Consider the following 64,377-nt stretch of genomic DNA (forward strand, 5'->3'; position numbering starts at 1 on the left):
TTTCACAAATGGATTCGAGTAGAGTTTTTCTTTCTTTTTCTTATCACAATCAACAATCATAAGTATTTGTTTGGAATATGTATTGGAATACATTGGAATCTATTTGGACTATGGAATAAGAATAATATATTCTTATATATATATGCTAATAATAATAATATATATTCTAATTAGAATTTTTTTTGTCTTGTTTTTAGTTGATATGGAGTCATTGACATATATTTAAGTAATCTAATAAGATTAATATGATGCCTCAAGAGAGGTCGGGATAGCTCAGCTGGTAGAGCAGAGGACTGAAAATCCTCGTGTCACCAGTTCAAATCTGGTTCCTGGCACATGATGAATTTGTATGAGTATCTTTTATCCATAATCTATATTCATTAAAATGAAATAGGAATATGGATTGTGAATAATAGATACGTATTCTTTTTTATCGGATGTTGATACATATTAATTTATCCATCTAGGTGTCTGGAGATGTTTACTAGATGAGTAAAGAATAGGTGTATGTTCCCGGTATATGTTTATGTCTATAACATTAAATTAAATAGAATATGTAAAAAAGTGAACCCCCCTTTTTTTGTGGGGGGGCTCCCAAAAGAATATTAATAGTTCAATAATATTCGAATGGTTACATTAAATGGTTGAAAGATCAAAAAGTCTCGTCTTGAAAAGTTCAAGGGTGGGAATAGTCAAAAAAAATCTCGGATACATTACAAAGAGAATCGGACCTATGTATTTTCCTTTGATATTTCATTTCTATTTTCTGCATCTCCTTTGCTTTCATGTTACTTTCTTTTTCGCGGCAATATAATAGAATAGATATTGACGTGAACGTTACATAGTTCATGATGCAGAACTTTTTCAGTTCATCCTATTGGCTTGGCTCATACGAAAAAAGTATTGTTCAAAATTTACAATCTCAATGAATCTGTACCCAAATCTTTTTTGCAATACCCACATTATTGTTGTGAATTTTGTTATCTATCCAATCCCTATATGGGAATGGGACTTCCATTATTATTTTATTCTGTCTGATTGAACTTCAATTACTTTTTTGGTCTCTAAGAGAATGAATGGATATTCCTTGAATATTTTTCTTTTTGGTTGTCGAAATGCCAGATTTGTTTTTGTATTTTTATCATTTAGTAAGCATCTTGTATTTCATAAAAATTGGGGGCGATATAATCTTTACGCAAAGGCCATCCTATCCAATTTTCGGGCATTAAAATACGTTTCAGACGCGGATGATTTTCATAAGAGATTCCTAACATATCATAAGATTCCTTCTCTTGAAAATCCGCACTTTTCCAAACCCAGAAAATAGAAGGAATTCGGGGATTTTTCCTTGGTACATATACTTTTATGCATACCTCTTCCGGTTGGTCTATCCCAGACTCTATTCTTGTAAGATGATACACACTAGCTAACAGTCCTCCTGGTGCTACATCATAGGCACATTGGGAACGTAGATAATTGTAACCATATACATATAAGATGACAGCAATGGAATGCCAATCTTCGGGCTTTATTTGTAAAGTTTCGATTCTTTGGTAGTCGAAACCCAAAGATCTATGAACAAGTCCATGTTTGACTAACCAAGCAGACAAAGGACCCTGCATTTTTTATTTCTCCTGCTATTTTTGTTGTATAAATTTTGTATGAGTCTTTTCCATTTCCATTTCCATTACGGTGAAATTCTTGAAGATTGACTTGCTATTTTTTATTTATTGTATATTGGATTTTTGTAAAAAACAAAAAGGATTCGGTCTAATTAATTACTTGGCTTCGTGGCAAGATGCTTACTTTTTTATATTTGAAAAATATGTCCGAGGTTATCTCCGAAGTGAATGGTGGTTGATAGAAAAACCCTTGATTATAATTGCCGGTATGAGTACTGCGTTCAACATGAAACTTGTGATTCGTAGTAAAACACCTATTTTCTTGTTGAGACCTAATATGATCTTCATCGATTTCTCGAGATATTTTCTTACGAAGTTTTGTTAATATTAATGTTAACTAAATATATTTATAATATATTTCAAGAAAAAGATATTTATAGTTTTTTAAACAAACATGAATATATATATATTGTTCAATTGAACATAAACGTTCTTTTTGATGATATTATGATCACAAGTAAATTTTTTTTCAATTTTTTAAAATTATTTATATAATTTCTATATGTGTGACACAATCATTTAATCAATAGATAAATTAATATACGAAATTATGCTTATATATATAATCTTATTGTATGTATTGCAGTAGATTATTCTTTTGAACAAATAAGAATCACATTACTATTTATAAAAAATTGAGATTTATTGTCTAACGGCTAATTTTGTTTTTCTATCCAGTTTAATCATTAAGATCTGTTTAGTAACGAAAGAATAGATAAAGTAATATTAGAAGACACAATTTTATTTAAATAAAATAGAATAGAAATAAAAAGAAAGAGTAAATTTTTGCAGATATTTTTTTTTTAAAAAAATTGTCTATAAGAAAATTAATTAAAAAGAATTAGAATAAAAACTTATTTTTTTGGGAATAATGTTAGATGAAATCTATGAGATGAATATGAAAGAGTTATGAACAACCAATTCTTCAATTAAATTATAGACAAATTTAAAATATAAATAATATTTTTATACTAAATGTTATAATTTCTCAATAAACATATGAAATTCGTTTGAAAATTGATGTACTTTCATACGAAATTTATAAATGATATTATTTTCATCTTAAATTTGTGAAAAATTTTTTGACTACTTTAAAGAGTTAGTATAATAAAAAATTTAAGACTAATTATAGACAAATTTAAGATAGAATTAATATTTTTCAAAACACGTCCTAAATCGTCTGAAGTTATTGTGTTCATTCAAATTAAATACAGACGAATTATAGTTTTTGTTTAAATTGTGTTACTAATTTGTATGAAAATTTTGGCACCATCGAAAAAAATTTGGCGCCAAAATTTAGGATAAAATTTAGACAAATTTAGAATAGAATATTTTCTTCTAAAACCTTCACTAAAAATTATTCAACATTTATCTTAAATTTTGTCTGAAAAAGTCCTATTTCTAGTAGTGACCATAGATTCTGACAATTTAGAATGATTTTGGTTTCAAGATGTTAATTGAGAAGTAACAGATGTAATTTCATAAAAATATTTGTTTGATGTAATATGTAAGGAAGATGAGAAATTCAAAGTTATCTCATAGAAGATTCTCAATAGACCAACTTTCTTTTTTTTTCCCTCACTATCCACTCCAAACCATCTAAAAAAATTAGATTCTTGATCATCATAAAGTCGTTTATCAAAGGCTTTTTTAAATTTCTCAACATATTCCAACATTAGATATGTAAAATTTCATCTAAATGAAACATCTAAGCACACAAAGACTTTTTAGATTCAATCAACTCAACTTCAATATAGTCTTTAAATTTTTTAGTTCTTTGAAAAAAAGACTTAATATACCTGATAGTATTTTTAATGCTTTCAATTGAAGTCTATTGTTCTTTAATTCTTTTGTTCACTATCAAATTAAGAATATAAGCACAATATCTCACATGCATATATTTTTCTTTATATACCAACCTACTTCTGACACCTAATTTTTTTTAAAGATAAGTAATAATTCTATCATTGGAATTTGCATTATCTAATATTCAGATGTTCCAATATTAAAATTCATAATTAAAAGAATAATTATTTACGTAAGTGTGCCTTAGAATGTTTAGCCTCTGATAATATATGAATCACTAAGCCAGATTCGGGTGATTTGAGCCATGATCCAATCCGAATTTAATTTTTTTACCAGATTTTGTTTCTTTTTTTTTTCCAGCTCAGCCTTAAACTTACATGGTCTAAATTACTTTGAACTCGGATCGGATCATAAATAAGGATCTTCAAGATGATCCGGACCATGTACACCCATAAATAATGAAGTTATGCTGCTTAGTGTTTACAAAAGACTAATAATAATAGACATTATTGTTACTCTTTTAATTTATGAAAAATTATTGTATTTAAAAAATATTTATTAGTATGGATAATATAAAAATTAAAATATTTGGTTAAAAAATATTTAGTCAAAAATTGTTTATTTTTTATTTTTTTAATATTACTGATATAAAAAATAGGATACTGTTAACAAAATTTTTAAGTGTACTTATTATATATGTGGAATTTTTTAACCATAATTTTAGAGAGACAAAAAAATAATTTAAATTTATTTTATTTAATATTTATTAATTATAATGATAATTAATAAATATTAATTAAAATAAATTTAAATTAATTTTTTTATTTTTTATTGTCTCTTAAATATGATTTTTTTGATTTATTTATTTTATATTTTAAGGGTATATATTAAATTTACAAAATTAAAAAAATTAATTAAAAATATAAAAAAATTAAGTTTTCAATAATATATTTATTTTATATTTATTAAATAAAAATATTTAAAATTTTTTACTAATAATAAATTTTATGATAGACTCATGTTTGCTAATTATTTTTTTTTACCGACTGAAATAATTTTTCATTTGTGTATTTTTATTAAGTATCGTTAGGATAATATTTGTTGACAAAAATATTAAAATTATTTGACGTTTTCGTATCTGATCTTTAATTTATACATAACTCTTAAAAAATGGCCTTTAAATCTTGACCTATAATATATACAAATAATCTATGATCATTATGGAACTAATCAAATTATACTGCCTATCATCTCAAATATACGTAGAAGAAAAAGATAAAAATATCAATTTATTCATTTTAAGATTCTCTTACGCGCTACAATGAATATCTATAGTTATATATACCACCTTTCATCTTCTCAAATGGCACTCACAAAAGATATTGAGCTTAATTGAGAATAATCCAAACTTGTTAGAAAGATGACCAAGTTAATTTTGGCAAATATTTTCTTGCTTATTCTTATGACTTCAGGTTAATCATTATTTTCTTGTCTCAACCATTTTATACCTATGTTTTATCTGTGTTTTATCATCCATATATAATAATATTTATGAGACAATAAAAATTATTCTAAATTTAAATATGTGTTATTTAATATTTATTAATTATCTCTAAAATTAATAAATATTAAATAAGATAAATTTATATTATTTGAATTAATTTTTTATTATCTCTTTAATATTATCGTTTCAGACTTACTAGCAAAAATTATATCTAATTAATTAAAAAATTAATTTTTAAAATTAAAATTAACTTTTTTTAATTTATTATTTATATTGTTCAAAAAAAAATTATTATTTCCTATACTTACTCAAACAACAAATAAACAAAATTAATTTTATATATCTCCAAGAACCTACTAACAAGAATCGAAGAATAAAATATCAATTAATTCTAACTACTTCACCAGCGAAATCAGATTGAGAATTCAGAATTTCTCAAACTAATGGTTTAAAATAAGTTAATTTTAGTAATCAAAATTTTCTCCATCAATCATCACTTTGCTATTCGTGATTTGAAGTTCCTTGTTCTTTCATATCCCATGCATGTTCATGTCTTTGTTTCAAATCTACATATTGAAAGCTTAATCCTTAATGTTCTATATCATAAAATATATATCCTTATTTAACTTTTTGTTTCAATATTTTGCAGTTGTATTAATGACAAGTGAAGAAACTAATAAAGAGACGAAAACGATGTGTAAAGAAATTTGGTTTGATTATTTTGATTGCACCAAAAAAAGCTGTCAAAAGGAATGCAGTGACAACAAGCATGATGATGATCCTCACGCCATTGGAGAGTGCATTGCGTATCCCCATTGTTTATGTACCTATGCATGTTGATAGGGTCAATCCTAAAAATATTTATTAAGAATATATAAATAGAAAATTTTAATTGAAAAACTATCATTTTATATTTTTTTTTTCTTAAATTAGAAGTGAGATTCAAATTTAAAACCTTTAGGTGAGAAGGAAAAATGCCAATTGAGTTATATATAGCTTGTTGGCATTCTTTTATGTATTTGATATTAATAAAAAATATATATTATCATATTATCTTTACCGTAAAATCACTAGCTCACTGTGAAAACAATTTTTAATATATCTCATTTTATTCAAATAAACAGTTATTTGAAACAAACGAATTATACAAAACTTGGCATTTATGAAAGGCTATCTGGCTATGAGAGTATGTATATCACTTAGTATTTATGAAAGGTTAATTATCAAAGCTATATAAGTATATTTATTGTTCGGTAATGTTAAAGAGAAAAAAAAAATTAAAATCTGTCTTATTTAATTTTTATTAATTATTATAATAATTAAAATAATTAATAAAAATTAAATAAAATAAATTTTAGCTAATTTTGATTAATTATTTTTGTTATCAAATATTTTTATTTATCATTATGTTCAACAACGATAATAAGTCTTCGTATTTATGAAAGGTTATAGTGGTGAAATTAAATATTAAGTATTTATAAGAATGTCTGATAGTAAAAAATATGATATTATAATTAATGTCATTAATAAATGGGACTGATAAGTGAATTGATAGGAGAGTCAAATAAAAAAATAAAACTATTATTAAGTTATATAAATGAAGTAAATTATAAAAAAATTTTGATTAATTATGACTGAAAATTTGTTGTTAGCAAATTTTTTTCAAAAGTAAATAACGGTAGACATTGAAATTAGCCTGTTACTCCTTTAACCCATGAAGACTTATCTTTAAAATAATTATCAGTACACATAATTAAAAACAGATTTAGCTATTTTGTATTTTAAGAATATAACAGTAATTTTTTTAAAAATTTTTAATATATTGTATGCATTGAAAATATAAAAAATATATTTTTTAATAAAATATTCTCTTTCATAGTCTTCTTAAAATGCATTTTTATTAGGACACAAAATAGTAAAGCGTTTTTCAATAATAATAAACATATATAATATATTTTTCTACGAAATATTTTTATTTTTTAACAAGTGTCCTAAGATTATTTATTCATTTTTTGCAAAATCCTAAAAATTATTATAACTATATATACAGTTAATGATGTTAATCTTTTCATATTTGTGTATATGTAACTATTTAAAAATGTTCTTTATTTAAATTTGGATAATATTAGGTAGACAATTAATAAATACTAAATAAAGTAAATTTTAATTATTTTTGGCTAATATTTTTTTGTTACCAAATATTTCTGTTAAATCTTGACCATGTACGATACAATATATGAATAGGATGATTATGGAGCTAAACTGTACTGTTCAAATACAATAAGTGTACGTGTGTTTGGGCACAATAAAAAATATATAGAAGAATAGATGATATATTAATTTATTAATTCCCAAAATCTTTTATGTCTGGCTATATATATCACCATTCATCTTCTCAAATGGCATATACTGAACATGAGAGAATTATTCATACTTGTTAGAAAGATGACGAAATTGAATGCGGCAAACATTTTCTCCGTTCTTTTGATTTCAGGTTAATCATTTTATTTTTCATATCTCAATGCCCATTTTTTATGTCTATATATTTGCAAATATAATTCTTTTATGTATATATATAGTCATTTCACTATATCTCTGTTATAGTTGCTATAATATTTTAAAAAATATTTTTAAAACTAAAATGATTTTTTATTATTAACAATATATTTTTAAAAAATTACTAAAAGAAAATACTATCAAAATATAAAAAAATATTATTTTAATTTTAACAACAGTTGTATAACTATTGAGTTATCATAAACATGCTAGAATTTAATATATGTATATATTCACAATTTAATTGTTTAAAATAATTAAACATTTTCTCACTTGTGTATTTATGATTTCAAGTTCGTTATTTTTCTATCCCATGCATCTTATCCTCATTTAAATCTATTGAAAGCTTAATGTTGTATAGAAATATAGATCATAAAATATGCTTTATCTTAACTTTTTGTTAATATATACATATTTTGCAGTTGTGTTGATGACAAGTCATGTGACTGAAGCTGTAAAGTTGTGTAATGAAATGTGGGCTGATTATTTTAATTGCAACAAAAAAAATTGTCAAAAGGAATGCAATCGCAAGCATGATCCTTATGCCGTTGGAGTTTGCATTGAGTATCCCCATTGTTTATGCACCTATGCATGCTGATATATATAGTTTACAATAATCAATAAGATTGACCAACGAAAAATAATTGATAGAAGCCAAAGGAAGAATTACCCAAAAAAAAAAACTAAAATTGTAAAATTATTAAGGAATTTCCCTCTTTTAAGAACTCATCGTTTCTCTTAATACTCTTGTTACTGTCGTTACGGAAAAAATAAAATAAAATGGCATTTATATTATGACAATTTTAAAGAACCGTCATAATATTTAAATATTATGAAATTTTTTGTTGCTACTATATGTAAATAACTTTGTATTTAATGACAATTTTAGTGATTATGATAATTTTAAATCGTCATTATCACATATATATATATAAAAAAAATTAAAATTTCTAATTGAAACACTATACATATACATATGACGGCTCGCTCGATTGATCTTCCTTCTATCTCTCCCTCGTCGTTCTTCTGTATCCGTTGCTACTATTTTCACTCTCCACCGCCGTTGCCTCTTTAACGGATTTGAAAGTTCCAAACCACACGCACTTTTTTTCTCATAGTCGCTTTTCTATCTGAGCAATGCTAGGGGGGTCAGCAATTTTTGTGATTGTTAGCCATCAATTAGCCATCAATGATGATTTGATGGTGTGAGATTTCATCCAATGGCTCACATTCCTCTGCTGATTATATACTGGCTAAAATTCAACAAAACTGCTGATCCTCTAGACTTTTTCTTTCTATTATCGAAGTTGTTTTTCTATAGTTGCTATCTCTGACCAGTGCGATGATCTCGGATCCTCTTTTATTTTCTGATGACAATTTTTTCCAGTGACATCTCCTCCGACGACCTCTTTGGGCAACATCTCCTCCCGCAGTAATCTTCTTCGATGACGTCTCCTCTAACTTCTTCAACGTTTGGTGGAGTGGAAGAAAGAATCCCGGCAAGAATCTTCTATCATATAAATTCACTTAGACCAAATTATATATATTACATCCCCGCCGTGGCAGAAAAAATTATAATTTTTCTTTTTTTTTTTATTGTACTGTAATGTTTTGTTGAAATTAGAATAAAGAAAAAAATGTATGCAAAAAGAAAGATAAAAGTCTGAGTATAATTAAAAAAATCATGTTTATATTAGATACTTTATTTATATAGAGGTTATTATTTTTTATTTTTAATACTAAAAAATTATATATTATATTTAATATTTTGTTTATGTAATATTTTGTTTATGGATATTATTTTTTATTATTGTAAAATTTTAATAAAAAAATTATTTGTTTATCGCGATAAAAACGACGGTAAATACTGTCTTTTTAAATGATAAAAAAATGTTATTTTTATTTAGTAAAAATAGCAGTATGTAATTTATCATTTTAAATAACATAAAATGTCCTTTTAATCCGTTAAAAATGTCATTATCAGAGTAAAAATGATGATTTAAAAATATTGTTTTAACTAACAAAAATTATTGTTTTAATCCAGTAAAAACAACGATTTTAAACGCCGTTTTAACCAACCAAAATACCACTATATTAGGATAAAAATTGTTCATAAATGTTATTTTAATCAATCAGAAAACGTCATTTTATTTGAAAATAATGGTGATTTGAACCGCCGTTTTAATCTATAAAAAAACTGCTGTTTTAACCCAAAAAATTGTGTCGATTTTTTAAAACTTCCATAATAATTAGAACGACACCCAAAATTATGTTGCTTTGTAAACCACCGTTTTTAGTAATAATGACAATTTAAACTGCTGTAAATACTGAAAAATCACCATTTTTATCAGACTTTTTTTTAAAATGGCCTATGGTGTATTGTGTTAAATTTAATTTGTTGATCAATGTTCAATTATTCATGATGAATTTCATATTTTAATAACATGTTTTTTTCTGTTTTTTTACCTAAATAAGTATTATTTCAGATTTTATTATTACTTTTTTAAGCTTGGACCTTTTGAATGAATATTACAAATAGCAACGGAATTTATTCTCATAAATTATAATTATTTTAGAATATATTTTAAATAATTATAATAAATACTAATTGATACTAATATATTCTAACAGTTATAATATACTACTAAATAAATATATCATATACGTACATACGTGTAAACATATCATGTATATATATATATATATATATATATATATATATATATATATATATATATATATATATATATATACTTGTTTTATGAGATTTTATGTGAATATAATTTAATCAATTTGAGTTGGTCGAGTAATTAGCTCATTCGTCCGCTTAAATAAATATTGGGGTTCAAATTCTACTTTGTGTATGCAGCAATTCATTGACTAATGATAAATTTTTAAAATGGAGCTAAGATCTGCGATAAATTAGTCATTGACTAATTAAAAAGATACTGTAGACAAAAGAAAAAACTATATCCATTTAGATTTCTTTTATGAAAATTGTTGGGAGCATCATCGCCTATATATTATTTAGATTATCTTTTTTGAAGACAAAAATACTTTTAGATTTTTTATTTTTGGTTTTCCACGGTATCCCCCAACCCGGCAGGTCAAGGACTAATCCGCCGCGGTACTGAGCTCCATTAAAGGGTTTGTCGCTGGCCAATGGATTGCTACATGCACAAGGCGAGATACTTTTAGATTTTTATTCAAACATAAGTTATTTTTTCTAATGAAAATAATTATGTAACTAAAATAAGGAAGTTCGGGTGAGTCATGTGCCAGAATCAATACAAGTTGCTGATGTTTTAACTAAAGCTTTAACTACTAAGAGTTTTTTGGAGTTTCGAAGCAAACTGAATATAGCTAATGTAAAGATGCTTCTCACCAAGGATGAAGACAGATTCAACAGGAAAGAAAGTGAGAAGAAGTTAGAAGAACCAAAGGGTAGATAGCATAAAAGTGTGTCTAAAGAGCCAGCAAATAAATAAAGAAAGAAAGTCAGAAATAAAGCAGGGATTATGATAGAGGTTATGAGAGATAGAGCTAGTTGAACTAGTTAACACTCAATAGTTAATATATGGTAGAATATTTTGCTAATTATTCATCTTTAATTTTTTTCTAATGAAATTTTTATTATGCCAAATTAAATTTAGTATTTATGATGAATATATAATATTTGTTTAGATATCACGCAAGAATTATAAAACTATAATACTATGAATACATGTATAGTTTATTTATTTTAATATATATCTTGTATTTTAATATGTATAAATAATTGATATTATATACATATATATATATATATATATATTTTGGACTAACTTAATTTATTGGGATAATAATTCATTCCAATATTTATATTAGATAGAGATATTTTCATTACAATTGGGGAGACTTCGGGAAGGAATCAAGTGAAAGAACATAAGATGAGAAGACACCACATCCAACTCAAAATTTTAAAGTGTCAAGTTAATGAGTCTCTCATCTTATAAACTCCTCACTCTTTCTTGCTTTCTTTGATGTGGGACTAACTTCAACACTCCTCACACTTGCAACACTAACAATGCTAGCATCACAATTAACTTTAAATTTTGAAATATAATTATTAAAAGGTGACTACTATAAAAAAAAATTTCTGGACCATTGAATCTCAAAACTTCTCATCCTCATCCTCATCACCCTTCTTTATTTATTAATAACTTTAAGTGTGCTTGAATTTCGGAAAATAATTGTATAATTAATAGTCTCATACTTCTGCACTTCATAATAAGTAGTCTTAGGCATTACTGAATTCCAACATATAATAATATATTGAGAACTTAAATTTTATTTATATAATTTTTATTTCTTTTCTAAAAAAGTGTGTTAGCCAAATCCTTATTAATTATCACTAGGTTTTTGATGTTCTCCTTCACCTTCAGTAGGTTTTTGACGTTCTCCTTCACTAGGTTGTTTATGTTCTCCTTCAGTAGGTTTTTGATGTTCTCCTTCTCTAGGTTGTTTATGTTCTCCTTCAATAGGTTGTTTATGTTCTCCTTCAATAGGTTTTTGTTTTTCAATCTCCCTCGGTTTATGAAGGGGAGGTTTTTTCTTCATTTTATCCTTAAATCTTTGAAAGAAAGGTTTTTTTGGAGGACATTTATACAAGCATTGACAAATCTCTGATCCCCAAAATCGTCTAACGCACTGTCCTGTAATGTATTTGCGACCATATTTTTCTTTGCATCTCTCGGTACAACTCAGATATAAACCTTTTTTGCAATCTTCGTCATCATACGAAATATTATCTTTACATACATCGGTATCAGCCACTGTGCTTGCCTTCCACACAACTACAAAAAATATATATAATATAATCTTTAACCAAGCTAATTATTAATTATTGAAAGATTACATATTATTTTGAATTTATCTAATAAAAAAAGTTATATTCTAGTGTGTAGTACACTATAGATTATAGAACGTAAAAATGAAAATATAATGTTTAATTTGGGTCTGTTGGAAATTCCAAAATTGGAATTAAATGAATTGAAGAAATCAAATATCATGGTTAGAATTAAACCTGTAATTTAAAATTAAAATATCTTTTTCTTATGGTGTTTGTTTCATTGAGTAAAGTAAATGGTTAAATTAGTTTTAAATTAAAAGATCATATGTTTTTTAAATTAGTTTTTGAACAATTTTTTTAATCAAATTCGTCTTTTAAATATTTTAAATTAGTCATGTTAATTTTTTTGTTACTTTTGTTACTAACGATATCAGAATTTACTGATGTGACATAAATAATATAAAATATCTAATCTTCAATTTCTCAATCTATTTCTTTTAAACGACAAAACATTTAATTTCTTTTAATTGGGTTAAGCTAACATGTAATTTTAGAATATATATTAAATTTAAATTTTTTCATAGATATAATAAATATGTTGAGAACTTAAATTTTATTTATATAATTTTTAATTTTTTAATTTATAATTTTAAATATACTCTAAAAAATGGTTACCGAAATCCTTATTAATTTCATTGTTATTGCCATTCTTAATATATTGACAAAGAGAAGATACAATGATTATTGGAAAAAGTGACACGCCTTTATTAGTTCATATATTATTAATTTTTTTTAAAGTTTTTCATGACTTTCTTCTACTTACTACTATATTTTTTATTTGAAAATAGAAAGAAAAAAAGTATTTTTTTTAATTTCTAGCATTTCAAACACATACACTCAAAAGAGAAAAAAAAATTGAGATATGGAGAAATAATGAACCTGAAACCAGAAGCACGAGTAAGAAAATAATGTTTCCCAAATAAAAGTTGGCCATGTTTCTAACAAGTTTGCGTCAGTTTCTTATTCTTGTTAATACAATAAGTGAGAGCGCTACTGTATATATAAGTGGAGAGTCATTTATTTTATGTCTAAATTAAAAGAATTTGAAAATAGTGAAAACTCTAATATTATTAAATTAGTCCTAAGAAATTTTCAGTGTCTCACTTTATTTAAATAGAGTCATTTAAGAACGAAAGAATTATAAAACTTGGCATTTATGAAAGGTTATGAAAGTGTGTATCAATTAGTATCTATGAAAGGTTAATTAACGAAAATATGCATTTAATTTTGTTATGTTCAACAACCACAACCTGATAGTTATGAAAGGTTATAACAATGAATTTGTCCCGCTTGGTATTTATAAAAGGTTAGTATTAAATAGTAAAATTCTGATGATTAGTCTTTTTAATATGTATTAGTCTGCATAGTAAAAAAAAAAGGATTTTGCTAATATAATATTTAAGAGCGCTTTTTTAAAATAGTAAAATGAGAGTTTTTATTTAAAAGGTAAGATTTAAAATTTTCAATAATATTAAATACATATGCTTTTAACATTTTCATATATATCTTTTAACAACTCTTTTAAAAATGTCCTTTTCATATCTCATGCATTTTTATGTGATATGCTTTATCATTCATTGCAAACTTAATTTATTAAACTAAATTTTTGTGATTTATTTTTCTTACCATACAAAAAGTTTATGAACTAGAATAAACGGTAGAAATTAAAAGATGATCCACCAGCTTTTGTTGGAGTTTTCTTTCAACACTTGCACTTTGCATTACAAATTATTTCTTGGGGAGTGTCACTACAAGAAAATAGAGTTATTTTGACACTTTATTTTTTAACATTATAATTAAATGTCAAAATTAATATATATTTTTGACAAATATCACAAATGTCAAAAAATTTGACCGTAGAAAATTAATCTATATTTTCTTGACGAAAAATTTGACCGTAGAAAATTACTCCTCAATTTTGACACTCATTTGTTTTCAATCTACTCTACTATTTTTTTCTTCTTTGGGCTCTGTTAATTTTGACATCACACTGCTCTCAGTTTAGGATTATACTACTCATTCTTTATCTTCAAAATCTCAATTTATTCTTTAGTTTCAAGATCACATCTCATTCTTTGTTAAAATTTTTTGTTGAGAATATTTTATAGTCAATAAGTGTCAAAATAAATAGTATTTTTGACAATTAATAAGTATCACAGAAAATATGTTCTCAAAATTTTCTAACAAATTATTTTTGACAGCCAATATTTATCAAAATAAGATTTAAATTTTTTTCACAATCGCTTATATGTTAAAAATACTATTTTTGACAAAACTTTTATTAACATATTTTCATAGTTAAAATAGTGTCAAAATTTGTTTTTTTGACAAATTTTAATTTTCTTTTACACATTATAACCCTCAAAAATAATTTATATTGTTGTAGTGTGTTAGACCAGTAATTTTTGTGATTTGTAGCAATCAATAATATTTTTAATGGTGTGAGATTTTATCCAATAATATAAAATTACTCACTTTTCTTTTATTAGTTACATACTAGCCAAAATTTAATAAAGTTACTTGCCATAAACTTTTCCTTATTTCTTTCCTACAGCCATCTTCACTGGTCAAAGCCAAACCAATCTCTAATCTTTGTCTTTCTTTCTTGGAGTTTTATGCACAAAATCTTCCAACCACTTGAGGTATTTAGGACTTTGTGATCCAGATATAAAGACCATTCCTAATTCTATTCCTGATATATATACCACATGTTCCCATGTATATTTTATAATTGTGTCTTTTGTTTATACATTGTTTACTAATTTCTTTTTTTTATGTTGTGTATTTGCATTATAGTAGTAAAGTTATTTTTCAAATTTATTAGGTAGACAATTACTTTTATAAATAATGTGAATAATAAACATTAGAATTGACCTAATAAAGTAAAAAAAATACTTCACTCCCAAACTATTTTCTAAACTTTAACATTACGATAATTATCTGTACACCTAATGAATTGAACATTCAGTCATTGCTAACTATGCATGAGTAAATCAAATAAAAAAAATAACCATCCAATTGAAAATAATGAACATAATCATTTGCATACCTATTGAATTGAACATCCGACATATTCATTGTTCACATTATTTAGTATTTTCATTGTCTACCTATATTTTTTTTCTCAATATTAGTGGAACGGTATAAAGGAAAAAATCAATGTGGCCAAATATGGGTTCTTTTTATTTTGTCTCAACTCCTTTATTAGTAATATTGAAGTAGAGATGATCTAATCTCTACCGAAATGTTTACAAATGGTTATTTATTCATTTTTTATTTGTTTGTTTTTTTTTTTAAATAAAAGAGCTCAACACAATAGAGTGGAGCAAACTTTAAGGACAAGCATACGAACAACACCTAGAAAAATGCAGTATAAAGAACTCTCCATGTCATCTCCAATATAGCCATCAACAACACGAAGAGTGCACACCTTCCCACTCTTTAACGCTAAGCAAGGACATATCGATAATTTCTTCAACACCTTTACTTTCATGCTGAAATATCCTCCTATTTTTTTTTCCATCCAAATGTTCCAGATGATTGCACAGAAGCATCTCAATCGCTGCTTACGGTCTTCTTTCCTACACGATTCTTCTGTCCAACTTAAAAAGTGGTCCTTCATCAACTCTGGAACGGACCATAGGCGGCCAAAAACAGATACCCAAACACTCCACATCTGCCAAGCAAATTTGCATCCAAGAAATAAGTGATGGACCTACTCAACATCCCTGTTGCACAAAACACATTTTGTATCATCTTGATTGAAAATCCCAAACCGGCTCAACTTTTCCCTCGTGTTCACCCTGACTATCAATACAAATCAAATAAACAACTCCATTTTTGGCAAAACTAAACCTTTTCAAATAGAGTTGGTGAAGTTATAACTGGTGATATCCTCTCCAAACATTCCCTCTTTTTAAGTTATACTTTTGCTAATATTGACCTGTAAGTAGCAATATGATTATCAAAATGAAATATTTTAGCCATTAGCACCCTCTATCTTTCATATGACAACATAAAATGAGAATGTATTGTTTTAGCCATGCAGCTCGAATCATAGAAATTAGATTGGGCCCTTTTAGTCCTTTTTGTGAAACTATCACTTACTAGCATTTTTGTTGGTAGTGCAAAAACTTTGTGTCCTTGATTGATCTTATGCTAATTGGTTTTCTAAGGAAGACTTCTAAAACAATGATTTTTTTAATTTCAAAATTTTTATTATACGTTGCTAATTGTCCATATTATTCTTGATGCTTCATAGTTCAATTCACAGTTAGAGCTCATCAGCGTAAACTAAGTCTCCAAAAATATTCAAGTTTTATACGAAGAAAACTTTGGTGTATACCTGGAAATATAGTTTATCTAATTAAAATACAAACATGCAGTTAGGGATGAGAAATCTTCTTTAAAATTTCAAACAATGGCAAAAAAACATGACAGACATAAAATGATACCAATAACTAAGAAAGAATACTGCATATATAACTGCATATAGGTTGAAGTGTTTAGTAAAATTGGTGCATACATGAAAATAAATTTATAATCTCCTTACACAGAAATGGATGTCACTCCTGAAAATTCATGTTCTCTTTTCCCAACAAATTATTCAGACAATAAAGAAGAACATCCAAATTGGAATAAATGATTAAACTTGCCAAATTTTTTTTTCTAAAATTTAATTCTAATTCAGCATTAAGAAAAGCTCACGAGGATTACTTAATCACAATTCGCTAGTGTTCAATAATTGAAGTGTTCTTATCCCTATTTGGGTGCGTGGGACCTCCAAACGTTATCAATATACTGTGGAAATCATTGATTTGAGACACAATAATTTCAGTAAATTAAAGTAACCCAAAAAGACAAGCACAAACATAATCGTTTCTTTCTTTTGACTGGGCACCAGGACAATTATTGAAAGCAAGTATTGTGGAATAATGAATTATCTCATTGAATAAATGGTAGAAAACATGGTCCACTAATTTTTCTTGGAGTTTTTTTTCAACACGGACACCATTTTGCATTACAAGTCATTTCCTATTCACATTCATTTGTTTCCTACAGCCATCTGCACTCATAAAAGAAAAACCAATCTCTGATTTTTGCCTCCCATTCTTCGTTTGTTGCATTTTTGAAAATGGCTGAGGCCTTGCTTGGAGTTGTGGTGGAGAAATTGACCCCTTTGATCCTGAGTGAATTTGCAGCCTTCTTTGGAATCAAGAAAAAGGCTGAAGAGCTATCACGCACTTTAGAACTAATCAAAGCTGTTCTTGATGATGCTGAGCAGAAACAATGGTCAAATCGTCCTCTGAAGGTGTGGCTGCAGCAGCTTAAAGATGCAATGTATGTGCTGGAAGATATCCTTGATCAGTTGCCTACAGAATCCTCTCAACTTGGGTGCTTATCATCTTTGAATCCAAAGAACATGATCCATCAGTGTCAGCTTGGGCACAAATTGAATGAGATAATAGGGAGATTGGATCGAATTGCTCAAGCAAGAAGCAACTTTGATCTGAGAGAAGGTGCGAGGGAAAGGCCAAGTGAAGTAGCTGAATGGCGCCAAACAAGCTCAACTATCGCCGTTCCTCAAGTGTACGGGAGAGATGAAGATAAAAAGCAAGTTGTGGAGTTTCTTCTTAGCCCATCGCGAAGCTCGGAGTTCCTTTCCGTCTATCCCATTGTTGGCTTAGGTGGTATGGGGAAAACAACGCTTGTCCAGCTGGTTTACAACGAACCAGAAGTAGGTAACAATTTTGATTTGAAGATTTGGGTGTGTGTTTCTGAGAATTTCACTATCAAGAGTATTTTGCGTTCCATTTTAGAAGCTGTCAAAAAGGATAAGTCTGAGGTCATGGATTTACAAGTAATGGAGGAAAAAGTGAAACAATTGCTTCAAACTAAAAAGTATTTACTGGTTTTAGATGATGTCTGGAAAAGAAGCCAAGAAATGGAACTGGGATTAACCCGAGACAAATGGGATAAGTTAAAATCCGTATTGTCTTGTGGATCTAAAGGCTCCTCCATTTTAGTATCCACTCGCGATAATCATGTTGCAACAATTATGGGAACATGCCAAGCTCATTATTTGGACCGTCTATCCGATGATGATTGTTGGTCGTTGTTTAAACTGCGCGCATTTGGACCTGACAGAGAAGAGCGTGCAGAGCTTGTTGCAATAGGGAAGGAGATAGTCAAGAAATGTGGAGGATCACCTCTTGCAGCACTGGCATTAGGTGGTGTGATGCAATCCAGAAGCACAGAAAAAGAATGGCTTGAAGTTCAGAATAGTGAGGTTTGGAGTTTACCAGATGAGAATGATATTATGCCTGTCTTGAGATTAAGCTACTCTTGTTTAACACCAACTCTAAAGCAGTGTTTTGCTTTCTGTGCCATATTTCCCAAAGATATGGAAATTGAGAAGCAAGAATTGATTTATCTTTGGATGGCTAATGGATTTATTTCATCCCGGCCAAACTTGGAGGCGGAGGAGGTTGGCAACATGGTTTGGAATGAATTATACCAAAAGTCATTCTTCCAAGATGTCAGGGCTGATGACTTTTCTGGCAATATTTATTTCAAGATGCATGATTTAGTCCATGATCTTGCTCAATCAATTTCAGAGCAAGAGTGTATATGCTTGGAGAAACAAAACCTCAATGATTCTTCAAGAAACCTCCATCACATTGGTTTTGACTTACATAGAAGTCAATTCAAGAAGAGAGACTTTGAGAAAGTTGAATCCTTGAGAACATTGTATCAATTGAATATAGATCAACCGACTCCAACAAATCATTCTCTTCGGGTTTTGTGCACATTTGGTGCAAAGATACCATCTTTTGGGAGTTTAACTTGCTTGAGGTATTTAGAACTTTGTTGGTTGGATAATATAGAGAGTTTGCCTGCTAGTATTTGCAATTTGCATAAATTGAAAATCTTGAAACTAATAGCTTTGTGGAGACTTCGCGATTTACCAAAACAGTTGACTAGGATGCAAAATCTCCGACATCTTGTCATTGAGGATTGTATTTCTCTATCTGGTATGTTTCCGGACGCTCACAAATTACGTGATCTGAGAACACTAAGTGAATACATTGTGAAATCAGAGAAAGGGCATAGTTTGGCGGAGTTACGTGATTTGAATCTGGGAGGAAGGTTAAACATTGAAGGCCTAGAAAATGTTGGGAGTATATCTGAAGCTGAAGATGCCAACTTGAAGGGTAAACAAGACCTTCGAGAATTACGCTTGTCGTGGGACAACAGTGGTAAGACCAAGTCAGCTGTTGGAGCAGAAGAAGTACTTGAAGCGCTTCAACCTCACTCCACGCTCAAGCTGTTGACGATACACGCCTATGAGGGATTACATTGGCCAACTTGGATGCGAAACAATTCTGCAACCAACAATTTAATTTCTCTTCACCTTTACGATTGTCAAAACTGCCATTTACCTCCAGTAGGCAAACTTCCATGTCTGAAGAAGCTTGTGGTATCAGGCATGGATGATGTGCAGTACATTGACGAAGATGAAAGTTATGATAATGTGGAAGCAACCCCATTATTCCGATCTTTGGAGGAATTGGAGGTCCACGAATTGCCAAACATAGAGCGGTTGTTGAAACGGGAAACAACACACATGTTGCTCTCTCTTTCTTACCTCTACATCCTTAACTGCCCTAAACTGCAATTGCCATGCCTTCCAAGTGTTAAAAAACTCCATGTTAGGGAATGTAGCAATGAGCAACTGAAGTCAATTTCTAATCTCAACGGTCTTAATGACCTTGAACTTCATGGAAGTGATCAAGTGTTGTGCTTCCCAGAGGGAATGAGGGACAACATGACCTCTCTTGCAACTCTGGAGATATATTCTTTCAGAGAATTGAAGGAACTGCCATCTGACATCACAAAACTCACTGCTTTGTCTGATCTAACCATCAGTGACTGTAGAAAGCTGGAGTGTTTACCAGAACAGGGTTGGGAAGGCTTATCTTCACTTCGAAAACTGTCAATTCTTTACTGTGATAGTTTGGGATCCTTGCCTGATGGTGTCCGGCACTTAACTTCACTTCAATCTTTGATTATTGGTGCCTGCCCAATGTTGAAAGAGCGGTGTAAGCAAGGAACAGGGGAGGACTGACACAAGATAGCACATGTTTCCCATGTAGATAGCAGCTGGTAATCATTGTATGTATTTATTGTATTCTTAGTTTATACACAGCTTATTCATTATTTTCTTTTCATTTTGTTGTGTATTTGCATAATCATGGTTTTAATATCTTGTATTCTATTTTATCTTCATTTGTACTGTTCTCTTTTTGGAAATGGATTTTCTCAATTTTTTTTTAACAATTGAGAGAGTAAAGTGTGATCTCTCACTATTAATTGTTATAAGTAAGACAAAAAAAAATATGAGAGAAAGTGTATTAAAGAATTATAAACCATACTTTACTCTCTCAATTTTTTTCAACAATTGAGATGATCCTTTCCCTTCTTTCATATTACACAGCTTATCCTATCCGGAAGCGTTTCACATATACCGTTGTATTTTAGCAGTACATGATGTTCCATTCTTTTTAATCATTGAGATTTATAATAAAATAAATCAAAGAATGAGATTGAATGAGAATCTTGTACGTAGACTTGTTTGACTAACGAGCATGGTGAAGAAGATATTTGTCCTTTTCTTCACCCACCAAGAGAGAGATAAAATTACAATATTGTCCGATCTATAGCTAGCTTGTGTTGCCGTGTTGGATGAATTGAGCCTGTGATAAGTTAGTGTGACTGACCTCTTTTTCAACAAGTATTAGAAAATTTATTAAGAAAAAGCTTATTGATTATTCATTTTCTTCTAAAAAAAATTGATTGGTTCATTTATAAACTTTTTTTAATAAAAAAACATATTATTTAAGCATTTAAAAATAACGATAAAAATTTTTAATTTATAGTTATCATTTTCATTAATTATAATTATTGTAATAATAGTATTATAACAATAATTAAAACAATATTAACAATAATAACAATATTTTTCTTATAAAAAATTAAGGTTTAATTATTCTGCAGGTCCCTATAGTTTTACCGAATTTTCAATTAAGTCCCTATACTTTTTTTTCTTTTCAATTGGATCCCTATATATTATTTTTTTTCAATTTAGTCCTTGTTAACGTTAAACGTCAAAAAACTGTTAGTAAATTGTGAAATTACTTGTATACCCTTAGGGACCTAATTGAAAAGAAAAAAAGTACAAGGACCTAATTGAAAATTTGATAAAATTATAAATATTCAATGAAAGATATTCCTATAATCCCTATAATCCCTATTCAATGATTCTACAATATAAAAAATATTCTTATAATCCTTTTTATTTTATCACTATCATTCTTTTACTTGTGTACCCTTAATCAATCTAGGTACAAATATGAGTTTCTTAAAATATTTTTCTCTAGTAATATATTATGGTTCAAATGATACATGAGCTGATGAGCATTCTTAAAACAATTGGCCCAAATTCTTATGGTTCAATTGCTCGGTTTAGTTGCTGCATCTTGAATTCGAGACAAGTTTCCGATCAATGCTCATGGATTATCTTCAAGATGATTGTTTGAATTGTCAACTAAAGAGTAATCATGGATTAAACCATACACACATTTTATTAAAAAAAAAACATTACATTATACATGTTGGGCAAAGAGCAATAATGAAATACTTCTCATAATGAATGAAATTGTTTCTATACCAATAATTTCCATTATTTTGTTGAATGGAACAAGAAGAAATACATATTTGGACAAAGTTATGTTCCCACTATAGGAACATAATGTAAAAGTAAAGGGACTAAATGAAAGTAAATTTAGAAGTAAGAAAAAGCATCATCAGAGGGGATGATCCTAGAAATAAAATCTATGATTCCCCAAATATGCAACCTAAGTAAAAGTCAAGTTTGTAGTTGTGGCTATTTTGTTAATAGCTAGCTATACATGTGGTTGCTACAACAATGAGTTATCAAGAAGAAAACTTGCTGCTTCATATTTTGCAGTGTAGTTGTGTTTTGAAGAACAGTACTTCCGATGCACCCCTGTAAGTTTTCCTGACCCAGCCTTCTGGTGGAAACCAATGATGATTGGATTTTTGACGGTATAGAATTTCACTATTGAAGTCTCGTTGCAAGTATAGTTTCTAAACCAATCAAAAATCCTTTCATACAAAAGATTGTTTGTCACAAGTAACAAACCCCTAATTTTATAAACCGAAGTATTCAAATCTCGGGTCGTTCTCCCTAGGAATTACAATAAAGTGTCTTGTTATTGGTTTGAGTTGTTTTGGGGTTTTGATAAGAGACATGAAAGTAAATGGCAATGAAAGTAAACTAACAACTATAAAAGGCTCTTGGCAAGGTATGAAAATTAGAAGTCCTATCCTAGTTATCCTTCTCAATTGTGATGAGAATTGTTCATTGCTACCACTTAGTTAACCCTTACTAAATAAAGGAAAGTCAAGTGGATGAATTGACTTGAGCCACAAGTCCTAGCCAACTCCCAAGGAAAGACTAGCTTTAGTGCACTCCAAACCAATTAGCAATCTCTCCAATTACCAATCAACAAAGGAATTAAATAACTCAAGTGTCACTAATTACTCTACCTAGGCCAAGAGGAACAAAATCTATACTATATATATAAGAGACATTTCAACAAACACATAAAGTGCAATAGAAGTAAACATTATTAAATGCAAGAATTAAAGAGAGATCTAACTACAAAGGTAAGAGATCAACAATAGAAAAACAAAGAAGAACAATTATTATGAATTACCTCTTATTGAATTGAAAGAATGTAGAAGGAACAATACTAGATCTGCAACAAAATATAAGAACAACATAAAGGAAATTGTAACAAAAGAATAGAAGAAGATGAATGTAGCAACAAAGAATTGAGATGTAGAAGTAGAAGAAAGCAAAGATTAAAACCTAGATCTAAGAACTAATCCTAATCCTAATCCTAATTCTAGAGAGAAGTGAGAGCTTCTCTCTCTAGAAACTACTTCTAAACTAATCCTAATGTGTGTGAATGATTGGAATCCCCTTTTCTCTTCAATCCTTGGCTTTAAATAGCAGTTTAGGCACCAAAGTTGGTTGAGATTGGGCCCCACAACCCTTTAGAATTCGTTAGCCACGTTTTCATTAAAAAATCATAAACCAGCACCGACGCGTACGCGCACATCACGCATACGCGTCCATGGGGTAATTCGCAGGTGCGCGCAGGCGCCAGGTGCGCGCGCGCGTCCACGGGCGAGTTCAACTTCTTTGACTTTTCATGATTTCTCCACTTTGCATGCTTTCCCTCTTCACTCCTTTGATCCATTCCTAGTCTTTTCAATCTGAAATCACTAACAAACATATCAAGGCATCTAGTGGAATCAAAGGGAGATTAAAACCATCAAATTAAGGGTTGAAAAGCATGTTTTCACATCTAAGCACAAATAAGGAGACAATCACAAAACCATGCTATTTCATTGAATAAATGTGGGTAAAAGGTGATAAAAGCTCTTAAAATCAATACAAGATAAACCGTCAAAACGGGGTTTATCAACCAACCATTAAACTTGTAAGTAAGTATCAATTAACAAGTTCGTAATTTTAACCATATCAATGATTATCATCATAATAAAAGAAATGAGAGTTTTTAACTATGAATTTTATCAAGCATGTTGCTACCTTTCTGTCTGCTTGTGCTGTCTTTAGAAACCTTCTAATGAAAACATATGCTGTTGGAACAGACATGTTAAAGTGCAATATGTTCAGCATCAACTTCTCCTGAAAGGGTTTATCAGACAAAAATAAACAAATAAATATCAGTTTATTTTCTCTATAAATGCATGCATATATGTTAAGATAGTAGTACTAAACAAGGAAAACATATATTACCATATCCAGAACTTCATTCCTTGTATATGCCTTGTCTGATATAAGGATCAAGAACTCCAATTCCCTTGGCTCAAATACTCTTTGAAAGATACGAGTGCAATACAATACATCCTTAATTTTGAAGAATCCATGGATCATAGCCATCAACAAAATTTAGAATATAAATTTAGAATATAATTTAAAAAACAAACAGAAGTTGCAAACAATTAAGCAAAACTGAAATTGAACTACAAATTTACACAACTTAAGAATTCATAACTTAAGAGACAGGAACTAAAAACAACTAAAAAAACTGAAAAAAAACAACACAATACGAATAGAACACCCCTAAAACATTCAGCTTCTCCTTATTCCCAATCTCAGTCAATCAATTCTTCCTCAAAAGTCAAGAGATTAAAATGGGACACCAAGATGAAGAAGAAAGGTTGGAATATCATCATATCTAGAATATCATTAACTATGTTGATCAATTAACTGGCTACACAAAAGATAAGAAAATATAACAAACACCACAAGTAAAAAGCAATCACATTGCTCATTGCTACAAAGGTTTTGCCTCTTTTCTACTCCACAAAATCAGCAAACATGGTTAAGAAAAACTAATTGAAGCTTGCATAGCAGACCCAATAAAAGGATCAATGAGTAATCCACTAATCCTAGCTCAAATTGGGGGCGCAAAGCATCACATAACATGATATGAAATAAGATATTAAGGCATGAAGTAACAAAAAAGATTTATCATGATGAGAAGCTTCACGTCTTCAATAGTTAGTGTTACTTCAAGATTTGTCATAAACTTGCCACCATGATGTATGTCTATGGTGAAATCTGAGTCCCCCATCACTATAGGTATTAAAAACAGAAACATAATCCATTTAAAAAACATCATCACAGCCACAACAATCAACATTCAAGAATAAACACAATTTATTATTAGTAAAATTAATTTATATTTCAATTCTCCCTTTAACAAAATCCATGCACAGAGATATCCATATTGTAAACCCTAAATCAACCATTATCAAAACAATCCAAAAATCAATCCCAGAAATAGATATTCAACAAATGTCATTTTTATAAAAAAAATTAGCATACACATCCACTTTTAAAACTAACAAAAGAAGCTTTTTTCTTGACCTGTTTTCAGAGAGAACGTTCGAGCACAGGGAGATGGAGCAGACGCACAATGCGGGGACGGGAGGCCAGGCGCTACGAGACTCCGATCGATACGGTGCAGTGACGGTGATGGGCTTCACCGCGACGGACGGCGACGGAGAACGCGCTGACCACCTCCAAATGGAACAGAGTAGAGCAGATTGGTTCACAGGGAAGGTGGCGACGGACGGCAAATCACCAAGCGTTCCTTGCAGAAGCCCCCAGCGACGGATGTTGACGATGGCCCGAAAGAGGGGAAGCAGAGGACGACTTAATCGCGTTCTCCACAGAGAACGTTAGGGTTTCTTTTTTTACTTGTGATAAACTGCAAGGGGTGATTTGGGTATTTTGGAATAATGCATGTTTCTTCAGCTAGCCACTCCAACTAAATTTAAAGAATATTCATTTTTTATCAAGAATATTCTGTTAACTTTAACGTTATACACACAGCAGGGACTTAATTGAAAAAAAATTTTACTTATAAGGACTCAATTGAAAAGAAAAAAAGTATAGGGACCTAATTGAAAATTCGGTGTAACACATAAGTCAGACTTCTTTTTATTTCTATAAACTTCTTTTATAAATTGCACATAATTATATTTTAGCAATAAATGTCACAATTTCTTTGAACATCTCATTTGTTTTAGAATAAGTTATAAAATAGGATCCTAAAGTTTACATTGCTGACAAAATTAACCTTAACAGATATGAAGGATAAATAAGACTCCAAAAAAATTAATTGATAAATTGATCCTTTTGTTGTTTTCAATTAAATTTTTAATATATTTATTGAACAAATAAATCTTTAATAAATTTTATTACAAAATAGTTAAGTTCCAAAAATACACTCTAAGAGAAATTAGATTCTTTTAAAATAAACGATGGAAGAACCAATCTATATGATGAGAGTAATAAACGAGGACTTCTAAAAAATAAAATTTTAAGGACTAAAATATCCGATCTAAAATTGTTTAAATATCAATTTAGATATTTATCCATATACAATAAATAACAAAAAATCTAGCACATAAAATTTTATTCAGTAAAAATAAATTATAAAAAAATATGTTATGAATAACATTCCTATAAAAAAAAAATTAACATTCATACTTTTATAATAACAAAATATAAAATGATAATACAAAGTTTAAATTAATAATGTAAAAATCACCCTACGAAAAAAATCATAATACAGTTGATAAAAAGAATTTTATATATATATATATATATATATATATATATATATATATATATATATATTATGAAAATTTTGATCCTAATGATAATATATATATTTTTTACAGAGTTAATAAAAATATTATAATTACTCACAAACTAATACTTTATTAAATATATTGTAATTTGTCTAAAAATTTTTTCATAAAAATTAATTATTTTTTGGTAACATTTGGGTGTATTATTTTTTGTTTGGACTAAGAACACTATAATATAACAAACTAATATGATTCTAAGTATTATTATTTAGAAAATTTTACGATTTATTTTCAAATTAAGATCCTACAAAAATGATGAAATTTTTTCTATTTTACAAGTATGGTCAAACTTATTAGAAATATTAATTAGTCAAAAAAATATCTTGTAAAGATTAATTTGCAAGAAATATTAATGTATGTGCGCACGTGCGGGCGCGCGTGGGTACACACGGGCGGGCGGACGCGAGCGCGGGCGCGCGTGCGTGCGTATTATAATTTTTATCATTGGAACGATTTTTATGTTTTTTATTTAAATTTTGTATTATTTTTAATATTTTGTTATTATAAATTTATGAATGTTATTTTTTTAGAAATATTTTTTTCTAATATATATTTGTATATTTTGTTTTATTTTTATTCAAAAAAATTCAATATATTAGATTTTTGGTTATTTATTCGTAAATCGTGTTAGACTAATAAATTTAATGTATAGTTTTAAAAATTCATTATTCTATTATTATTATTATTATTATTATTATTATTATTATTATTTATGTATTAATTAATAGTATTAAATTTAAAAGTAGTTAAATAATAGTAAAATAGCACAATTTATGTAATAAAAAAAGATATAATAAACTTAATAATTTATGATAATAAAATATGATTTATGAATAAATAGTACATTTATTACGCATCCTGTAACAATTTATATAAGTTATAAAAAAATATTTACGTGATGAATTTTAGTTTAAAACAATTTGATAAATATAGATTTTTTTTATTTTATTTTAGTAAAAAATCTAAATTATTTAATACATTTCTTTTTTAATCATCAAAACTATACATATTTATCTATCTTATATTTTAAAAATATATTTTAATAGTGTAATACTATTTTTTTATTTTTTGTTATATTTAATATGTTAAAAATATAAAAAATCAATATATTGAATGTATAGTTTGTGGCCCAGAAAATAAAGAATTGCTACATAACTTTTCAAGCCAATAACCATGTGTTTTAGTTGGTTATTTTAGAAAAATTAACAGTTCAGTTAGGGTTATTTGGTCATTACATAGTTACTAAATGACAAAAATAAAATTAGCAACCTTTTAATATCAATGAACATCATATTCCAATATTTGTCAGTGAACATGTGATAATTTTCCTATCCTTTATGCTTCTTATATAGTTCAATTCCTACTATAATTAAGTCAGTAACAAGTCAACTCATTCTTACCATGTACAAATGGAATTACAAGTCATTCACAGCAATACAATATATAAATATTCTACTCTTCAATTTTATGATTTCTTTTTTTTCTTCTATTCTGTCCATTGAAGCCACAACTAAGTTGTCTCTCTTTCTTTATACATATTAACATTATGATTTATTAATAATACAAGAGAATCACTTCTTCTAAATCTGGAATTTGAATAAGCTTGGGATATTTTGATTAATTTTTCTTATCCTACAAAATAAAGAAATTCAAGCCATCGGTAGCTCTATAATAATAGTAGAGATGCGAGGACTACTATTTGGTATTTAATTTGAATACGATACTTCATATTCAAATAAATATAAAATAAATTTATTTCACGTACATATTTTATATATAAAAAACTAGACATATTACATGCTAACGCTTCATTAAGAATATTTACTTTCTAATTTTTCGTCGAAGGATTAAGGATCAATTGTGCGCTCAGTTAACAACAGAGCGGAGCTGCATTGTAGCAAAGAGGGACAATGGTCCCCTTAATTTTAATTTTTTACACGTAAATTATATGTAAATTTTAGTTTAATCCTTTTTAAAATTTTATTTTAATCTTATTTTATTATATAAATATTTTTGGTCCTCTTCTAATCTTTCATCTAGCTCTGCCCCTAGTTAACAAATAATTTTAAAGAACATGAGAATAGCCATAATTTCTAAAACTCAAACTTTATTCTTTCAATTTTAATTTGTTATTATCATTCTTCAATTTAGCGTGTGTTTGTGAAGATATCAGAGTTAAAAACAAATTGAATGAGAATAACTTAAATATATAATATTCTCCTTTTATTTAATTGAATATAAGTGCTTATTTATTTGAGAAGTAACTTCTATTTTTGTGTAAATTTAACAAAATAATCCCCTGATAAATAATAAGCTCACACTTTCACACTTTATAACAGTGTTGTAAAAATCGAATCGGCCAATTCGACCGAAAAATCGGTGAATCAGACTCTAAACTGATTCGGTCCGCTAATTAGACCACACAAAGATGAGAACCGGTGTGAACCGGTCAAATCCATAGTAAACCGGTAAAAACCGGTCAAACTTGGTAAACCGGTCCAACCGAACCGCTAGTAATTAAAATTTTGTAAAATGAGTGAAGTGGGGTTCGAACCTGTCCTCAATAAAAAAGATGCATGTCACAACCACCAGACTATCACAGTTTTAATCATTAAGTTTACAAATTAATATATATATATAGATATCTTTTATCAAATATATTTACTTTTATTTAATTTATTTTAATTTAGTTATAAACTCATTTATTTTTAAATTAATTATATTTTTATTTAATAATAATTATAAATTCACTAATTTTTTCTTTTCATAATTATATAATATCTATTAATATTATTTTTTAATAAATATTTGTAGTATATAATAGTATAATAGACATAAATTTATTAATAAATTATTAAATTTTGAAAATAATTATTATTTTAATATAAAAATAAAATAAAATATTTATGATACATTAAAATTAATAAAATACTTATTATTTCTATTTCATATTCTTTTAGAATAGTTGAATATTCTTAAAATGTTAGTAAAAATATGTATTTTAAATTTTAACTTTAAATTTTTTACTATTTTTTATTTTTTATTTACATAGGACCGGATTAACCGGTTCAATCAGTAACCCACTAGTTGATCCAATAACCCAATAACTCAGTAACTTGACCGATTCGATCACCGATTCGATTCTGACAACTATGCTTTATAATCATGCTCATCTTATAATACAATTCAACTATTGAGTTTCTTCTCAATAATTAAAAGGACAAGCATCTATGGGTGTATGTACAAAAGGAATCTCTGCAATCTGCACGGGCTATGAAACCATATTTGGTGAGACATTCTACGATAACAATAATAGCGGGTTTCCATCTTTGCAACTTTGGTCATACCAAACATCTTCACACCTCTCATCTCCAACCACTTGAATTGTCATCAACACCCCTACATAATATCAAAATATTTTATGTTTCAATAGGTTATATTATATAGAACTTGGAAATGATTATATATATAAAATTTTAATTGAACTAATACTAAATATTATTGGAGGAGTAAATTTCGCTTTTAGTTTTAAATTACTATTTATGATATATAGTCTTACAAATATATTTATATAATCCAAAGTGAAATGAAATTAAAACTAGCATTGGAGATGCACTAACAAATTTTTCCCGCTTGGTATTTATAAAAGGTTAATAATGGTAGACATTGTTGTTGCTCCTTTAATATATCCATGAAGAATTGTCTTTTTAATATTTATTAGTCTGCATAGTAAAAAAAAAAAGGATTTTGCTAACATACTATTTAAGAGTACTTTTTAAAATTAGTAAAATGAGATTTTATTTGAAAGGTAAGATTTTAAAATTTTCAATAACATTAAATACATATTTCGTTGGAGTTTTCTTTCAGCACTGACTGCACTTTGCAATTTGCATTACAAATAATTTCTTTCCTACAGCCATCTTCACTGGTCAAAGCAAAACCAATCTCTAATCTTTGTCTTTCTTTCTTCGAGGTGCGATAGGCAAGGAGATCATCAAGAAGAGAGTTCAGAACTTGTTGCAATAGGCAAGGAGATCATCAAGAAATGTGGAGGATCGCCTCTTGCAGCACTGGCATTAGGAGGTGCGATGAATTCTAGAAGCACCGAAAAAGAATGGGTTGAAGTTCAGAGAAGTGATCTTTGGAGTTTACCAGAAGAGAATGATATTATTCGTGTCTTGAGATTAAGCTACTCTTGTTTATCGCCAACACTAAAGCAGTGTTTTGGCTTTTGTGCCATATTTCCCAAAGATGAAGAAATCATGAAGCAGGATTTGATTCATCTTTGGATTGCTAATGGGTTTATTTCATCACGGCTAAATTTGGAGGTGGAGGAGGTTGGCGACATGGTTTGGAATGAATTATGCCAAAAATCATTCTTCCAATATGTGAGGAGTGATGATTCTTCTGGGAACATTTATTTCAAGATGCATGATTTAGTCCATGATCTTGCTCAATCAGTTTCAGAGAAAGAGTGTATATACTTGGAGTCAGAGAAACAAAGCCTAGGTGATTTTTCAAGAAACCTCCATCACATTGGTTTTGACTTAAATAGAAGTCAACTCAAGAAGAGAGACTTTGAGAAAGTTGAATCCTTGAGAACATTGTATCAATTGAATATAGATCAACCGACTCCAACAAATCATTCTCTTCGGGTTTTGTGCACATATGGTGGAAAGATACCATCTTTTGGGAGTTTAACTTGCTTGAGGTATTTGGAACTTTCTTGGTTGCGTGATATAGAGAGTTTGCCTGCTAGTATTTGCAATTTACGTAAATTGGAAATCTTGAAACTAATAGGGTTGTGGAGACTTCACCATCTACCGAAACACTTGACGAGGATGCAAAATCTCCGGCATCTTGTCATTGAAAGATGTTCTTTCCTATCTGGTATGTTTCCCGACGCTCACAAATTACGTGATCTGAGAACACTAAGCGTATACATTGTGAAATCAGAGGAAGGGCATAGTTTGGCGGAGTTACGTGATTTGAATCTGGGAGGAAAGCTAAACATCTCAGGCCTAGAAAATGTTGGGAGTATATCTGAAGCTGAAGATGCCAACTTGAAGGCTAAACAAGACCTTCGAGAATTATGCTTGTCGTGGGACAGGAGTAGTAAGACCAAGTCGGCTGTGGGAGCAGAAGAAGTACTTGAAGCGCTTCAACCTCACTCCACACTCAAGCTGTTGACGATACACGCCTATGAGGGATTACATTGGCCAACTTGGATGGGAAACAATTCTGCAACCAACAATTTAATTTCTCTTCACCTTTACAAATGTCAAAACTGCCATTTACCTCCAGTAGGCAAACTTCCATATCTGAAGAAGCTTGTGGTATCAGGCATGGATGATGTGCAGTACATTGACGAAGCTGAAAGTTATGATAATGTGGAAGCAACCCCATTATTCCGATCTTTGGAGGAATTGAAGGTCCACGAATTGCCAAACATGGAGCGGTTGTTGAAACGGGAAACAACACACATGTTCCCCTCTCTTTCTAAATTAGAAATCGAATGGTGCCCTAAACTGCAATTGCCGTGCCTTCCAAGTGTTAAGGACCTCACTGTTAGGAAATGTAGCAATGAGCAACTGAAGTCAATCTCTAATCTCAACGCTCTTAATGTACTATCTCTTAATCTAAATGATCAAGTGTCGTGCTTCCCAGAAGGAATGATGAGCAACATGACCTCTCTTGCAACTCTGCAGATATATTTTTTCAGAGAATTGAAGGAACTGCCATCTGACATCACAAAACTCACTGCTTTGTCTGATCTAACCATCAGTGACTGTGGAAAGCTAGAGTGTTTACCAGAACAGGGTTTGGAAGGCTTATCTTCACTTCGAAAACTGTCAATTCATTTCTGTGAGAGTTTGGGATCCTTGCCTGATGGTGTCCGGCACTTAACTTCACTTGAACTTTTGAGTATTGGTGTCTGCCCAATGTTGAAAGAGCGGTGTAAGCAAGGAACAGGGGAGGATTGGCACAAGATAGCACATGTTCCCCATGTATATTTAATTTAATGTATTCTTAGTTTATACACAGCTTATTCATTATTTTCTTTTCTTTTCATTTTGTTGTGTGTTTGCATAATCATGGTTTCAGTATCTTGTATTCTATTTTATCTTCATTTCTAGCGCTCTTTCAAATTACATAACCCAAAAAAAAAAAATATTGTATTTGCTTTTCAATTTTCAGGAAATGAAACTCACTTCAAGTTCTCTATTGGAATTTGTAACTCATTAGTTTGAATTTTGAAATACGCAGGATATGAAATTCTTTTGCTTCTCCCTCGTCTTTTCTATTTCTCGGCATGAAGGATTTTAGTTTTTCACATGGCAGTAGATTTTAAATTTGACGATGGGCTTTTATCCAATTTCAAGTAATATATTCATTGATCTTTTAGCCATTAGCACTCTCTATTTTCCTTAAGGCACAAAAAATGAGTGTCTATTATTTTGGCCATGCAGAAAAAGAAAATAAATTATCAAATTAGAGAAATTAAAGTTGATCCTTTTAGTAATTTTTTCGTGAAACTTTCACTTACCATTATTTCTATTGGTAGTGTTGAATTTGTGTCCTTGATTGATCTTATGCTACTTTGTTTTTTTATGGAAGACTTCAAAAATAATGATTTTTTTTTAATTTCAAATTTTCTGTTATTATCACTCGCTAATTGTCCATATTATTCTTGATGCTTCATATATAATTCAATTCATACTATAAGTCAGTAACAAGCCAAGTCATTCTTGCCATGTACAAATGGAATTACAAGTGTAGCTTTGGAAATTCGAGGATTAACATCAATTTATGAAATATAAATCACAGCGATGCAATATATAAATGTCCTCTTCAATTTCATAATATTTTTTTTTTTATTCTGTCCCTTGAAGTTACAACTGAGTCATCCTTTTTTCTTCATGCAAAATGATATTGTGGTTTATTACTAATACAACAGAATCACTTTTTTTAAATCTGGAATTTCAAGAAGTTGGGATGTTCTGGTTAATTTTTCTTGTCCTAACAAAAAAAAGTTCAATTCATCGGTAGCTCAGTAATAGCAGAGATGCGAGGACTTTCATTTAAATAAGATACTTCGTATTCAAATAAAATATACAATAAATTTAGTTCCTACACAAATTTAATATATAAAAAGTTAGACATATTACATGTTAACGCTTCATAAAGAAAATTTACTTTCTAATTTTTGGTCGAAGGATTAAGGATCAATTGTCTACTCAGTCAACAAATAATAAATGGAAGTGAATTTTAGAAAAACAAATTACCCGAGTGAGAATAATTTAAAAATCTAATATTCTGTTTTCCTTAATTGAATATAATTAAATGCTTATTTCTTTGATAAGTAACTTCTATTGTGTATAGGATTTTTTTTTTAAAAGTAGAATATAATATTATTAATCGAAAGATTAAGTATCAAATAATAGAGTTAGTCCAATTTTAGACAGCATAATAAAAAATCAAAACAGGACACTTCCACCTTACTTATTTTAAAACAACAGAGACTAAAAATCCAATAGTTACTTCATCAATGTAACATTCTTGCAGCAAATTTCTCTTCTATTTTATTTGCTATTTTTCTATTTTTTTTCTTATGGTTGGATCCTTGCTAAACACTATACCTGTCTTGATTGAGAGCAAAAGGCCAAACAATGGATCACCGATTTAAAAGAATTTGGACATCTAAGACATTGTGACGGAACTGTTAGAAATCAACGATTCAAATTTCACTGTACTAAAAGACCATTATGAAGACCACGACAAAAAAATTTTTTAAACCAACTGGCTTTACATATATCGGTATCAGTAATCACTGGGCTTGCCTTCCACACACAACTACAAAAAATATATATAATATAATCTTAAACCAAGCTAATTATTGAAAGATTACATATTATTTTGAATTTATGTAATAAAAAAACGTTATATTCTAGTGTATAGTGTACATTATAGAACATAAAAATGAAAATATAATCTTTAATTTAGGTCTGTTCAAAACTCTAAAATTGGAATTAAATGAATCGAAGAAATCAAATATCATGGTTAGAATTTAACCTGTAATTTAAAATTAAAATATCTTTTTCTTGTGGTGTGTGTTAAATTGAGTTAATGGTCAAATTAATTTTAAAAGATTATTTGTTTTTTAAATTAATTTTTGAACGATTTTTTTTAATCAAATTTATTTTTTAAATATTTTAAATTAGTCATGTTAGTTTTTCTATCACTTTTGTTATTAATGAGCCGGAATTAGAGTTTCCTGATGTGACCTGTTAATTCTAAAAATAATATAAAATATCTAATCTTCGATTTCTCCATCTGTTCTTTTTAAACGGCAAAATGCTTCTTTTAATTGGTTTTAGTTAACATGTAATTTTAGAATATATATTAGAATTATTATTAATCAAAATTTAAATTTAAATTTTTTCATATATTATAAATTTTTAATTTACAATTTTAATACATACTCTAAAAAATGTGTTGCCTAAATCCTTATTAATTTTATTGTTATTTCTATTCTTAAGATATTGACAAAGAAAAGATACAATGATTATTGGAAAAAGTGACACGCCTTTTTAGTTTAGATTTTTTTTTTAAAAAATTCATTACTTTCTTCTAGTTACTACTATATTTATTTATTTGAAAATAGAAAGAAAAAAAAATCTTTTTTAATTTCTAGCATTTCAAACATACATACACTCAAAAGAGAGGGAAAAAAAGGGGGGTGTTTAAATAATTGAGATATGGAGAAATAATGAACCTGAAACCAGAGAAGCACGAATAAGAAAATAATGTTTCACAAATAAAAGTTGGCCATGTTTCTAACAAGTTTGCGTCAGTTTCTTATTCTTGTTTCTTGTTAATACAATAAGTGAGAGGGCTACTGTATATATAAGTGGAAAGTCATTTATTTTATGTCTAAATTAAAAGAATTTGAAAATAGTGAAAACTCCAATATTATTAAATTAGTCCTAAGAAATTTTCGGTGAAAATATTATGCAAGCAATTTTCAATGTCTCACTTTAATTTATTTAAGGGGAATGCTAGGGGGACAATGACTTTGTTGAACAATGTGAACAACCACCAATCAAATAAAAACACACTATACCTCCAAATTAAACTTCTAAATTTTAATATTAAAATAACCATCCGTACACTAATAAAATGAACATCCGATATATCTATTGTTTACATTGTTTAATATTTTCATTGTTTACCTATACTTTTCCTTTATTTAAATAGTCAGTCATTTAAGAACGAAAGAATTATAAAACTTGGCATTTATGAAAGTATGTATCAATTAGTATCTATGAAAGGTTAATTAACGAAGCTATGCATTTAATTTTGTTATGTTCAACAACCACAACCTAATAGTTATGAAAGGTTATAACAATGAATTTGCCCCGCTTGGTATTTATAAAAGGTTAGTATTAAATAGTAAAATTCTGATGCTTAGTCTTTTTAATATTTATTAGTCTGCATAGGAAAAAAAAGGATTTTGCTAATATACTATTTAAGAGAGCTTTTTAAAAATAGTAAAATGAGAGTTTTTATTTAAAAGGTAAGATTTTAAAATTTGCAATAATATTAAATACATATTATGCTTTTAACCTTTTCATATCTTTTAAACAACTCTTTTAAAAATGTCCTTTTCATATCTCATGCATTTTTATGTCTATGATTTATCATTCATTGCAAACTTAATTTATTAAACTAAATTTTTATGATTTATTTTTCTTACCATACAAAAAGTTTATACGTGTGCATCAAGATATAGAATAAAGAAACAAAATATCAATTAAATTCTAAATTTACTTTTTCCGTGAAATGAGATAATAATTTTAGTAAACATTTTTTTCACTTGTGTATTTTTGGTTTTAAGGTTCCTTGTTCTTTCATATCTCATGCATATTTTGATGATGTCTTTGGGACTAATTTAGAGAATGAAGACTAATTTGACAATTTATTTTATAAATTTTGTATCACTCAGAAATTATAGTCTTTAGATAGTTTAAATATACATAAGATTCGAATGATATACTACATTTGTTTTTCTAACATATAGTTTAAAGTTCTTAAAATGCACATTTTAATCAATCAGTTGTTCTATATATTTAACTATACAATAATTTTGATCCTAAAATTAGTTATGTATAAATTAACTTTATCTAATTTTGCACTTCTTACACGAGCTATAGAATAAAATGGAACTAAAATTCAATTCTAGTTCATCATAGAAAGTTCAGTTCATATTGATTTTTAGTTAATAATCCGTATTAAACAAAAGCGGATGAGGATTACTCATTGCAAGTTGCAATTCTAATATTCAATAAAAGAAGTGTTCTTATGGCTATAGAAGGGATCTCCAAAAGAAAAAAAGGCATCAATACTGTGGAAATTATTGATTTGAGACAAATTAAAGCATCTCTTTGGATAAAGTATATGAACAAGAGTATGCGGTAAAAATTATTACAAGATGATCTACTAACTTTTGTTGGAGTTTTCCTTCAGCACTGGCTGCACTTTCCATTACAAATAATTTCTTTCCTACAACCATCTTCACTGGTCAAAGCAAAACCAATCTCTAATCTTTGTCTTTCTTTCTTTCTTCGGGTTTTATCAAAATCTTCCAAGTTTTATGCCACTTGAGGTATTTAGGACTTTGTGATCTAGATATAAAGACCATTCTTGATTCTATTCCTGATACAACACGTTATTTGTGTCTTTAGTTTATACACTGCTTACTTACTGATTTCTTTTTCTTTTCTTTATGTTGTGTATTTTGCATAATAGTAGTAAAGTTATTTCTCAATATTAGTTGAAGGGCATAAAGGACAAAACTAACGTAACCAAAGATGGGTTATTCATATTTTTTTTTTCTTTCTTGTCTCAACTCCTTTATTAGTAATAATAATATAGAAGTAGAGATGATCTAATCTGTACCAAAATGTTTACAAATGATTATTTATTCATTTTTTACTTGTGTGTTCTAAGTTATACTTTTGCTAGTATTCACCTTTGAGTAGCAATATGATTATCAAAATGAAATATTTTAGCCATTAGCATCCTCTATCAGAGTAAACAAAGCCTCGAAAAATATTCAAGTTCTATACGAAGGAAAATAGAAGTACTGAACTCTGAAAAGGCTTTTGTGTATACCTGGGAATATAGTTTTAAGACATCTTGTTATAATAAAGGTTATTAATCCTTGTTTAAGTGAATATTTATCATCAATTTCAAACTTTTGTTCACCCTAATATGTGAATAATTTTTATATGCTTGTTTCTTAGTGCCTTTTATTATAATGCAATTTGCATCAACTAGATGTATTGCGGGTCAAAGAGTTCACAATAACATAAGAATGTTGATTATGGTTACTGTCTTACAGATATATAACCTACGAAGAAGAACATACTGTATTTGTTTTCTAAAATTTAATTATAATTCAGCATTAAAAAAAGTTCAATTCTTATTGATTTTTAGTTAACCCGTATCAAACAAAAGCTCACGAGGGTTACTTAATTGCAATTCTCTATTGTTCAATAATTGAAGTGTTCTTGTGCCTATTTGAGTGCGTGGGACCTCCAAACTGTATCAATATACTGTGAAAATTATTGATTTGAGACACAATAATTTGAGTAATTAATTAAATGAACACGACAAGACAAGCAGAGACAATCATTTCTTTCTTTTGACTGTGCACCAGGACAATAATTGAGAGCAAGTAATGTGGAATGAAGAATCTCATTGAATAAAAGCATGAGTAAGTGGTAGACAGCTATAGACAGGACCTCCGAAAGAAAAAGATATCACCATACTGTAAAATTATTATTGATTTGAGACAAATTAAAGTAACAACACAAGGACAATAATTTCTTTCTTTTGTCTGAGCACCAGGACAACGATTACAGGCAAGTATTGTGAAAATAAATGGTAAAAATTAAAAGATGTCCCACTGACTTTACTTGGAGTTTACTTCACTTGGAGTTTACTTCCAACACCGACAGCATTTTGCTATTCACAATTCATTTGTTTCCTACAGCCATCTCCACTCATCAAAGCAAAACCAATCTCTCATCTTTCTCTTCCTTTCTTTCTTTCCTTTTTTTTTCCCCTTCATTTGTTGCATTTCTGAAAATGGCTGAGGCCTTGCTTGAAATTGTGCTGACGAACTTGTTCCCTTTGGTCCAGAGTGAATTTGCAGCCTTTTTTGGAATCAAGGAAAAGGCTGAAGAGCTATCAAAAAATTTAGAACTCATCAAAGCTTTTCTTGATGATGCCGAGGAGAAACAATGGTCAAATCGTCCTTTGAAGGTGTGGCTGCAGCAGCTTAAAGACGCAATGTACGAGATGGATGACATCCTTGATCAGTTGCCTACTGAATCCTCTCAACTTGGGTGCTTATCTTCTTTGAACCCAAAGAACGTGATGCATCGTCGTGAGCTTGGACAGAGGTTGAATGAGATAATAGGGAGGTTGAATGGAATTACTCAAGCTGGGAGCAACTTTGGTCTTAGACAAGTTGTGAGGGAAAGGCAAAGTGAAGTAGTTGAATGGCGCCAAACTAGCTCAACTATTGCCGTTCCTCAAGTGTACGGACGAGATGAAGATAAAGCGAGAGTTGTGGAGTTTCTTCTTAGCCCATCACGAAGCTTTGAGTTCCTTTCCGTCTATCCCATTGTTGGATTAGGTGGTCTTGGAAAAACAACGCTTGTTCAGCTGGTCTACAACGATCACCAAGTAGGTAACAATTTCGATTTGAAGATTTGGGTGTGTGTTTCTGAGAATTTCACTATCAAGAGTATCTTGCGTTCCATTTTAGAAGCTATCAAAAAGGATAAGTCTGAGGTTTTGGATTTGGAAGTAATGGAGGAAAAAGTGAAAGAATTGCTACAAAGTAAAAAGTATTTGTTGGTTTTAGATGATGCATGGAAAAGAAGCCAAGAAATGGAATCGGGATTAACCCAAGACAAATGGGATAAGTTAAGATCCGTATTGTCATGTGGATCTAAAGGCTCCTCCATTTTAGTATCCACTCGTGATAATCATGTTGCAACAATTATGGGAACATGCCAAGCTCATCATTTGGACCGTCTATCCAATGATGATTGCTGGTCCTTGTTTAAACTCCGTGCATTTGGAGCTGACAAAGAAGAGCGTGCAGAGCTTGTTGCAATAGGGAAGGAGATCGTCAAGAAATGTGGAGGATCACCTCTTGCAGCACTGGCATTAGGTGGTGTGATGCAATCCAGAAGCACGGAAAAGGAATGGCTTGAAGTTCAGAATAGTAAACTTTGGAGTTTACCGGATGAGAATGATATTATGGCTGTCTTGAGATTAAGCTACTCTTGTTTAACGCCAACTCAAAAGCAGTGTTTTTCTTTCTGTGCCATATTTCCCAAAGATGCAGAAATCATGAAGCAGGAATTGATTTATCTTTGGATGGCTAATGGATTTATTTCATCACGGCCAGACTTGGAGGTGGAGGAGGTTGGCAACATGGTTTGGAAAGAATTATACCAAAAATCATTGTTCCAAGATGTTAGGAGTGATGATTTTTCTGGCGAGATTTATTTCAAGATGCATGATTTAGTCCACGATCTTGCTGAATCAATTTCAGGGCAAGAGTGTATATGCTTGGAGAAACAAGACCTTAATGATTCTTCAATAAACCCCCGTCATGTTGTTTTTCACGGTATTGATAAAGAACAATTCAAGAAGAGAGCCTTTGAAAAAGCTGAATCCTTGCGGACATTGTATCAACTGAATTCAGATGAATTTCCCTTCACCTCTAGATTGATTCCAACAAATAATTCGCTTCGAGTTTTGTGCATATATAGTAGAAAGATACCATCATTTGGGAGTTTAAGTTGCTTGAGGTATTTGGAACTTCGTGATTTGGATATAAAGAGCTTGCCTGCTAGTATTTGCAATTTGCATAGACTGGAAATCTTGAAACTAAAAAAATTGTCGAGTCTTCGCCGTCTACCGAAACACTTGACAAGGATGCAAAATCTCCGACATCTTGTCATTGATGAATGCTCTCTCCTATCCCGTATGTTTCCTGATGCTCACAAATTACGTGATCTGAGAACACTAAGTGTATACGTTGTGAAATCAGAGGAAGGGCATAGTTTGGCAGAGCTACGTGGTTTGAATCTGGGAGGAAAGCTAAGCATCGAAGGCCTAGGAAATGTTGGGAGTATATCTGAAGATGAAAATGCCAACTTGACGGGTAAACAAGACCTTCGAGAATTGATTTTGTCATGGAGCAATAGTGGTAAGAGGAAGTCGGTAGTGGGAGCAGAAGAAGTACTTGAAGCGCTTCAACCTCACTCCACACTCAAGCTGTTGACGATAGAATACTATGAGGGATTACAATGGCCAACTTGGATGCAAAACAATTCTGCCACCCACAATTTAGTTTCTCTTCGACTTGTGAAATGTGGAAAGTGCGGGCATCTTCCTCCAGTGGGAAAACTTCCATTTCTGAAGAAGCTTGTGGTAAAATGCATGGATGAAGTGCAGTACATTGAGGAAGATGAAAGTTATGATGGTGTTGAAGCAATGCCATTCCCATCTTTGGAGAAATTGTATTTGTCCTACTTGCCAAACGTGGAGAGATTGATGAAACGGGAAACAACACACATGTTCCCCTCTCTTTCTATACTCTTTATCGAAGATTGCCCTAAACTGCAATTGCCGTGCCTTCCAAGTGTTAAGGACCTCACTGTTTGGTATTGTAGCAATGAGCAACTGAAGTCAATCTCTAATCTCAACGCTCTTAACCAACTTCATCTTTGTGATAGTGATCAAGTGTCGTGCTTCCCAGAAGGAATGATGGACAACATGACCTCTCTTGCAACTCTGGAGATATATTCTTTCAGAGAATTGAAGGAACTGCCATCTGACATCACAAAACTCACTGCTTTGTCTGATCTAACCATCAATGACTGTGGAAAGCTGGAGTGTTTACCAGAACAGGGTTTGGAAGGCTTATCTTCACTTCGAAAACTGTTCATTCATTCCTGTAAGAGTTTGGGATCCTTGCCTGATGGTGTCCGGCACTTAACTTCACTTCAATCTTTGACTATTGGAGGCTGCCCAATGTTGAAAGAGCGGTGTAAGCAAGGAACAGGGGAGGATTGGCACAAGATAGCACATGTTCCCCATGTTATTGTGTGGTGGTAATCATTGTATGTATTTATTGTATTCTTAGTTTATACACTACTTATTCATTATTTTCTTTTCATTTTGTTGTGCTATTTGCATAATCATGGTTTTAATATCTTGTATTCTATTTTATCTTCATTTGTACTATTCTTTCATATTACACAGCTTATTCTTGATGCTTCTTATATAGTTCAATTCCTACTATAATTAAGTCAGTAACAAGTCAAGTCATTTTTAGCATGTACAAATGGAATTACAAGTCATTCACAGCAGTGCAATATATAAATGTTCTCTTCAATTTTATAATTTCTTTTTATTCTGTCCATTGAAGCCACAACTGAGTTGTCTCTTTTTCTTTATACATATTAACATTATGATTTATTAATAATACAAGAGAATCACTTCTTCTAAATCTGGAATTTCAATAAGCTTGGGATATTTTGATTCATTTTTCTTATCCTACCAAACAAAGAAATTCAAGCCATCTATCGATAACTCTATAATAGTATTATTATTTTTTTTTTTTTGGTGACTGCTTTATAATAGTATTAGAGATGTGAAAACTACTATTTAGTATTTAAATTTAAATACGATACTTCATATTCAAATAAAATATACCATAAATTTATTTCACGCACATATTTTATATATAAAAAACTAAAATATATTATATGCTAACACATCATTAAAAATATTTATTTTTTAATTTTTCGTCAAAAGATTAAAGATCAATTGTGCACTCCGTTAACAAATAATTTTAAAGAATATGAGAATAGCTATGATTTCTAAAACTTAAATTTTATTCTTTTAATTTTAGTTTTGAGTCTTCTTATCTTTGGTTAAAAAAAAAAAACCTTCTATTCTTGTGTATAGAATTTAATAAAATAATCCCCTGATAAATTAATAACCTCACACTTTCACGGTTTCACACTTTATAATCACACTCATCACATAATACAATTCAAATATTGAGTTTCTTCTCAATAATTAATAGGACAAACATTTATGGGTGCATGCACAAAAAGAATCTCTGCAATCTGCACCAGCTGTGAAACCATATTTGGTGATGCAATCTACGATACAATAATAGGAGTTTCCATCTTTGCAACTTTCGTCATTCCAAACATCTTCACACCTCTCATCTCCAACCACTTGAATTGTCATCAACACCCCTGAATAATATCAAAATATTTTATATTTCAATAGGTTATATTATATAGAACTTGAAAATGATTATATATGTAAAATTTTAATTGAACTAATACTAAATATTGGAGGAGTAAATTTTACTTTTAGTTTTAAATTCCTATTTATAACATATAATCTTATAAATATACTTGTAGAACTCAAAGTGAAATGAAATTAAAACTAGCATTAGAGATGCTCTAAGAAATTTTCAGTGAAAACATTATGCAAACAATTTTCATGGTCTCACTTTATTTAAATAGAGTCATTTAAGAACGAAAGAATTATAAAACTTAGAATTTATGAAAGGTTATGAAAGTATGTATCAATTAGTATCAATGAAAGATTAATTAACGAAGCTATGCAATTTGTTATGTTCAACAACCACAACCTAAAAGCTATGAAAGGTTATAACGATGAATTTGCCCCGCATGGTATTTATAAAAGGTTAATAATGGTAGACATTGTTGTTGCTCCTTTAATATATCCATGAAGAATTCTCTTTTTAATATTTATTAGTCTGCATAGTAAAAAAAAAAAGATTTTGCTGACATACTATTTAAGAGTACTTTTTACAAATAGTAAAATGATATTTTATTTAATGGTGGATACTACAATGAAGATGGCAAAAATATCTTCTCATGAAGATGCTTTAGTTAAAAGTGTGGTTTATTTATTTAGCCACACTTTAAACAAAAACAACACATTTATAAATATCAAAATCTAACCATACAATCCATCATCCAAAGGTCAAAAAGAAATATACTCATATGAAGACAATTATGCCATCTTCATTGTAGTATCCACCTTATTTAATAGGTAAGATTTTAAAATTTTCAAAAATATTAAATACATATTATGCTTTTAACCTTCTTTTCATATCTTTTAAACAACTCTTTTAAAAATGTTCTTTTCATATCTCATGCATTTTTTATGCCTATGATTTATCATTCATTGCAAAGTAAATTTATTATTATAAATTTTTGTGATTTATTTTTCTTACCATATAAAAAGTCTATGAACAAGAATAAATGGTAGAAATTAAAAGATGATCCACTAACTTTTGGTGGAGTTTTCTTTCAACACTGACTCTGCACTTTGCATTACATAATTTCTTTCCTACAGCAATCTTCACTGGTCAAAGCAAAACCAATCTCTAATCTGTCTTTGTTTCTTCGAGTTTTATGCACAAAATCTTCCAAGTTTTATGCAGTATGTCATACACCACATCTATTGTTGCAGCATTAGCCCACCCTATTGGGCTCACTTTTATTCCCTGAACCAAACCCACAATAATCAAAACTTCAAAACCTATTTAGCTTAAAAAAAGTATAACAAATACTAGTGCATTTCAAAATAAAGTGAGAAAGTAATGTTTTTAATTACTTTTAAATTTATAATTTTAAAAAACTTTTAAGTATATTAGTACATCAGTATTTTATTATATTTTAATTATTAATCTTAATTATATATATTTTTTATAATTAAAATCAACCGTTAAAAATCACTGAAATACTAATATACTGATATATTTAAATTTTTTCTATAATTTTAATCATTTGTTAGTTTTATTATTTTAATCTAAAAATAATTAAAATACTACTTTATTATTTTGTTTCTATTTTTTCTGCTGTTGTTCAAATTGTTTAAATGACAGAAATGCTCCAAAATATGAAAAATCCTAAAATAGTCACTTGTTGGAGAAGTTTGTAAATTAACTACTAAATTACAATAGTGTAACTTTTGTGCTTGCAAATATATTTTATGTCTAAATTAAAAGAATTTGAAAATAGTGAAAACTCCAATATTATTAAATTATTCCTAAGAAATTTTCGGTGAAAACTGAAAACTGAAAACATTATACAAACAATTTTCAATAATGTCTCACTTTATTTAAATAGTCAGTCATTTATTAAAACGAAAGAATTATAAAACTTGGCATTTATGAAAGGTTATGAAAGGTTGTTATAACGATGAATTTGTCCCGCTTGGTATTTATAAAAGGTTAATATTAAATAGTAAAATTCTGATGATTAGTCTTTTTAATATATTTAAGAGCACTTTTTAAGAGCACTTTTTAAAAATAGTAAAATGAGAGTTTTTATTTAAAAGGTAAGATTTTAAAATTTTCAATAATATTAAATACATATTATGATTTTAACCTTTTCATATCTTTTAAACAACTCTTTTAAAAATGTATTTTCATATCTCATGCATTTTTATGTCTATGATTTATCATTCATTGCAAATTTAATTTATTAAACTAAATTTTTGTGATTTATTTTTCTTACTATACACAAAGTTTATACGTGACTACGTGTGCATCAACATATAGAATAAAGAAACAAAATATCAATTAAATTCTAAAATTACTTTATCCGTGAAATGAATTGATAACTTTAGTAAACATTTTTTTTTCACTTGTGTATTTTGGTTTTAAGGTTCCTTCTTCTTTCATATCCCCATGCATGTTTTGATGATGTCTTTGGAAATTAATTTGGAGAATGAATAATTTTTCGAAGATCAATTTGACAATTTATTCTATAAATTTTGTACCACTCAAAGATATTATATAGTCTTTATATAGTTTATAAATATACATAAGATTCGAATGATATACTACATTTGTTTTTCTAACATAGTTTAAAGTTCTTACAATACACATTTTAATCAATCAGTTGTTCTACATATTTATCTATACAATAATTTTGATCCTAAAATTAGTTATGTATAAATTAATTATCTAATTTACACTTCTTACACGAGCTATAGAATATAAAATGGAACTAAAATTCAATTCAAATTCAGCATAAAAAGTTCAATTCATATTGATTTTTAGTCAATAATCCGTATTAAACAAAAGCTGATGAGGATTATTACTCATTGCAAGTTGCAATTCTAATATTCAATAATAGAAGTGTTCTTATGGCTATAGAAGGGATCTCCGAAAGAAAAAAAGGCATCAATAGTGTGGAAATTATTGATTTGAGACAAATTAAAGCATCTCTTTGGATAAAGTATATGAACAAGAGTATGCGGTAGAAATTATTACAAGATGATCTACTAACTTTTGTTGGAGTTTTCTTTCAACACTGGCTGCACTTTGCATTACAAATAATTTCTTTCCTACAGCCATCTTCACTGGTCAAAGCAAAACCAATCTCTAATCTTTTTCTTTCTTTGTTTCTTTCTTTCAGGTGATATTTATTTCAAAATGCATGAGCTAGTCCATGATCTTGCTCAATCAATTACAGAAAAAGAGTGTTTGTGTTTGGAGGAAGCAAATCTGACTGACTTACCAAGAAACACACATCATATGCTTTCAAGTGTGATGAAGTAACTGAAACACCCTTAGGAAAGGGATATCTCATTCTACCGTGTAAATCAATTGATTCGATAACATAACCAATAGATTGAATTGTGAAAATTTATATTATTTTAAAAACTTCAATTGATTGGATAACACGAACAATCAATTGATGAATAAGAAAAATTCACATTCTAAACATGATTCAATTGATTGTGTAACCATTTCAATCGATTGAATTTTAAAAAAATCATATTGTAGTTTAACATTCAATTTATTGTGTTGTACGTCCAATTGATTGAATTACCAAGAAATAAGGTTTTACTAGTGTTTATGGATGTAACAGATCAAAAATAAAAAATCAATTAATTTAAATTGCCAAAATATTTATGACGATTAATGAAAGATCTATTTCGTTATTATTTTTTTAATTATTAATAAATATGATAAATAAATGATAAAATAATAATTTATAAAATAAAAAATCAATTTTATAATTAAATAATATATATAAAAAATTAATTTATAATTAAAATTAAATAAAAACTATTTAACTGTTATTATTAAAAAATTTTAAAAATATATTTTATTATACAACCATTAAATAATTCAATATTATGGACCGTCGAATCATGAAATAAGTATAATTCTTTCGAGGGTGACTTACACAGTTTTAAAATGTTAATAAAAATATCTGTTATTGGTATGAACACGCATTATGAAAAATTAAGAGTAATCAAGTTTGTGAGTGGAGGGAGATAATATTTTTGTGGTAATGGTTAGAAAGACAAAAAATAATTAGCTAAAATAATTTAAATTTATTTTATTTAATATTTATTTATTATAAAATATATTAAATAAAATTAAAAATAAAAAATTTTAATAATTTTTTATTAATACTTTTTGGTTATCAAAATATTTTCGTATTTTTAGAAGATTATTAAAAATAGAAATCGCTTGGTATTTGTGAAATAATTTCGCTAAGGAACCAAGAGGGATATAGTCAACAATAAGCCAACAAGTATATTTAAATTGCATTCTATATTAATTAATTGTCATTAATTATTAATTATTTAAATTTTATTTTTTAACAAATATAAAATTAATGATTATTAATTATCTCTTCTTACGCAAATTCTAATTTCTCTTTTAAAAAAGTAAAAAAAAAGTCTAAATTTAAAAAAAAAATCAAAACTTAAATAAAGAATCATCTAAATCTTAAGAAAAAAAACATACAAGATATAAGAAAAAGAATCATTCAAACTTTAAGAAAAAAAACATACAAAATATAAGAAAAAAAATCATCCAAAACTAATAAAAAGAATCATCTAAAATTTAGGAAAAAGAAACAAAAAATTAGTTAAAAGAATCATTCAAAACCAAATAGGAAGAGGAGAAGAAGAAGTGCCGTAGGGTGACCAACAATGACATCTTGGACGGCGTTGTGTATACGGTAGGGGCTTGCGGTGGCGCATTATGAAGAAAAAGCCACAGAGACCGTGCATCGCGAGTGAAGGAATCGCCATGGATCAGAGTAGTTGATCGCGCGTTGCGAATGAAGTCTGATGGCGCTGCGATGCAAAGGATGGGGAGCCCGACGATGCGAATGCGTCGGGACTGTGGGTGATGTCATCGACGAAATAAGGATGCACTGCAACCGTGAACAACACTTGCACCACTTTCACAAACGGCACCACTAATGACGGTACGAACGGCGAAGAACCAAGCAAGGTGACACGGGAAGGATGGTTGGTTGGAGAATGTCGGCACCGTAGCTGTGATAAATAGTGAAACAATCCTCGCAGCCGTGGAGAGTGAGAAGGTGAAGAAAAGGAAGTTGAAACCCTCTTCCGTGATTCCGTTGTGTTATGGATGGATGAATGTATCACAATAATTCTATTTTAGTATATCAAGCAATTAATATCTAATATTCATAATTATAATTAAATAAAAAAATTAAAATAATTATAATTAATTGAGTTGTTCGATTTTCTATGTTTTTCCTTTGTAAAAAGCTAGTGTATGTACGCATTACGATTTGAAAAGTTAAAATAATACTATAATTAAGTTAGTGGTGCCAAAAGTGAATGAGAAGAGAAAATTAATTGAAAATTATTAAATTTTTATTTTATTTTTATTTGTTATTTTTTTTTTAAATAAAAATTGTTATGCAAATCTTTTTTAAATTAGTTATGCTTATTTTTTTAATAGAATTATCTAAAAATTCTTATTATTTTAGCTTTTTTTTGTTTGAACAGAGGTAATCAAGATTGAGATAGAATTTTTACTTGAATAGAAGTAATAAAGATGGGTTGGATTTTAAACTAAATTAAAAGATTGATTATTTATTATGAAAAAAGTTAAAAAAGAAACATGATAATTTTTTACTGAAAAAATGATAATTTATATAACTTCCTTAAAAAAGATACCATGACTCTCATAAAATACAATAATAAATACAATAAAATTTTTTCATCCAAAAAATAAAATAAAATAAAATAAAAATTTAATAAATATATATTATTGAATCTTATCTTAAACGGATAAGTAATGTGAATTTTTCAAATGATTTCATAATTTTGAAATAATGCTTCTAAATATGTCTTTTAAATTTAACTATCTAATATATATTTATCGTAATGTTAAACAGACAATAACTACAATTATTTTATTTAAAAATATGATAATAATTTTAAATTATTTAGATTAATTTTTTGTTGTTTCTCAAATATTAGTATATGTTTATTATTGGATTAAATTTCACCGCTCTTAGTCCCACAATAGAGACAATACAAATAAGTAACTTTCTAAGAAGTTTCAAGGCACCACCTAAGGTTAGTTTGTTAATCTTTTAGTGGAGGAGTTCCTCAATGCAAGTAATATATAATTTTGAACCTAATACATGATTTGATTATAGGCAAAGATAATATCTCTTTTTTAATCCGTGGTCTCGGTTCAAGTTTTGACTATAAAGTAATCAAATATTGTTGCGTGAGTCTTATTTTTTATAGAATCTCTAATACTTTATTGCCTCCAAATACTTGTAATTTAAAAAAGAAAAAAGAGAAAAAAGAAAAGAGTAATAATAATGTAACACTTTACATATATTTGTTGTGTTGATGGGGTGAAGGATATGAGAAAAAGATGCTTATTATTTTATGGAGCTTCTCAAGATGTGATTCTTAGTTTGAGCGAAACTATTATTCTACAATAATCCAGCTTCTTTAGTCTATTCTTTTCCAATTTTATAGATTGATCATCTTTTTGTTGCTAATAGAAATATTATAATAAGAAGAAAAAAGTATATAGTTAACAATTAGTTAGACGGATACTCTTTTACTTTAATTAGTGATACCAGCTGAGTTGAGTTTATGTGTTAAAGAAGAAAAAAAAAGAAAGATATCAAGAGAACTGGTGGCTATAGTAATCTGAAATAATTTCAAACAAAACTGCCTCTAGTAAAAGATGTATATATTAAGAAACAACAAATAATATATAGTACTATAACTTAATAAACAAGGATGTTTTGATTAACAATTTTGTAGTAAGTGTTATAATAGATTCAAACTACGTGTTTAGCGTGTCAATTAAATATTTTATTTGGATATTTTTATTGTTATTTGACTCTTATGACTTATGCTATACTTGCATGTAAGATTTTGATTTATATGGTACTTTTAATATAATCACGTTTTTATATGATTTTTTATAATTTTATATATTATTTTATTAAACTTTGATTATTTTAGTTGAACCGCCATTAAATTTTTAAAACCTTATTTTTAAATCAAATTAGTGTAAAGTTTTTAATTACCTAATAAAGCATGGCACGACGTTGCTTGCTTAGAAGGGTAAAGGATGTCCAATATATAGAGAATAAAATAAAGGCAATGGAGCAACCTAAAATGAAGTATATAAATGAGTGTGTAGGCTCTCCTATATATTTAATTTGAAAATACGACATACATATATAGATAGATGCATGCTCCTCCAATTACTAATTAATATGATATATGTGTCCAAACTCAAAACACAATACTTGATCTCCCACTTCTGATATCTCTCCTCTCATTACCAGGCAAGTTATTATGACCCTATTCTTCTATCTTCCTATAAACCTTTTTCTTTTGTTATTAATTATTTAACTCAGAAATCATTCTGTTGCATTCCTTGCTTTCTTTCCATTAAATTATTGATTTGCATCCTTAATTGATGTCTATAAAACGATGACGTACATATATACTTTTTAGTGATAGATATATATTCTTCTCCTATTAGAACAACTCTAATACTAATTTTAATTTCAATTTATTATTTTTAGTATTTATGAAATTACATATCTTAAATAATAATTTAAAATTAAATATAAAATTTATCACTCCAATACTTAATCTCAATTCAATTTAAATTTTATATTATTTTTATTTATTTTATCAAAATATTTATAAGTGACAAATTCATATTAATTTTTTATTAAAATGATATTGTCTCAATTTCAATATAAATTTTAATTTTAAATTAGTTCACTTTTTGTAAATATTAAAAGTGATATTCTAAAAATATGTTGTTGTAGTTGCTCTTAATTTTAATTTTAAAATAAATAACTTTATAACATGATATTAAAATTTTGATAATTTAAAATTTTAGAATTATATTGTCGTTATTCTAAAAGAAAAGAATTGTATAAACAAAAATGTCTATACAAAAATTTATGCAAATCCATAAAAAAATTTGTGAGAGAATAGTGTGATAAATATATAATTATTTATGTATCTCATTTTATCAATTTAAATTTTTTTAGGATAAGTGATTTTATGGTATTTCGAAGATAATAATCAAATTTCTTCAACTCCCAAGATTCAAAGAGTTCCTCTTTTTTGGCGTCAAAATCCCGACTTCTACAAGTATTGTATACCAAAACTGCTATCATTTGGTCCCATTCATCATGGCAACGAAAATCTGAAGCAACAAGGACACCACTTGAAATCTCAATGGACATCTCTCTACATTGAAGAATACAGTAAAGAAGTAGGTCCTTGTAATGGTAACAAGCAAGAAGCAGCAAACTATTTGTATGGAGTTGTAGGAGATAACATTGTGGAACTGAAGGAGCTGTTTGCTGAGGATGTAATTGAAGGGTATAATGATGAAGAACTGACTTGGATGCTGTTTGAGGATGGATGCTCTTTGCTCTATTACATGGACCACGTTGATGCTGAGCATCCAGAAGAACTGAAGCTAAAGCTTGATCAGCTGATGTATATTGGCAGAGATATTCCATTGCTGGAAAACCAACTTCCAATCAAACTTCTGCAGTTGCTGAGCAAACACAAGGTGCTGACTTGGACTATTTAATCACAAATTTTATGAGCATGGGCGAAGAAAAACGGAGTGGAAGGACAGCCATCACAATCCCTATAAGAAATCATATACTTGATTTTCTTCGCTCTTTCTACTTTCATACAGAGATTGAACAGAATATCCCAAACCAAAATAGTGGTATTCAGATGCCTCCTCCTCCTCCTCCTCCTCGTCCTCATTCCTCCCTAGTTTGGCAAACTTACAAGAACATAGTGATCTGAAAAAATCAGGGATCCAGGTTAAGGTAAACAAGAGTGATGAATGGAAGTGGCATAACATCAGTTTCACCTCAAGATGGTTTGGTGGAGAATTGACACTTCCTTTGTGGGTATTCAGAGTGTCACGCCTTACTTTTTTCGAAACTTGATTGCATATGAGATGTGTCCAGACTTTCGCAACAACTTCGAATGTTGTTGTTACCTTTATTTCATGGATTGCTTGATAGATGATGCTGAGGATGTGAAGGAGCTTAGATCATCTGGTGTTATCCAAAATTTGCTTCAAAGGGATGAGGAAGTGGCCAAATTCTTTAATGATATTGGCCATGACTTACCCGCTAAAATGTGCAATCAAATATACACCACCGATGCTGCCCCCATTAGTAAGACATATATCCAAGTGAGGCGTCAAATTCAACAACATTACTCGAGTAGATGGAGAACATTTCTGGCTGAAACACGGAGTACTTATTTCAGTTCTCCCTGGTCTCTGCTTGCCTTTCTGGCTGCACTTTTAGGATTAATTCTCGCTGTTCTTCAAACATGGTATACCATACATTCTCCTACAAATTAGTTACCACATTTAAACAATAAGGGTCCGTGTATGTGTGTGTGTGTGACCCACACTGATCATGGTTTGCATCTAAGAATCTTAGACAAAAAAAAGAGTGTACCTCGAGTTGTTTTCTGTCTATTATTTGTGTGTGTGAGACCCATACTCATTGGCATTATTTGATTCCTTATGTAATGGAAAAACATGGTTGTAATTCAAGCTTGTATAGTATTGTTTGTTAAGGGTTAACTCATTTTCATTCCAAACAGCAAAATTCAAATAATGATAAAATAGACTACTACATATTCTCTTCAGTTAACTTTTTCAAACATCCTGTTGAGATTCTGATTTCTGAACCCATCATCCAAAATTAAGAAAATAGATTTAGATTCAGAGCTTTTGGACACTCAGTGTCAACATTCTACCAATGAGTATGCTGAAGCATAATGGAATTGAAGCATCCACAACCCAGGTTAGGCCACCATAGAGACTTCGGAAAGAAACCAATAATATATACGATAAGATACCACATACAACTCAAAATCTTAAAGGCATCACGTTAATAGTGTCTCATCTTATAAACTTTCACTCCTAATTTTGTTTGACGTGCAACTAATTCTTTATGCTACTCAGTACTAACACTTGCTATTTAACAAATAGGGACTTAAATTAAAATAGTAGTGTTGTGATCTTTGCAGTGAACAAGAGGTTGTAATTATTTTTTCGTTTACATATGGAAAAAGCTTGCGTTACCGAACAAGTTTTCACTGATCTTTAGAATGCACGGCATACCATGTTAGAATAAAAGTGAGAATTAATGCTGTAAACGCAGCCAGAAAAGCAAGCAAAGACCATGGAGAATTGAAATAAGTGCTGCGTGCTTCAGCCAACCAAGTCCTCCATTTGTTTGAGTAATGTCTTTCTATTTGAAACTTGACTTTAATATATTTCTTGCTGAAAGGGGCAGCATCGCTCCTCCTATGATTAATCCGTGGTGTCGGTTCAAGTTTTGACTATCAAGTAATCAATATTGTTGCGTGAGTCTTATTTCTTATAGAATCTCTAATACTTGATTGCCTCCAAACACTTGTAGTTTAAAAAAGAAAAAAAAAAGAGAAAAAAGAGTAATGTAACTTTTCATATATTTGTTGTTTTGATGGAGTGAAGGATATGAGAAAAAGATGCTTATTATTTTATGGAGCTTCTCAAGGATGTGATTCTTTGTTTGAGCGAAACTATTCTGCAATAATCCAGCTTCTTTAATCTATTCTTTTCAATTTTTATAGATTGATAATCTTTTTGTTGTTAATCAACATAAATTTCACAAATGGATATAGAAATATCAAAATAAGAAGAAAAAAATTATATAATTAATTAGTTGGTCAGAGACTCGTTTACTTTAATTAGTGATATCTCAGTTGAGTTATAACTTATAAATATGTGTTAAAGAAGAAAAAAAAGGTATCAAGAGAATTGTGGCTAAAATAATTGGAAATAATTTCAAACAAAACTGCCTCTAAGAAAAGATGTATTAAGGAACAACAAATGATATATGTAGTACTATAATATAACTTAATAAACAAGGATGTTTTGATAAAAAGAAAATTTATAGTTTAGGTAAACAACTTAATTAAGTTACTTTTGAAGAAATAGGTTAAATAGTAAATGTTTATATTAAAAGTAACTTATAAATAAGTTATTTTGTGTTTGATTTTTTAATTCTAAAAGTACTTATTTTAAAAGAAAAGTGATAAAAAAAACTTTTTATTATGAGAGAAGTCATTTTTTTTAACTTTTTCTTAAGTAATAAAATAACTTTTTAAAAAGTTACAATTTTATTTTAAAAATTATACCAGACATTAATACTACACTTTTTTATAAGTTAAAAGTTAAAAAAAAGTCACTTATGAATCCATCCAAACGAGCTCATCGATTCAAACTACGTGTTTAGCGTGTTAATTAACAAAAGAGTAAAGTTAGGGAACCAAAAGCATATCAGCCAAAACCCAGCCAAATACCTTTGGATGAATTCAAAATTTTTACGAGTTAATATATGTGGATGTTTCTTTTACTAAGTATTAGAATGTTTCTTTTTCATATTAAATGGATGTTTTTTTATATATTTTTCGAATTTGTGATTGTTAGAAGTGAATAGATTAATGTGAGAAAAAAGAGGAAGGTTTTTATAGGTTTTAATTAGGTTTACTTAATCAATTTAAAATTTTTTAAATTTTAAATTTAAAAAATTTAAAATTAATTAATTATTGATATAAATTAAAATAATTTTGTTTAGTTTTTGGCTGATAAATTTTTTGGTTCCTTATACTTTTCCTTAACAAAATGACTGATACTAAGCCTCTGATCTTTAAATATACACATACATTTTCTCAATATCTAATAAGTACTGCTTGTTTTGTGTTATAAATAACGTAACTATAAGATTGCAATAAATTATCGTGATTCATGGAAATGTTTGGTAACAAAAAAATTAGCTTAAAATAGTCATAATTTACCTTATTTAGCATTTATTAATTGTTGCGATAATTAATAAATACTAAATAAAACAAGTTCTGACTATTTTTTTTGTCTCCTTAGCATTACCCGTGATATATATGAACATTTAAAATTGGACAAGTACATTCTTTATTCAAGGTTAAATTATATAGTTGATCTCTACATTTTCAGTAAAATTGTAAATTGGTCTTTACACTTTAAAAGTTTGTAGTTGGGTCCCTAAAGAGAATTAAAATTTGCAATTTAGTTCCTACTGGTCAAAAAATGTTGATTTAACCGAATATTCTCATAATATGCCGAGAATATTCTATTAAAATAGAGAATATATTGATAATATTCTGTTAAATCAAATACTTTTTGAATGACGGAGACTAAATTACAAATTTTCATTATCTTTAGGGACTCAATTATAAACTTTTAAAGTATAGGACCAATTTATAATTTTACTGAAAATATAAGGACTAACTGTATAATTTAACTTTTATTCAATTACATAAATAATTTTTGTTCAAAACTCTTTCCAACATTATAAGTTGTTCTAATTTATTATAAATTTAATGATATTAATTTTAATATTTAGTAAATTTTCAACTTATAATAGAAAGAATAAAATTTTGCATCCAAGCAAAATACTTAACCAAGTCTAACAAGCTTTTATAACAACTTTTTAAATTACGCGTTTCTTTTTGCTTCTCCTTCTTCTTCCTCGTTTTCTTCTCCTTTTTCGTTTTCTTCTCCTCTTTCTACTTATTCTTTTTCTTCTTCATCCAAATTCGCGCACACAGTTTTTTTTCATTCCTTCTTCTTCTCTTCTTCTTTCTTCGTCTTCTTCTTCCAAATTCACACACGCTTCTTCTTTTTTAATGTAGCGTCTTCTTCTTTTTCTTCTTTTTTTTTCGTTATCGTCATCACCAATAACACTAATATTTTGCAAACATTTATATTGGTTCTGATTTTTTCTGCTGCTATCATTAAATTATTTTGGTTTATTTCTTAATTTGTTTCACTTCATTGTGTGTTAATTAAGATTCTCTTGATTCTACTGAGAAGTATTGACTACATTTTTTATTCCTTAAGTAATTTTGCTTTATTTCTTAGTTTAATTGATATTTATTTGGATATAGAAATGAATTTGATGTGTTTTTGTTAATAATTGACTCTTTTTGACTGTTTGTTCAAATTGGAACTAATTTCAATTCGTGTGTGTGCTAATTGAGGTTCATTCGATACTGCTGATAAGTATTGACAAATTTTTTATTCTTTAAGTAATGTCGATTCATTTTTTAGTTTAATTAATGTTCATTTGAAAAAAAAAAGAATATATGATAGCACATAAGAGAGTTGGTGGATAGTAAACCAAAAAATGAAAAATTCAGGAACTTTTTCGTTAATACACTGTATCTCTCTTACTCTTCTAGTGTATCTATGCATGTATGAACAATGTGAGCCTAGTGAGAAGTCTAATTTATAGAGAGAATTGAAGCATATCCTCCACGTATGGTAAGTGCTTTTTCGTAATATTTGTGATTAATGATATATAATAATTATCAGCAACATCAATTAACCTCAATTAACACATAAATGAATTGAAATTATTTCACAAATAAATCGAAATAAACTAAAAAATGAACCGAAATTATTTAATGATAGAACTCGAGAAAATCAGAACCAAAAAGATGTTAGTAAGGCTGGAAGTAAGCCGAGTTGAGCTAAGCTAGACCAAACTCAAACTCGGCTCACAAAAATTAAGCTTGGCTCACGGCTCGACTCATTAACAATTAAGCCTATTTCGTAAGCTCAAGCTCGAACGAAAGCTCACGAGCTAGCTCGAGCTCACGAGCTGGCTCAAATAATAGGAACATAATCTATAATTCTATATCAATAAATTATAACTTATATATATTAAAAAATAAATTTAATATATTATCTATCTATCAATTATAAATTTTTTATTTATGTCCCACATCAAAATTATATATAAAAAATTACTATAAAATTTTAAACAATTAAGAACATTAATATATGTAAAATTATATATATATATATATTATTAATACGCATATTCTATATACATTTAATCTATACTTTTAATATTATATATATAATCGAGCCAGCTTACGAGCTAATGAGTTGAGCTTATTCAAACTCAAGCTCGACTGATTTAATTTATGAGCTCAAATCCAAGCTCAAGCTTGGTTCACCAGCTCACGAGTTCAGCTTATCGAGCTATTAATGAGTCGAGTTCGAGCTTGTCACAACCCAAAATGAGTCATGACCGGCGCTCAGGAAAATAATCCTATAGCAAGCCTAACATACTCAAATATAAATTGAATAAGCAAGTTACAAATATTTTACAAGTTCTAAAATAAATAATTATATATTTTTAACAAAAAAATTAAAATCACTAAGAATGGTTAGATCCTGCTTGTGACATATGGAGCATATACTTCTAGGAAATCGACAAAGAATAGGTACTCATTGCAGACCGTTACTCTTGAATAGAAAGTTTCACATAGTCAAATATTTGTTCCTGAAAAATATTTTTAGAAAACGGGGTGAGTTTTGCAACTCAGTGACTAGACAATACATCTATAATCCACATGAGACCATATAATATTATTATCAAAGTAATATTAATTAGAAAGTAATAGTTGATAATGATAGGTGAATCAATAAGGGAGTTCTCATAGAGAAATCAAATCAAAAGTCCACACATGGGCGGCTCCACCTCTATGGGTAGCCCTTTCCTCTTATGTGTCCTAACAAAATAACAGATCTAATGTGTGGCCTACACGCACGTTAGGCTAGCAACACCTCTGCTAGCTGGAATCTGACTCAGATGCATCTAAGTTAACGTCATAACCACCGTTAACTAAGGTTTTCTAATACGAGCCTCCCAAACCAATTCAAAACATATAGTTTCAAATACAATAAATCTTTAATCTCTGAAATATAGGTATCGAATCAAATCAATCAGATAATACTTTCTTATCAGAAATATTTTCAAATCATATTTTTTCAATCATAAAAACATATTTCATAATTTAAAAGTGAGTGCCAACAAATACTTCAATATTTCAAAAGTATATATTCGAATAAAATCAATATTCTAAATTAATATAAAACTTTATCAAATTTATATATAGTCTCATTTAAAATTTTATAAATTTTATAAAAATAATTATTTAGCTATAATAAATCAATTATCCTAATCAAATCAAAATTATTCAATAATAGTTTTATAAATATAATTAAAAACTCATATTAGCTTAAACCAAAAGCTTAACGATTATAAATGTAAAGCCTACTCACAGCATGGTCCTAACGGACCAAAGAGACCAAACCCAGAGTGTCGAATTAAAAGGTACGAAACTGCGCAGAATTTGGATTCGGGTAGTAGCAATAACTTCAATTCTCATTGCAGTAACATCAACAACAGCCCTAGTAGCAAGGGGCAACAGCGAATCCAATAGCCCACGCTGGTTTAAAATTGAGCAAAGGCAGACAAGGACATCAAGCAGGATAGGACAAAGTGAATAATAGAGCTTTATGGCAAGACAGGGCAGAACAAGAGTAGTCTTACCAAAAGAAACAAGAGGATGGAGCATCAGCAGTTCTGGTGATCCCCACCGGCAAGGACAAACCGGCATAAATAAAGCGGAGCTAGGGCAAACATGTAGAGTTTTCAGCTGTGGCTTCCGGTGATGTCAGCTCGGTTCCCGGCGACCAAAGGCGCGGTGGTGCAGCCTGCAGCAACAGCAGAGGCATACCAGCTCCCTTCAGCTCACGCATCTCCTCTATCCCGCGATGGCAAGGTGACCCGACGGCAACAAGGACTAGCGCGACAAGGCTGGCGGCGATGGCGGCGCTCCTCACTCGTGCGAGCTCCCCCTTCTCCGCGACAGTCTCTCATCGGTCCTCCATCATCAGCAACGGCGCGGTGAGCGGCAGCGACTCCTGCTGGCGCGATCTCCCCCTTCTCCTCTCTTCTCTGGTTTGCACCCTCTCCTCTCTTTTCTTTCTCGATCCTCACTCTCTTTGCTTCTCTTCTCTGATTTGGGGGAGTGGGTGTGTGTTGGTAATTTAGGAAGTTAGGGTTAAAGTTTGGTTTGGGAAAAAAATGAGTAAGGGTATTATAGGAATTTTACATTCTACCCTCCTTATAAAAATTTTCGCCCTCGAAAATTGATATAATCTGCAAGACTTTACATGGTTTTAGTACTTTACCAAACATGAGAAAGAAGTATAAGGAGGTACAAAAGTTACAAGATAGGTTTCTGTTAAAAAATGATGCGGTTGACATTCACCGACTCACATTTTCTTGATAGCTCAGATGTACATAGCACTCTTCACTTCGTTCGTCATTCTCCTCAAAATACAATCTTACTTCATACTCTCCTTGGTTCTGTAGTATATATCCATGGAAGCAACCGGTCTTACGTCATGTCTTAGAATTACGACGTTCAAACTTTAGCATTGATAAGCTGTGTGCTAATGAACTCGTTTGCTATCTGGGAGGCGCACGTGACACCGAAACAAGCACGAGTTTACTCAAAAGGATTCAAAACTTAGAAAGAGAAGAGCAAACCTCGCAGATGGTGTTCGTATGAACGTGGAAGGATGCTTAAGACTACAATTAAGCAATGATGTACAGAAACAATGAAGTGTCCCAGAAAGAGAGTCAATTAAATCTTAACGAAAAAATATGAATCAAGAAATTTTGATAGAAACAATAAAAGAAAAGATAGTGCATTAGGTCAAAACAATTTTAAGTGGAATCAAAGAAGTACAAAGTTTACCAAAAGAAGATAACTAAAGTCAATGGCAATTTTTTTTTGTTTGAAAGATTTAAGTGAATGATTAGGAACACAATAAGGCAAGAAAAGAATCAAATCAAAAACTTTTTCAAAGAAGATCTGGAATAAGAATTCGAGAATACTAAAAGATATGATGTATCATAGTAAAGCAAGTTTAGATTACATCAAGGAGTTACATAATTCACGTAAAGGAATGCAACGTCAACACCTATGTTGTAGAGAATCTATGGGATAGCCAAAAGCACGATAAGATCGAGATATGCATAAGATGTAGGATATGAAACAAAATAATCAAATTTCATTTCAACAAGAATTAAAACAAGGAACTCCCGATATGAAATATAGCGGAATGAACGATAAATAAAATTACGCGGCACGATTATAGCGCATACTTCAACACAAACCATCCCAAGAAGAACACCTAACGTTCCCAAACTTAACGATTACCATTACTTAAATAAAAGAAATGAAAGAGTCTTAGAAGAACTATTTCTCGCAAGTTATAATTTCTAGTCCTCTGTATGCACCATGCTCAACAATCATACTACAAAATGTGACAATGTTAGATAGAATATAGATTTTTTTTTCAACAAAACTAGAAAGCGAACAAAACAAAACAAAGTCTAGCAGAACAATATCATCATAGCATAAGAGACTTTAGGGCATAAGCAAATGTTGAAATCACCGAAAAAGTTTCACCATACTCCTTATTCCATAACCATTCCTCATCAACATCATTATCAAGACTCTAAAAAGGTCAAAAATAATGAGAGTATTACAAATAATTGAGAATAGATTAGGAAAAGGACATAGATGTTGCATCCAAAACGAAGCTAGCATATATAAAAAAATAGTATCACTTGAAATTTTTTATTTCTAAACATCAACAACCATAACAAAATGAAATATTCAAATACAATCAATCAAAGCATACAGATAAGGAAAAGATTCAAAACAAGCAAATGCAACATATGATAAAATTCGAAATAAATGAACCAATTAAAAATAGGAAACTCATGAAAAGAAAGAAAAAATTTATAAATTTTACATCTTCAAGATCAAATTATGATCAATCCATACCCATTATTTCTTATAGGGGTGTCTATGGATCGGATCCGATCCGCATATCCGCAGTGTTTATCCGAATCCGATCCGAAAATTGCGGATATGGATCCGATCCGCAAGGCTTTCGGATCGGATCGGATCGGATCCGCACACTAATCGGATCGGATTGCGGATTTTGTGTTGGTATCCGCATATCCGATCCGTATATCCGCGTATCCGCAAAAATAAAGAAATAAATAAGTAAAATATTCTTTTTATGTTTTATTTCAACTAATAATTATCATATATGTTAAATTATTTTAATTTATTATTCAAGAAAAGTATGTTTAATATTATTTTAAGAGTAAACATATTTAAAAGAATAGAAAAAATAAATTTTATTGATATTTTTTTAATAAAAATAAACTTTTAAAAATATTTTTGTGTTTTGCGGATATATCCGATATCCGATCCGATCCGCAAATGTGCGGATCGGATCGGATCGGATCCAACCTTAAAAACTGCGGATATTAGATCCGATCCGATCCGATGATTTTAGTGCGGATCGGATCGAATTTTTGGCCATATCCGATCCGATCCGATCCGATCCGCGGACACCCCTAATTTCTTAGGTTAACAAGCTATGATGGAAAAGCTCAAGATCAAACCCAATGATTCAAAAAAAACTCACAGTACAAAAATTCATTCATCAATTTATTTAAAATTTAGACATCTTCAATTTTCATACATTGTAAACAAAAAATTTTCCAATCTCCATCGTCCACAATTTTTGTGCAAGGTGTCAAATATGGATGGGCTGGAAATTTAAAATATTTTCGACATAATTTTATAATAATAAAAGAAAACATATGTAACATATAGGGGTTTATACTACAATACAGTATTTGTTATACAAACACATGGTTCTCAAGTGAGTATTATCATACTAATCGTATGAATTTAGAAGGCAAAAAAAAATTCTTCCTTGATATCTTAAAAGTGAAATATCTAAAGGAAATAGCATCAACTAATTGAGAGCCATCATTATATCATAAAGTCAATGATGTATAAGTTGAGCAATTAGAACTTAGTTCTTTTACTCTTTGTTCATGGAAGAATAACAAAATAAATAAATAAATAATCGCATAAGTATGAAAGTCAAGTTTAAACCATAAAGGCTTTATAAATAAGATAAGACATGAGAACCTCCTAGCTCACTATTAACTGATTTTAACAATTCTCAACCAAGATTCATTAAGTTACAACCACATCAATCACCAATTCAGCAATAATTACATATTACTAAACTACTTTACGACAGCAACCAATAACCTCATGTATCCCTCAAAAGCAATTAATTCAGATTACTTATTTGCTATGTTAGTTACTGTAATAATCACTAATCAAGCAACATATATCAGCAAACAACTATCTAAATTAGTAGCTAACACTCACATGTAAGCTACAATTTAACACATATTCAAGATAAACGTCATATGCTTTATAATTATTAGAATATAACAAAGAAAAAAATTTGTATATAAAATTTGTTCAGTTTTGAGGATTTAGATATCTAGTCTTTTCCATTGAAAATCAATAAAAATTCTTTTCAATATGCAAGATCTATAATCCCAATTTCACAAGGCACTACAAACCAAGAAAATTAATCTCTCTAGACTTCTGAGAATAAAAACTAGCTGAGAGCAGAAAAATTTTCAAAAAAAAAACTAAAATTGAGAAAATTCTCAAATTTTAGATCTTAGCCAAGAGCAAAATTCATTATCTAATCACCAACAAAAAGCAAGCGTTCATAATCTAGATATCACCTGAACAATCAGAAAAATAGTTCCATAACAAAAAAGTCATATTTGACAACATAGTACCATAATAGAACCAGATCAGCAAATAAAAAAAAAATTTAACCAAATTTCTAGATTGAAAAATATTTTCAATCCAGCCAATTAATCACCCAAATAATTCACTACACCTAAATAGAGAAAATCATCAATCTAACAAACAATAATAACGATTCACTCATATGTTTATCGCATAATTCTTCTCCTTGAGCAACTGAATAACAATTTCAAAATTATTGATTAAAAAGAAAGACAGAATCACAAACAAATCAAACCTCATAACTTCAAATATTATTAATATAAGAAGAACAAACTCCAATATCTAGAACAAAGCATCTCGATCAACAACTAAGCAAATATATGCAATCCGTAAATTTAAATAAAGTTCTGTAAAGGAATTAGATAATGATGCACATCAAACACTAATCGAATCTTTTAAATAATGCATAAAACCTTGTCATCAGGAATCGTACGGAACACGAAGACGAAGAAGATTAAAGCATGCATTTACAAAAACGTGAAAGATTAGAAGTGGCTACGAGAGAAATTGTAAACCAAAGCCAAAACTGAAGCCATTGAAAAAAAACATGTTCAAGAAATCTACTAAAGGATAACCGAAGATTTGGTAGAAGAAAAAGATAGGAGTAGCAAAAGCGATAGAGGACGCACGATCACAATAATCAGAAGACAACAATGACATAGAGGACGTGACATTCCTATAGGCCTTTGATAGTGTCACAATTTGTACAAATAGGCGCGCTTCTATTTATACAATTGTGATCCTACTATAGGACACTTGCTCCATATTACACAGATTAAATCAGGCTCTGATACCACTTTGTCACGACCCAAAATGAGTCATGACCGGCGCTCAGGAAAATAATCCTATAGCAAGCCTAACATACTCAAATATAAATTGAATAAGCAAGTTACAAATATTTTACAAGCTCAAAAATAAATAGTTATATATTTTTAACAAAAAAATTAAAATAACTAAGAATGGTTGGATCCTGCCTGTGACATATGGAGCATATACTTCTAGCAAATCGACAAAGAATATGTACTCATTGCAGACCGTTACTCTTGAATAGAAAGTCTCACATAGTCAAATATTTGTCCCTGAAAAATATTTTTAGAAAATGGGGTGTTTGCAACTCAATGACTAGAAAATACATCTATAATCCACATGAGACCATATAAATATTATTATCAAAATAATATTAATTAGAAAGTAATAGTTGATAATAATAGGTGAATCAATAAGAGAGTTCTCATACAAAAATCAAATCAAAAGTCCACACATGGGTGGCTCCACCTCTATGGGTAGCCCTTTCCTCTTATGTGTCCTAACAAAATAACAGATCTAACGTGTGGCCTATACGTTAGGCTAGCAACACCCCTGCTAGCTGGAATCTGAGTCAGATGCATCTAAGTTAACGTCATAACCGTCGTTAACTACGGTTTTCTAATACGAGCCTCCCAAACCAATTCAAAACATATAGTTTTAAATACAATAAATCTTTAATCTCTCAAATATAGGTATCGAATCAA

At 29.2% G+C, this 64,377-nt stretch overlaps 3 protein-coding genes, 5 long non-coding RNA genes and 1 other non-coding gene across 9 annotated transcripts; 6 read left to right on the top strand and 3 right to left on the bottom strand.

Annotated features, from left to right (window-relative positions):
- The first annotated feature begins 262 nt into the window (after positions 1–262).
- Positions 263–335, top strand: TRNAF-GAA (transfer RNA phenylalanine (anticodon GAA)). The gene has a single exon. It is a non-coding gene; the product is annotated as a tRNA-Phe (tRNA).
- Positions 336–4,809: 4,474 nt separating this feature from the next.
- Positions 4,810–6,059, top strand: LOC140174932 (uncharacterized). The gene is made up of 2 exons (XR_011865078.1): positions 4,810–4,960; positions 5,642–6,059. It is a non-coding gene; the product is annotated as an uncharacterized lncRNA (long non-coding RNA).
- A 1,161-nt stretch (positions 6,060–7,220) lies between these two features.
- LOC112712848 (uncharacterized) lies at positions 7,221–8,290 on the top strand. Its single transcript, XR_003157927.3, has 2 exons — positions 7,221–7,486; positions 7,971–8,290. It is a non-coding gene; the product is annotated as an uncharacterized lncRNA (long non-coding RNA).
- A 3,404-nt stretch (positions 8,291–11,694) lies between these two features.
- LOC112712849 (uncharacterized) lies at positions 11,695–13,540 on the bottom strand. The gene is made up of 2 exons (XR_011865225.1): positions 13,319–13,540; positions 11,695–12,383 (listed from the first exon to the last, which is right to left on the bottom strand). It is a non-coding gene; the product is annotated as an uncharacterized lncRNA (long non-coding RNA).
- Positions 13,541–17,573: 4,033 nt separating this feature from the next.
- On the top strand, positions 17,574–20,567 carry LOC112709869 (putative disease resistance protein RGA1). Its single transcript, XM_025761855.2, has one exon. The coding sequence runs from the start codon at positions 17,574–17,576 to the stop codon at positions 20,565–20,567; it is 2,994 nt and encodes a 997-aa protein (XP_025617640.1).
- A 4,956-nt stretch (positions 20,568–25,523) lies between these two features.
- On the top strand, positions 25,524–32,805 carry LOC112709870 (putative disease resistance protein RGA1). The gene is made up of 2 exons (XM_029289313.1): positions 25,524–25,672; positions 30,699–32,805. Exons 1-2 carry the CDS (start codon positions 25,524–25,526, stop codon positions 32,803–32,805), a joined length of 2,256 nt encoding a protein of 751 aa, XP_029145146.1.
- A 702-nt stretch (positions 32,806–33,507) lies between these two features.
- On the bottom strand, positions 33,508–35,649 carry LOC140175259 (uncharacterized). The gene is made up of 2 exons (XR_011865226.1): positions 35,559–35,649; positions 33,508–34,636 (listed from the first exon to the last, which is right to left on the bottom strand). It is a non-coding gene; the product is annotated as an uncharacterized lncRNA (long non-coding RNA).
- A 3,286-nt stretch (positions 35,650–38,935) lies between these two features.
- Positions 38,936–41,989, top strand: LOC112709871 (putative disease resistance protein RGA1). Its single transcript, XM_025761857.3, has one exon. It carries the CDS (start codon positions 38,936–38,938, stop codon positions 41,987–41,989), a length of 3,054 nt encoding a protein of 1,017 aa, XP_025617642.2.
- An 878-nt stretch (positions 41,990–42,867) lies between these two features.
- Positions 42,868–43,671, bottom strand: LOC112709872 (uncharacterized). The gene is made up of 2 exons (XR_003156566.3): positions 43,548–43,671; positions 42,868–43,143 (listed from the first exon to the last, which is right to left on the bottom strand). It is a non-coding gene; the product is annotated as an uncharacterized lncRNA (long non-coding RNA).
- Positions 43,672–64,377: the final 20,706 nt, after the last annotated feature.

The sequence above is a fragment of the Arachis hypogaea genome, chromosome 9 (genome assembly GCF_003086295.3).
Source record: "Arachis hypogaea cultivar Tifrunner chromosome 9, arahy.Tifrunner.gnm2.J5K5, whole genome shotgun sequence".
Taxonomy (NCBI): domain Eukaryota; kingdom Viridiplantae; phylum Streptophyta; class Magnoliopsida; order Fabales; family Fabaceae; genus Arachis; species Arachis hypogaea.

Excerpts from the sequence above, each read along its gene's own strand:
- LOC112709869 (XM_025761855.2), top strand. The coding sequence starts at position 17,574 with ATGGCTGAGGCCTTGCTTGGAGTTGTGGTGGAGAAATTGACCCCTTTG.
- LOC112709870 (XM_029289313.1), top strand. The coding sequence starts at position 25,524 with ATGGAGCAGACGCACAATGCGGGGACGGGAGGCCAGGCGCTACGAGAC. Across the intron at positions 25,673-30,698 it reads GAACAGAGTAGAGCAGATTG|CCATCTTCACTGGTCAAAGC; the intron begins GTTCACAGGGAA and ends TCTTTCCTACAG.
- LOC112709871 (XM_025761857.3), top strand. The coding sequence starts at position 38,936 with ATGGCTGAGGCCTTGCTTGAAATTGTGCTGACGAACTTGTTCCCTTTG.